The 72,089-nt window shown below is 37.0% G+C and overlaps 1 pseudogene; it reads left to right on the top strand.

Moving 5' to 3' along the window:
- Positions 1-17,404: 17,404 nt before the first annotated feature.
- LOC101429216 (heat shock protein HSP 90-beta-like) lies at positions 17,405-55,910 on the top strand (annotated as a pseudogene).
- The last annotated feature ends 16,179 nt before the right edge of the window (positions 55,911-72,089 follow it).

The following is a 72,089-nucleotide window of genomic DNA, read 5'->3' as shown; positions in this document are numbered from 1 at the left end:
GGTCAAAAATACCATTTCTCTCCAGGCAGCAAAAGATTCTCAAAGCAAAAAAGGGCAAGATCAAACCAAGAGCATGGGCCATCAAACCTGGCCTCAGGGTAAAGTTTAGATCAAGTGTATACTGTAAGACCCTTTGTTGAGACCTCAGAAATCCTTAAGGCCTCTCACAGACCTTCTCAACTACTCAATAGGCCTTCTATGAATCTTAACAGTATAGTTCAATAATATCTGAATCACAGCCTAGGATAAAAAAGGCCCATTTCAAAGAAGTGGGCATGGCTTTTATCTTGTGGTATAAACCCCAGTTAGATTCACAAGAAATTCGCAAACTTTTAAAAAAGAACTGCATTAAGAGAAATATGGCCAGCATACACTAAAAGGGATATAGACAGCTCAAAATTAGAACAGGCCTTGGGTCGTCCAACCTATAGGACAAGAAAACAGGTTAAGAGAAACTACTTAGCTGTAAACATGGGCCATTTCTTGTGGAAAAGGAAGAATGACTCAGAGGGTAGAACTTTGAGAGCATAGGTAAGAAGCTTGGAGAACTCCCAAGTAGGAGGCCTGGTTCTTAACAAATGGACTGGCAGCATGCACTCAGCTAGATATCAGAATTGCTATGGACCAGTGACTGGTATCTATATCTATAGCTATAATATCTATATATCACCTATCTCTTCACCAGATATTATATATAGATATATTACTATATCCATATTATATCTAGATATATATTATCTTTACTGTAGAGATGGCATACATAGATAGGTAGCTAGGTAGGTAGGTAGATAGAAAGAGAGAGAGAGAGATAATAGCCAGGTAGATAGGTAGATAGATGCAATCCATAAATACATAACAATACCAGGCATCATTAGGTGATCAAGTAGTAAGCAAGCACAAATTAATTAATCACATTTGTTCTGCCTAGCTTAACAAATGGCCTGGAATCATACTTCAGGAAGAAAGATTAAAAAACTGTCTCCATGTGACCACTTCTCAAAAACCCAGATCTTAACACTTTACTGACTGAAGCATGACAATATACTAAGGCTACTCTTCTATTTGGTTAAGTAGATCACCTATTCACCTATGGTGTAAGGAATTAAATTGCCTACCCATCTCCCGTGCCATGGAACTCAAAAAAACACTTGCATTTGGAAAAACTTGTATCAAAAAAAAAAAAAAAACAACAAAAAACGTTATTCACAATGGTCTAGACAGTTTCCAAAGCTCCTTCTATTCTATTATAGATAATGGCAATTCATGACTTTCCTGTAAACTTTTCCTTCCCATATCCCATATCCCATATCCATTTCCTTCCCATATCCATCCATATCCCATATCCATGGATCCCATATCCACTAATTGACTATGGTACTATCGTCTCTAAGTCCATGTATGTCCTCCTGATCTTTTTCAACACAGCATTCTAGGCAGCTTTGCCTGCAAATCTGAATTTGAACACAAATTGATTTTCTTTTACTGTTAATTTCTATGATGTTTGAGGTTTCTGATCTCTCTGATCTACTTATATTAATATCCCAGATGGTGGATAAAACTTGGAAAGAGTTTGAAATCTCAATCCACAATTGAGGGAGATAGGAAAGCAAAGGTGTTAAGAAAATGGTTCCTGGAGTAGACTGCTTGAGTATTTATCTTAGCTCTGTCATTTACTAGCTGTGTGACCTTATATTAACTTCATTTATTTTTACCTTGCATTAACTTAACCTCTTTGTACCTTGTATTCCTCCTCTTTAAAAAGGTTATAATAATAGTATCTACCTCATAAGTAAGTTATAATGATGAACTGAGAAAACATGGTAGAAAATAAAATATTTAATGTATTTAAATAATGACTGGTACCAGGGTAATGCATACATATTACTTATCATTATTATATTATCTCTATAATCATTTTAGTTTTCATTATTATTATTAAATAGCTCTATAAATTTGGCAAATTGCGTAACTTTATTCTAGGATTGTGGTCTAGAAGATGTTTGTTAGCATCTATGTGAATATTCAACTAATTAAACATACATAATTTAACACTTAATATGCTGGAGTTATTTTTTATTATTTTGATGAAAATGAAAGGTTTGGAAAAATCTAAAATATGCTATATATTTCCCTATTTTGTGAACCATATATGCCAAACATTATTTCAACATTTCTTTATAATTCAAGGTCAACAATATGTGTGCTATAATCTTAAAATATTTTAGGAAATGTCAACTTGCCTTTTCACTGAATGCCCCATAGAACATAGCCCCTTTTCATTTTGTCTGTGCTTTTGCTGTTGACCACTCCTTGAAGGGCTGGTGAGGTTAGTGAACTCTTAATTCCAATTTTGTTTCCCAGTGCTATGTTTTCTTATCTCCCTCTTTTCTAACCAGCTTTCTTCTATCTCCCAATAATTTCTTTCCATTTCTGGTTTCCTCACTGTTTTAAAGCCCTCTAAAATCAATTCGACTCTTCTGAACTCTTGCTCTAATCTCTTACACTCTTAGGAGAATAGCACACTAAAATCACAGTAATGTGGTTTTTTGTTTTTATGACAGAAGTTGAGTTTACAAAACATTTACACATAACACATATGATGCCCACACACCATGCTACCACCAACACCTAGTATTTTTGTAGAATGTTTGTTACAACTGAAGAAAGAACATTAAAATATTACTATTAACTCTAGTCCATAGATTACATTAGGTGTAGTTTTCCCGTAAACCACCCTATTATTAACACCAGGTAATATTATTGTAACTTTACTATAGTTCATGAAAGAACAATCTCATCTTTGTACTAACCACCAGCCATTCACTATGGAGTTCCCTGTGTTATACAGTCCCATGCCTTGTACAATCCATCCAAAGTGTACACTCAATAGTTCTCAGTATCATCACAGAGTTGTGTTGTCATAACCTCAATTTTAGAACTTTTCATGACTCCTTTATTACCTCCTTGTTGCTGACTCTTAGCATTGATATAGTACCTTTGTTGCCATTGATGCAGAAATGTTAACAGTGTTACTGTTACCTATAGTTCATAAGTTAATTAGTTGTATTTTCTCTTATATCACTATATTCTTAACACCTTGTAATAGGTAACAAATGTAACAAATAGTACATTTGTTCTAATTCATGGAAAAATATTATTGTATTTGTATTATTTACCACAATCTTCATTCATCTCTGAAATCACTACATTATACAGTCCCAAGATTATCCTCTAGCTTCCTTTCTACTTACATTCATGAACTAGACTATGCCTTTCACCCACAATCACATTTATATATCAGTAATGTTAGTTATATTCATATTGTGTGACCTTCATCTCTAGCCATTTCCAAACATTTACAACCAACTTAATTAAAAATTCTATAGACATTAAGCATCAACTCTCCTTTCTCAACCCTCAATATATACCCAGTATACTCTAGATTTTAACTCCAGGACTTTACTAATAGCATTTAGTTCATATTAGTGAGACTACACAATGTTTGTCATTTTGTGTCTGGCTTATTTCACTTAATACAATGTCATCAAGGTTCATCCACATTGTCATATACACCCCGACTTCATTTCTTCTTGCAGCTGAATAGTATTCATTATAAGTATATAAAACATTTTGTTTATCCTTTCATTGTTTGATGGACATTTGGGTTGTTTCCATCTTTTGGCAACTTAAATAACAGCACTGTGAAGTAGTGGGATTGCTGGGTTACAAGGCAGATCTGTATTTAGCTTCCTAAGGAAACTCCAATCTGCCTTCCACAAAGGCTATACCATGCTACATTCCCATCAGCAAGAAGGAATGTTCCTATTTCTCTACATCCTCTCAAACACTTGTGGTTTTCTGTTTTTTAATATAGATCATTCTGTAAGTTGTGCAGTTATATTTCATTGTACTTTTTTTTTTTTTAAGATTTATTTATTTAATCCCCCCCTCCCCCCCTCATTCCCTGGTTGTCTGTTCTCTGTGTCTATTTGCTGCATCTTGTTTCTTTTTGTCCACTTCTGTTGTCGTCAGCGGCACGGGAAGTGTGGGCGGCGCCATTCCTGGGCAGGCTGCACTTTCTTTCACGCAGGGCGGCTCTCCTTACGGGGCGCACTCCTTGCGCGTGGGGCTCCCCTACGCGGGGGGCACCCCTGCGTGGCACGACACTCCTTGCGTGCATCAGTACTGCACATGGCCAGCTCCACACGGGTCAAGGAGGCCCGGGGTTTGAACCGCGGACCTCCCATGTGGTAGACGGACGCCCTAACCACTGGGCCAAGTCCGTTTCTCTCATTGTACTTTTGATTTGCATTTCCCTAATAGCTAGTGATGTTGAAATTTTTTTTAATGAGCTTTTTAGCAATTTGTATTTCCTCTTTGGAAAAAATGCTTGTTCAAGTCTTTTGCCCATTTTTAAATTGTGTTGCTTGTCTTTCTGTCATTGAGTTGTATGATCTCTTTATATATCTTGGAAATTAAATCTTTATCAGATTTGTGGTTACCAAATATTTTCTCCCTTTGAGTAGGCTGCCTTTTACCTTCCTAACAAAGTCATTTGAAATGCAAAAGTGTTTAATTTTGAGGAGGTCCCATTTATCTATTTTTTTCTTTCATTGCTCATGGTTTTGGTATAAGGTTTAAGAAACCACCCCGTACCACAAGAGCCTGAAGATGCTTCCCTACAATTTTTTCTAGGAGCTTTATAATTCTAGATTTTATATTTAAAATTAAAATTAGCACTTTGAGTTAATTTTTGTAGAAGGTATAAGACAGGGGTCCTCTTTCTTTCTTTTGGATATGGATATTCAGTTCTCCCAGTTTTTAGTAGGCTGTTTTGACCCAGCTGTGCCGATTTTGCAGCCTTCTCAAAAGTCGAATGACCTCAGATGAGAAGGTCTATTTCTGAACTCTCAATTTCATTCCATTGGTCAATAAGTCTATCTGTATGCCAGTAGCATGCTGTTTTTTTTTTTACCACCATGTAGCTAAGTAATATGCTTTAAAGTAAGGAAATAAGAGTCCCCTGATTTTGTTCTTATTTTTTAAAGCTATATTTGGCTATTTGGGGTCCTTTACCCTTCCAAATAAATTTGATAATTGACTTTACCATTTATGCAAAGTAGGCTTGGGAATTTTTATCAGGATTGCATTGAATCTATGTATCAATTTGGGTAGAACTGACATCTTAATGATATTTAGTCTTCCAATCCATGAACATGAAATGTTCTTCCATTATTTCTGAATACAGGTCCTGTACATCATTGGTTAAGTTTATTTCTAGATATTTTATTGTTTAGTTTTTATTGTAAATAGAATTTTTTTCTGATTACTTCCTTAGAGTGCCCATTACTAATGTATAGAAACACTACTGTTTTTTGTGTATTAATCTTGTGTCCTGCCACTGTGCTGAACTTTTTAGTTCTAGTAGATCTGTTATAGATTTTTCAGAATTTTCTACCTATAAGATCATATCATCCACAAATAGTCAAGATTTTACATTTTCCTTTTGAGTTTGGATATCTTTTACTTCCTTTTTTCCTAATAGCTCTAGCAAGAACTTCTAGCACAATGGTCATACTTGTCTTATTCTTAGTCTTAGCAGGAAAGGTTTCAGTCTTTCACTACTGAGTACAATGTTAGCCAAGGTTTTTCATATATGTCCTTTCATGTTGAGGGAGTTTCCTTCAATGCCTATCTTTTGAAGTGATAAGGAAAGGAAGCTGGATTTTGCAAATGCCTTTTTTGCACCAAGTGAGATGACAGTGTGATTTTTCTCCTTCAATTTGTTAATGTAGTATATTACATTGATTAATTTTCTTTTGTTGAAGCACCCTTGCATACCTGGGATAAAATCCACAAGATCATGGTGTATAATTCTTTTAATGTGCTGCTGGATTCAATTTGCAAATATTTTGTTGAGGATTTTTTCATCTATATTCATTAGAGAAGTTGTTCTGTAATATTCTTTTCTCATAGTATCCTTATCTGGCTTTGGTATTAGGGTGATGTTGACTTCAAAGACTGGTTTGGTAGTTTACCCTCCTTTTCAATTTTTTGACAAGTTTGAGCAGGATTGGTATTAAATCTTCTTTGAATAATTGGTAGAATTCACTGTGAAGCCATCTGGCCTAGGCTTTTCATTTTGTGAAGGTTTTTATTACTTTTTCAATCTCTTTACTTGTGATCGTTTCTTGAGGTTTTATATGTCCTCTAATGTAAGTGTAGGTTGTGTGTTTCTAGGAATTTGTCAATTTCATGTAAGTTGTCTTGTTTATTGGTGTACAATTGTGCAGAGTATCCTCTTATGATCTCTCTTATTTCTGTGGTGTCAGTAGTAAAGTCCCCACTCTCATTTATGATTTTTTTGCATCATCTCTCTTTTTTTGTCAGTCTAGTTAAGTGTTTGTCAATTTTGTTGATCTTCTCCAAGAACCAACTTTTGATTTTATAGATTCTCTCTACTGTTTTATTGTTCTTACTTTCACTTATTTCTGCTCTAATCTTTGTTTTTTCTTTCCTTCTCCTTGCTTTGGGGTTAGTTTGCTGTTCTTTTTGTAATTCCTCCAAGTGTGTAGTTAGGTCTTTGATTTCAGTTCTTTCTTGCTTTTTAATTTAGGCATTTAGGACGATAAATTTCCCTCTTGGCACTGCATTGCTACATCCCATAAGTTTTGATGTGTGCTCTTGTTTTCAGTAGTCTTGAGATATTTACTAATTTCTCTTGCAATTTCTTCTTTGGCCCAGTGATTGTTTAAGAGTGTGTTATTTAACTTGCATAAATGAATGCATTTTCCAGACCTCTGCCTATTATTGATTTCCAGCTTCATTGCATTATGATCAGAGAAAAGTGTTTTGTATACTTTCAAACTTTTTAAATTTATTGAGAGCTGTTTTGTGTCCCAGCATGTGCTCTATCCTGGAGAATGAATCATGGGTACTTGAGAAGAATGTGTCCCTTGTTATTTTACAGTGCATTGTTTTGTATATGCCTGTTAGGTCTAGTTCATTTATGAAATTTTTCAGGTTCTCTAATTCCTTATTGATCTTCTGTCTAGATGTTCTATCTATTGATGTGAGTGATGTATTGAAATTGCCAACTCTTATTGTAGACATCTATTTCTCCCTTCAATTTTGCCAATGTTTGCCTCATGTATTTTGGGGCATCCTGGTTAGGTAGGAGTATATATATATCTATAAAATTGTTATTTCTTCTTGGCAGATTGCCCTTTTTACTATAATGTCCTGGTCTCTAATAATGGCTTTGCTTTTAAAATCTATTTTGTCCAATATTAATATAGCCATCTCAGCTTTTTTTCTTTCTTTCTTTTTTTTTTTTTTTTTTTTTTGTTACTGCGTATGTGGAATCTTTTTCTAGTCTTTCACTTTCGGCCTATTTGTATCCTTTGGTCTAATCTGAGTCTCTTGTAGACAGCACATAGATGGATCACATGTTTTTATCCATTTCATCAGTCTGTCTTTTGATTGGATAGTTTAATCACGGTAATATTTTAGTGCAGTGGTTTCCAAAGTGTGGAATCTGGAACTTAACAGAAATACAAATTCTCAATCCTCAGATCCTACCCCAACTTTCTGAAGTTCTAGGGGTGGGGCCAAGCAATCTCTGATTTGACAAGCTCTTCAGATGATATTGATGCACACTTAAGTTTAAGAAGTATTATTTTAATGTGTAAACTCATTTTATTTAGGGTCCTACTGGCATCTACCTTTAAAGTTTATTTTCTTGTACAAACTATAATTTATTATAGGGTATAACACTTAGCTCTAAGGACACAAATTTTGTTGTTTGTTTTTAATTTAGCTTTAGTCTCGTCTCAGTGATCCAGATTATCCTGACAGTATCATATAAGAGCTACTATAATGAAAGCATAGAATCTGTCTTATGCTAATGAATTTTCCTAGTTCATAATAGAACTAAAGAAAACAGTTAAGAACTACAAATAAAAGGAAAAAAAGAGTTTCGATGATTAATGTACTCGTTAGCCTTCCATTTTTTAATTACTTTTCCTCATAAGTCATTGGGACAAGACATTTAGGATGACATGATAAAAGAACCTTGGTATCAGTATTGGTATAAGTTAGAGGGATGAAGTAGGGATGTCATCTGCAGCAGCTGGCTGATTATCCCCATAGATCTTCTTCCCAAGTGATGTTACCTTGGTAGAGTTACCAAATTCTAATTCCCAGCTTTACAGTATATGAAATTTGAATTTGTCTGTATATCTTGAAAGTTGTCAGTCTCTTGGGGACTGACTCACTCTAATTGAAATTGCAAGAGAATAAAATACAGAGTTATTCATTGATAATAGAAGATATTTCTACTTTCTCAAGCTAGAATATTCATGTATGATCCTCAAAGCACTCTCTCTTCCTGTTACAAGATCACTTGGAAAACTGAAATAGGGATCAAAGAGTCCCTTCTCTTCCTCCTTTGATGGACTGATTCTTAAGTGAATTTTATTAATTGATAATAAACCTCCTAAGATATATGTTGATTTTATTAATTTATCTCTTAGAAAGGAGTTTTCTAAAATTCTTAGAACATCTTACTTTTAAGTAATAGCAACAGAAAATGAAAACCATCCTCTAGTACAGCAGGGATCCTTGTTAACAACTGCAGCATGGGATCAGAATACCTACTTTCTGACTATTCAGATCAAGTCCTGGTCTGAAACAGTTATGAATACAATTAATTTCTTTAAAAACACCCATTTTGAGAACTGATTATCATTTCCTTAAATAAATGAGTCTAGGAACTCATGATGTATAAATGTATAAAATACTACAGCTCAGCATAATGAATACAGATTATTGTTTATTAATTTATACATTCATTTTGATGAAAAAGAGGATGAATATATCTAAAACTGTATAATATATAACAACATAAAGGAATTCAGGTTGTTTGCCTTGTGCTTAGGGTGTTATGAGAAAGTGCTAAATTTGTTGGTATTAAAAGAGAGGTTATTTTTCTCTCCAGTGGATATTTAAGTCAATTACAGAATGTCTGAATGTTTTTATTAGAGAAATTGTAGGTTTACAGAAAAATCATGCACAAAATACAGGATTCCCATATACCACCCTTTTATTAAGACCTTGAATTGGTGTGGAAATGCACATTTTTATAATTGTACTATTTTTATAATTGTACTATTAACTAAAGTTCATGGGTTTTTTTGTTTTGTTTTTAATACTTATATTTTATTTATTTCTCTCTCCTTCTCCCCCCTCAGTTGGCTGCTCTCTGTGTCCATTCACTGTGTGTTCTTCTATGTCCGCTAGTATTCTTGTCAGCGGCACTGGGAATCTGTGTTTCTTTTAGTTGCGTCATCTTGCTGCGTCAACTCTCCATTTGTGCGGTGTCATTCCTGGGCAGGCTGCACTTTCTTTCACACTGGGTGGCTCTCCTTACAGGGCGCACTCCTTGTGTGTGGGGCTCCCCTACGCGGGGACACCCCTGCATGGCACAGCACTCCTTGCAAGCATCAGCACTGCGTGTGGGCCAACTCCACACAGGTCAAGGAGGCCCAGGGTTTGAACCTTTGAACCTCAGACCTCCCATGTGGTAGAGGGATGCCCTGTCCGCTGGGCCAAGTCTGCTTCCCTAATGATATTTAACACATTTAAATAAAGTCTGTGCATTGTTGCCAAATATTGGCCAGTCGCAGTTGCCGATCGCTGATCTAGAATCTCTTACATATACCTATACAATTGGAATGCCAAAACATCCACACACACAAAAGTGCAAGTTTAGAAAGTAGAAAAAGTGTCAGATAGGTTTTGTAGAAGATTAAAGATATCAAAATAAGGAAGGGAAATAATACATTACTGAGAAAGAAAGTCTGGATAATCCTGGAAAGAGGAGTAACACATGACATTTTTAAGTTTTGTTATTTTAAAGTTACCAGAAAAAAAGAATATTCTTCATTAGCATTGGGTTAATTATTCAAGTTATATTATCTCTAATGGAAAACAAGTATCTCTAACTTCCTCTTAAAAAATAATACTTTTGACTTTTGTTAAGAATTTGAATCTGTGATTTCCATTGGATTTGGTAAAAACCCAATAAATTCAGGTTTGTCCAAATTTTGCCTGCATTAATCTGCCAAGGGAGTACTTATGCAAAGTACCAGAAATCTGTTGGTTTTTATAAAGAGTATTTATTTGGGTAAAAGCTTACATTTACAAGGCCCTAAAGAGTCCAATTCAAGGTACCATAAGAGGTACTTTCTCACCCAAGTCAGTTGTCACATGTTGAAGCAACAAGGTGGGTGATATCTGCCTGCTCTCTAGGGCCTGAGCTGCTCAGCTGCTCTGTTCTCTTCAGAGAACAAATTATTGGGTGAATGGCTCATTTCTCCCCAGGGCTGCAGGATCAAAGTGCTCTCCTTTTCCTTGTCTATGGAGCTCTTTTCCTTGTGTATCTTCCTCTGTGAGTATCCGTTTATAACAGCCCACCAGAGGCAATGACTTAATCGGAGTTATACCCTACTACTGACAGCTGAATAAAAGTCCTCCTTAACACAATTTAATCAGATGCATCTCAGCTAAATCTAATACAATCAAAGGTATCATGCCCAGAGTAACAGACCAGTTTTCAAAACATATCCTTATCTTTTCTGGGGTTCATAAATGATCTCAAATTGCCACAATACCTGTATTTTTTTTTAAAGATTTATATTATTATTTCTTTATCTCCCCTTCCCCTCCCACCCCAGTTGTCTGTTCTCTGTGTCTATTTGCTGCATCTTCTTTGTCTGCTTCTGTTGTTATCAGCGGCATGGGAATCTGTGTTTCTTTTTCTTGCGTCTCTTGTTGTGTCAGCTCCCTGAGTGTGTGGAGCCATTCCTGGGCAGGCTACACTTTCTTTCGCGGTGGGCGGCTCTCCTTACAGGGTGCACTCCTTGCACGTGGGACTCCCTTATGCGGGGACACCCCTATGTGGCAGGGCACTCCTTGTGCACATCAGCACTGCGCATGGGCCAGCTGCACACGGGTCAAGGAGGCCCGGGGTTTGAAACACGGACCTCCCATGTGGTAGATGGACACCCTAACCACTGGGTCAAGTCTGCCACCACAATACCTGTATTAGTCAGGATTCTCTAGGAAAACAAAATCAACAAGAGACATCTATCAATAATATGTGATTCTATAAGATTCTCTCATGCAGCCATGGGGATGCACAGGTCCAGGTTCCGTAGACCAACCAGGACCTGCAATGAAAGTCTAATGAAGGTCCTTGACAGAGTTCTGGGAGATGTTGGCTATCCAAAGAGAATTGGGAAATTCTCTCTCAACACTTTGAAGGAATTCAACTGATTGGGTTAAGCATCACTCATTGCTAATGGTAATCTCCCTGATTGATGTAATTATAACCAGCTGTCTATGACTTATCACTGCAGCAAAGTCAATGGTGACTAAAGTCCATAAATGCCCTTGTATTACAGTTAACCCAGTGCTTGCTTGACCAAACAACTGGGCGCAATTACCTGGCCAAGTTGACACAATAGTCTAACCATCACAATACCCCTCAATGAAAGTCTTATTAACAGATAAGAGAAGGAAATGACAGTGATTAAAATGCCTTAAAAAACAAACAAGTGTAAGGAATATTTTTCTTTTGGACATTGCAATATGAATATGTAATTAAAGAGAGAACATGCATACTAAATTCTGGTCCAATTTTATTCTAATCTAATAGCTTTACAGTAGTAAATTTTACAAAATACAAATTAAGGTAAGCAGATGTGGCTCAAGCAATAGGTCTTCTGCCTACCATATGGGAGGACCCAGGTTTGGTCCCTGGGGCCTTCTGGTGCAAAAGAAGCAGAGAATGCGTGCCTGCCTGGTGAGCCAGTACCTGTGTGGCAAGCCAAGTGTCCTTGTAGTGAGCTGAGTGCCCATGTGAGTACCTGTGTGGCAAGCCAGTGCCCATGCAAGTGAGTCACGCAGCAAGATGATGACACAACAAAAGAGAGATGAAGGGGAGAATCAAGGTGAAGTACAGCAGAAACCAGGAACTGAGGTGGAACAGCTAACAGGGAACCTCTCCCCACATCAGAGGTCCCTAGGATCGAATCCCAGTGAATCCTAGAGGAGAAAAAATAAGAAGAAAATACAAAAAGGGAAAGAGATACAGAAGATCACACAGTGAATCAGAGACGGCAAAAACAGCAGGGTGGGGGGAATGAGAGGAGGAGGGGAGTGGGACACAAGTGGGAGGGGAGGGGGGAAAGGGGAGGGAAAGGTGGAAATAAATAAATCTTTAAAAAAAACACAATTTAAGAGTAGAACAAAATGGAACATCTGAAAAGAAATTTCAATGCATGTAGTTATGAGATGGTGGTGACAAACACTGAATCTATGAAAGGAAAACACAAGTCAAAGTGAGTAACATTGAATAAACATTTTCAAGTGTTATCCTTTAAAGCAGTGGTTCTTAACCTTAATTTTTTTTTTCCCCACAGACCCCTTTGCCAGTCAGGTGAAAACCACAGATCTCTTACTAAGTCCACACTACACTGTGTATTATTTAATAAATATATCACACCCTCACCAACACATCCCCCACGAATAATGGACCCTTTGCTTTAAAGGGATGGCTTTACTATTATTTTTTTACAGTACATCATGTACTCTCTCATACTGGGTTCCAGGAACAGAAGAACATTTTCTCCTCCAAAAGGCAGCATGACACAAAGGGCCAAGTAGTTACATCACACTGGCAGCACACAGGTAAAAGGCAGTAATCACCCACTCTTCCCATGCATTTATATTAAATATTAATTGGGATTAATCCATATTTTATTCAGGGTCTCAAAAGCCTATGGGAGCAGAATGATCACTTTGAGTTCAGAAATTGAACCATGTTAAAACTGAGAAGGGTTCTCACCAAGGAACTTTTATAAGATGTACTCTTACTAAAGCACATCTTTTAAAAGTACATCTAAGGAATAACTTAGGCCTTGGAGTCAGACAAATCATGTGAAAACTGCAGTTTCCACTGACCAACTGAGTGACTTTGTAAAAGGAATCTAACTTCAGAGTTTTTGCTGTAAATGAGGACAGTCCACTATATATCACTGATGTGCTGATATGCCCTTTGTACAAGCTCCCAGTAAAATGCCTTGCACATCATAAGGCAATGTAAATGGTAGTTACTATTATATTGAAAGCAGCTGTTGCTGTCATTATTTTGTCTCAGAATGTTGAGGCAAGGGGATCCAAGATGACAAAGTAGGGAACAGCAGGCGGCATTCTTCTGCAAGAGAAGGTATGCCAGGGAAGCAGGGGTGCCGCTGGGGTGATAGGAGAGGGCAGATGGAGGGGAGGGATCCCAGCTGGGCACAGGTGAATAGGGGAGCCGGGTGAAGAAGAGAGCTTACCTGCCGGCCCCAGAGGGAGGGGAAGCTGTGCAACCAGCCCTGGAGGAGACCTGAGCTGCTGAGGAGCAATCCCCAGGTGGGCCTCTGCCCAGCCGGCCTAGGGTAAGCAGAGCCTGACAGCTGAGGGAATTTAGCCAGAGGCTGTTTGTTTGTTTGTTTGCTTCCCTTCTCTTTTTTTTTTCCTATTTCCTTTATTAATTTTTTAAAAAAAATTTATTAAAATGTTTTTTCTTTATCTGGGTACTAGCATAGAGGCTGGCTGTGGGGGCATTGATTGGCAGGTAAAAGCAGATGGAGAGAGGGAGGCCTGTTTTTCATTTTTTATTTTTATTTTTCCTTTTTATGTGGCGTGATCCATTGGCCAAAATGGGCAGTCTGAGAGGAGGAGCCAAGCAGGTCCTAATGATCTGAGAGGGAGACCCAGATTTTTGTTTCCTTTTGTTTCATTTTGTATTGCTTGTTTCTTCTTCTCCTCTTCCTCATTTTTATTCCTTTTTCTCTTTTTCTTATTTTCTTTCTTATCTTCCACTTCTCTATTTTTTCTTTTTTTTTCTTTTTCTGCCTTTTAATCTTTTATTTCACCCTTTTCTTTATTTTTAGTCTCTTTCCTTCCTCTGCTTATTTTTTCTTTATTTTTTTATCTTTCTGTCATTTTTCCTTCTTTTCTTCCCTCTGCCTTTCTCTGTTTTGTCTTTCTTCTCTTTTAGTTTATCTGGACTTTTATTTTATTTCATTTTTTCCTGTTTCTTTTTTTCTCCTATTAAAAATTTTAGTCCTGTTTACTAGTTTTCCCATATTATTTATTATTTTCTGTCCCCCTTTTTGTTCTTTTTCCTTCCTTCTTTATTTTTTCTTTTTCTTTTCTCTTTGCTTCTTTCTTTCCTTTTTTGGTGATCAAATATTTTTTTCCATTGAACACAGGCAACTACAAGTATATAAAAATTAGTGGAGACAAGTTATAAAGAAGACTTCTAACACAAAACCAAACAAAAATAAAACCCTAGGGGAGTGGATGTAGCTCAAGTGGTTGAGTGCATGCTTCCCATATACAAGGTCCCAGGTTCAATTCCCAGTACCTCCTAAATAAACAAACGAATAAATAAAACCCTATACTAGAAAGAGAAACTAACCAACTAAGTAAGCCCATCAAGAAAAACAGACAGCAAATTTTTAGATGGCAGCAAAAAATTATAAGCCATAGTAAGAAACAGGAAGTCATGGCCCAGTCTAAAGAACAAACTAAAAAGCAAGAGTTGACACACAATGTGGAAAACTAATCAAGGATGTCCAAACAAATCCTTAATCTCTGTGAAATGAAGGAAGAAATAAAAGATACCAAGAAGAAACTGGGGGAACATAAAGAAGAAATTGCAGACATCCATAAAAAATCTTATGGTGAAGACAGTCACAATGCAAGAAATTAAAAACACATTAGAAGCAAAAACCATAGATTTGAACAAGCAGAGGAAAGAATTAGTAGTGACACAGATGATAAGACATCCAAAGTCACATGGATAGTAGAAAAGATGGACCAAAAAAATGGAAAAAAAATAGTCAGGGACTCGGGGAATTAAATGACAACATAAAATGCACAAACATATGATTATAGGCATCCCAGAGGGAGACAAGAAGGGAAAGGAAGCACTAGGAGTGTCTGAGGAAATAACAGCCAAAAATTTCCCAACTCTTATGAGGGTCATGGATATACATGTGCAGAAAACACAGCATACCCCAGGCATGATAAATCTTAGCAGACCTACCCTGAGACACATAATTACTAGACTGTCAAAAGCTCAAGAAAAAGACAGAATCCTGAAAGCAGTAAGAGAAAAGAAAATCAAATATAAGGGAAGCTTGATAAGATTAAGTATTGATTTCTCATCTGAAACTGTGGAGGCTGAGAAGGCAGTGCTATGGCATAGTTAAGATGCTGAAAGAAAAAAAAAAAAAAAACAACAACTGCCACCCAAGATTCTGTATCCAGGAAAACCATCATTCAAAATTGAGAGACAGTTCAAAATATTCACAGATAACAGAAATTGACAGAGTTTGTCAATAAGAGTCCTGCCCTTCAAGAAATACTAAAGAGAGTTCTGCAGATTAAAAGGAAAAAACAAGGGAGAGAGAGAGGGATGGAGGAGAGTATATAAAGGAGGACTATTGGTAAGAGTAACTAAAAGGATAAAAAAAGAAATAAAAATAAAATATGACATATATAATCCTAAAGAAAAAATGGCTAAAGTAAGTACTGTGCTTCCAGTAATAACACTGACTGTTAATGGATTAAACTCTCCAAACAAAAGAGACAGGCTTTCAGAATGGATAAGGAAATATGACCCATCTATGTACTGTCTACAAGAAACTCATCTTAGACCCAGGGATACAAACAGATGTGTCTTCTAAAATCTGGAACAAGAAAATAATGTCCACTGTTACCATTCTTATTTAATGTTGTATTAGAAATACTTGCTAAAGCACTTAGGAAAGAAAAAGAAATAAAAGGCATTCTAATTGGAAAGGGAGAAATAAAACTTTTACTATTTGCAGATGACATGATTTTATATATAGAAAGTCTAGAAAAATCTACAACAAGCTTCCAGAGCTGATAAACAATTCAGTAAAGTAGCAGAATATAAGATCAGCATGCAAAAATCAGTAGTATTTCTGTACACTAATAATCAGCAATCTGAGCAGAAAATCAAGAAAAAAATTCCATTTAAAATAGCAACTAAAAGAATCAAATATCTAGGACTGAACTTAACTAAGGATGCAAATGACTTGTACACAGAAAACTACACAACATTGCTAAAATAAATCAAAGACCTAATGAATGAAAGAATACTCCATATTCATGGCTTGGAAGACTAAATATCATTAAGATGACTATCCTACCCAAATGGATTTACAGATTCAATGCAATCCCAATAAAAGTTCCAACAGCATTCTTTTACTGATCTGGAAAAGCCAATTATCAAATTTATTTGGAAGGGTAAGGTACCTCAAATAGTCAAAAATACCTTGAAAAAGAAAAACAAAATTAGCAAAATCATACCACCTGACTTTAAAGCATATTACAAAGTCATAGTGGTCAATACCTGTGTATTGACACAAGAATAGACATATTGACCAAAAGAACAGAATTGGGAGTTCAAATATAGACCCAACTGACACTCAGCAAGACCACCAACCCACTCAACTGGGACAGAATAATCTCTTCAAAAAATTGGGTTTAGAAAACTAGATATCCATATCCAAAAGAACGAAAGAAGATCACCATCTCATGCCCTATACAAAAATTAACTCAAGACGGATCAAAGATGTAAATATAGCAGTCAAGTCCATAAAGCTCCTAGAAGATATGCAGGGAAGCATCTAGTAATAGGAAAAGTTTTCATAAAATTTATACCCAAAGGATGAGCAATGAAAGGGGAAAAAAGATAAATGGAACCTCTTCAAAATTTAAAACTTTTGTGCTTCAAGGGAATTTATCAAGAAAGTTAAAAGGCAGTCCATTCAATGGGAGAAAATATTGGGAACCATCTACCTGATAAGGACCTTAAAATCCAGCATATCATTATATATGAAATCTTACATCGCTAAACTAAAAAGACAAACAAACCATTTTAAAAATGGGTGAGAGATTTGAGTAGACACTTTTCCAAAGAGGAAATACAAATGGCTAAAATGCACATGAAAAAATGTTCAATGTCTCTATCTAGTAGGGAAATGCAAGTCAAACTATTGCTGGGAGGAATGTGTAATGGTGCAGCCAATGTAGAAGACGATTTGGCAGTTCCTCAGGAAGCTGAGTATAGGATTGCTATATATGATCCAGCAATTCCACTATTAGGAATAAACCCAGAAGAATGGAAAGTGGGTATACAAACAGATATATGCACACAAATGTTCATTGCAGCATTATTCACAATTGCCAAGAGTTGGAAGGAACCCGAGTGTCCATCAACAGATGAATGGATAAAAAAATGTGTTATATACATATGATGGAATATTACTCAGCTGTAAGAAGGAAAGAAGTATTGACAAATGCAACAACACGGAAGAATCTTGAAGATCTTATGTTGAATGAAGTAAGCCAGTCACTAAAGGACAAATACTGCATGATCTTACTGATAAGAACTAAGGATATTGAGCTGACTCACAAAGGTAAAGTTAGGTTACCAGGGGATAAAAAGCCAATAGAGAGTGATGAGCCAATGCTCGGAACCTATGATAAGGTGAATGGGGGAGGTTTGACAGTGAATGGGGTTATGGTGATGCAGCAGTATGAATGGAGTAGACGATCCTGGAGTGTGTGTGTGAGTGGAGTTAGGGGGATGGGCTGGGCTATCCACAGAGCTGGGGGGATGGTTGGAGAAAGGAAAAGGTGAATTCTGGGGAGGTAAATGACTGTGGTTGAGAATACAATTGTGGGAGTGCTCATCTCAATCTCAAGCAGGGTGGGCATCAACATCCCAAAATCCTCAAGTTTGAGGAATGACCAAAATAAGGTGGGAATGCAGTCATGGACCAAAGTAGACTTATTAGTATTGTAATAATGAAGAACTTGTAACATTGATATAAGGATGGTGGTTACCATAGATTCTGAGGGGAGAGGAAGTGAAGAATAGGTGGAACAAAGGGCATTTTATGGCATTGGAATAGTTCTGCATGATTTTGCAATGATGGATACAGGTCATTAAACATTTTGTCAAAACCTATAAAATTGAATGGTGCAAAATGTAAACCATAATGTGAACTATTTACCATGGTTAGGAGCAATGCTTCAAGTTTTGTTTTTCAATTGTAACAAACGCACCATACTTATGTAAGATGTTATTAATAAGAGAAAATGTGAGTGGAGGAGGGGATGTGGTATATGGGAATCCCCTGTATTTTTTATGTAACTTTTCTATAACCTAAAACTTTTTAAAAAATAAAGTTAAAAAAGAATACTGAGGCAAATATTAACCCAATTAAACATTTACATAGTTAAAACATCTATGCTTAGCACTATAAAACTCTTGTTTTGAAGTATGGACAAAAGAAGAAATGTGTATAAGAAAAAAAAAGATACATCTATCTACTTGAATTTTAGGATTAGAATAACTAAAAAGAATGGACCCTATTGAAGTAATACATTACAATTAAAATGATTTTAAAAGTTAACTTCTTAAGGGAAATGAAGCATGCAGCATTTAGGTTATGGCATTTAAATTTCAATCTAGCTCCATCTGTTTTCTTAACAATAGTCTAGAATTGCTAGTCAGATTTCAAACATGAGTTTTTCCATTTCTGTAGTTTTTGATAAAGCCAAGGTAATAGTATTTAGCGAAGACCCTAATTCTGCTTGCCTTCTCATTAATTATTAGACTTTGGGAAAGTTATTTAATCTCTGTAAGTCTTACTTTTTTACTTCTGCAAGAAGTAGGTGTTATAGGTTGAATGTGTCTCCCGAAAAGACATGTTCACCTCCTAATCCCATGTTCTGTGAATGTTACTTTATTTGGGAATAGGGTCTTTGAAGAGGTTATTAGTTAAAATAAAGCCAAACTGGATTAGAGGGTCTTAATGCAATATAACTGGTGTTCTTATAAAAAAGGGGAAATAGTGATAGCCAGATCCTGAGCCTCAACAGACTCCAGCACCTACAATCTGATTTATTGGACTTACCACACTCAGCTAAGATGGAGGTGAAGAAGGACAACCACCACACCATGGAGCCTAGAGTGATTACAACTGAAAATGGGAGGATTGCATCCAGCATCCAGGTGGAATCTGAGCCTCCTCTTGACATAAAGGTGCAATGGACACAACCAATCCAGTGTCCACATAGAAGAGGTGGCATTGGATTGGGAAAAGTGGACATAATGGACAAAGGGTATGGGGAAAGGCAGGAAGAGATGAGAGGTGGAGGCATCTTCGGGACATGGAGCTGCCCTGGATGGTGCTTCAGAGGTAATCACCGGACATTGTAAATCCTCACAGGGCCTGCATGATGGAATAGAGGAGAGTATGGGCCATGATGTGAACCAATGTATATGAGGTGCAGAGGTGCCCAAAGATGTACTTACCAAATCCAATGGATGTGTCATGATGATGGGAACGAGTGTTGTTGGGGGTGGGGAGAGGGGGGGTGGGGGGGTGGGGTTGAATGGGACCTCACATATATATTTTTAATGTAATATTATTACAAAGTCAATAAAAAATAAAAAAATTAAAAAAAAAAAAAAAAAAAAGGGGAAATAGGACACAGAGACACATGGCAGAATACTATATGAAGATGGAGACAAGAAAGAGAGCCACATGAAGATGCAGACAGATGCATCTACAAGGCAAGGAATGCCAAGGATTGCTGCAAACTCCAGAAGAGATAAGGGAGCATTCTCCCCCAGGGGCTTGAGATGGAGCTTGGTCCTGCCAACATCTTGATTTCAGATTCCTACTATCCAAAACTGTGAGACTCTGTTGTTTTAAGCCATCCAGTTTGTAGTAATTTGTTACAAAAGTCCTAGAAAGTTAAGACAATAGGTAATGGTAACTACCTGTGTTAGTGGTTGTGTGACGATTAAATAAAATAATGTGTTTTCTGTATTTATTTTATTGAAGTATATCATTCATACATTAACATATTTAAATATATATAAACATATATAAACAATAAGTGCATAGTAAAAGTTGTGAAGATAAAAAACAAACATGCAGATCATCATGCAGGCTTCCTATACATTACCCCACCACCAACACTTTTCATTGCTGTGAAACAATTGTTACACACTATGAAAGAGCATCATCAAAATATTACCACTACCTATAGACCATATTGTACATTTGGTGTATTCTTCCCCCAACCCACCCAATTATTAAGACCCTCTCTTACTATTAGTATTTGTTATATAGCTCATGAGAGAAATTTTCATATTTGTCCTGTTAACCACGGTCCACTTTAATGTTTTAAATAAAGTACCTGACTCATGGTAGGGACACAGAAATGTGAGTTCCCTTCCCTTCCAACATTGAGGGAAAGAATATTTATGAACTCAGGATACTAGGAAAGCCTGACTTTTGAAATCTGAGGAACAGTGAATATCTTATTTCCATTTAAATGCATTTCATTTAATCATTAAATATTCTTCTTAATTAAAACTTGGTATGGGAACAAGGGATAGGACTGTAAACCAATTTAAACAACATAATAAAGTTATTTACCATCTGATATCCTTCAAAACTAAGGAAACACAAAGTTTCCTTTTTAAAATCTCAGCAATTCTATGAAGGGCCAGTAGGTGAAGGTTATAAAAAGACACCCTATATTTTCCTAAATTATAGACAATGATTTCCATTTTTAAGACCACTTCTGGCTTTAGGGAAGCCTTTGCTCCTCATCCTATGTTGGATGGCATTATTAATGGCAAGATGGGATAAATATTTTCTCCTGCCTTCACTTTCAGACTTTTAGATGCCAAGTAGAGTTAATTTTGTCCTGCGCTCGCTTCTTAAGGGAACATTCACATCCCTTGAATTGGCTATCTCACAAAGGTAATTTATCATTCATCTAAAGGTCTGAGGTACAACACATATTTTCCATTGTTTCAGGATGCGTGAAAGAGGAGCCCTCCTGAAGCCCTTTACGCTATGTGGACATCACAAAGCTGTTTCTGCCTATTGGTAGCACGGTGATCTGAGCTGGCATGGGACAAACCCCACTCTTGATAAAAATACTAGAAATGGTGGATAACATATCTCAACATTTAAAAAAAAAATGAGTATGTAGACTGGAGAGAAAGAGAAGGATATATCTATTTTGCCAGCAGTGAGAAAGGTACCATAGGACTTAACATAAGAATGTCCTTGCCGTGTATGTGCATTCATCTGAATGAACATAGGTGATAAAGCCTGGGGCTAAAATTGAAATGTCATTCAAAGGGAGACGAGACCACTATGACTGAGTGATGGGAATTTTGCTGGATCTTCATGAGCCCAAGAAGTCTTGAGAAGCTTTCCTTCCATTCAAGGCAATAGCTGAAGGGATAAAGTCATATGGGAGAAATCAAGACATCAAGTCTATATAATATGTATGGATAAAATTGTTTATATTAACGGAGCATAAAGCTCAAGCTGAGAAATTAGGATAAATTAGCCCTCATCCCTACCATGCCCTGACAAAAATTCCATATAGACACAGTTTCATAGCCCAAGGCACATGGAACACAGATAGGAAAAAATATCTCCTACTGAGGAGGTGCTCACAATTGCATAGATACACACAAAGGATAAATAAGTCATAATAGGGGTGAGTCAATAGATGCAAATGTGAGAGAACTAGCATGGAAACAACTGGAAATAATAGAAGAATCTAAAAGAAAACTAAAAATTAGAATTTTAAATATATTAGAAAGGTAAAAGAGAAAATACAAGCCATAATGACTAAAAACGTTGCAGTGAGGGGAAAAAAAGAAACAGGCAGATAGGTAAAAACCAAATTAAACTTCTAAAAATGAAAAACAGGAATAATTAAATGAAAAACTAAATGAATTGGTGAAATGACTGATCATATCTAGCTGATGTCTGGTAAACTGAAAGATAAAGCAGTTGCAATCACAGAAAGCAAATCAAAGGTTCAAGATGTTGAAGGGTCCTGGGGAATATAATGAGAAGGTCCAATACATGCAGCAGGAATTTTAGAAAGAAAAAATAGAATGCCTCTCCTCAAAAGTGTTATTTAAAGATAGAATTAAAGAAATACATGCAAATGTTTTCACATATGTAGCAGTTTGATATAGTTATGAATTCCAAAAAGAAATATTGGATCATGTTTGTAATCTGGTCTCTACCTGGGCATGATTAAGTTATGATTAGGGCTTTGATTGGGCCATGTCATTTGGGGCTTGAGATAAAAGATAAAAGGCATGGCAAAGGACAGAGTTGAGGGTTTCTGATGTTGGAGTTTTGATGCTGGAGTTTGATGCTGAAGCCTTAAGATGGAGCCCCAGGAAGTCAGCATGCAGAGGAAAGAGAAGCAAGCCCTGGGAAGAGAGGACCTGAACCAGGAGAAGAAGGAATAGAGGCATAGAGACAGCTCCTTAGACACGGCAGAAACCCCAGAAAGAGAGACAGAGCTATTTACCGGAGAGTCTACAGCTGACCTTGTGGAGAAAGGCAAAGTCTAGAGAGCCTCATAGTCTACAGCCAACCCTGTGGAGAAAACAGAGGAGCTGAGCCCATAGGAACACAGGAAGCCTGAACTCTCACAAATGTCAGCAGCCATCTTGCTCCAACACATGGAAATAGACTTTGGTGAGGGAAGTAACTTATGCTTTATGGCCTAGTTAACTGTAAGCTCCTGCCTCAAATAAATACCCTTTATAAAAGTCAGCAGATTTCTGGTATTTTACATCAGCATCCCTTTGGCTAACTAATACAACACAGAAGAGGATAATCTGGAAGGATAAATAAAAAGAGAATTCTACCTATGCCCATCATTGTTAAACATAATATATCAAAAAACAAAAAGAAAAAAAATTTAAACATCCATTTAAAAAAATTAATTTTTAACATTGTATTGCAATATAAGACTGTTTTTACAAAATATAAATACAAATATACTAGAGAGAAGAAAACAGAATAGCAGCTATGTACAGTAGGGGAAGGATAGAGAGATTGAGAAGTGATTAGTTTTGTTTGTTTGATTAGTTTTTGTTTTTAGTATTATTACTGGAATAATGAAAATGCTCTAAAAGTGAGTGATGAATGCATAATTATGTGATTATGCTGAATATAGTTTGGATTGATTTATGCTGTATTAATATGTATCAATAAAATGATTTGCTTAAAAAAAAAGATTCTTCCACAGGAACTGGTTCTTTCCCCAGTTTTCTCTAACTCCTTAAATGGTATCACTATTCCTCAAGTTGTTCAAGCTAAAACCTTGGTGTCACTCTTCACTCTGGTTCCTTCAAGTCCACATCCTATCATTAGATAAAGTCTATTTACTTCTATATTCTAAATGCCACCTGAAAATGACATCTCCTGAACACCTCCAAAGCCATCTCCCTATTCCATGACCTCTTCATCTTTCACCTAGAGAACTCAAATCACCTTCCAGCTGATCTCTCACCTTACTGGCCCCTGCAGTCAACTCACACCACATCCTTGCTCAAACTATCCTATAGTTTCCATCTTATTCAGAGCAAAATCAAAACCCATTTCTTTACCCTACAAGCTCCTTCAAGATCTCACACCTCTGCTTCTGATTCCTCCCAATCTCACTCTTCATTAGTCACTACCAGTTATGTTACCAGATTTTATTTAGGTTCTTGACTATGCTGCAGAAATGAATTTCAAGAGCACATCAGGTGAGTTAGGCCAGTAATTTATTCAGGTAGGGAGGAATGAGAAATGGGAGAAAATAGCAGATGAGGAATCTGAGATAGAGAGGCAGTGGATTGAAAAGTGATAAAGTGGGCTGACTTACACACTACAATTTCCAATTAAAGATTACATGTGCCCAGGTTTTATCTGCGTGGCCACATGGCAGAGGAAAAATGGCAAGAGCGGTACACAATGGGCAGGAACAGGTCCAGAGGCACGAGAGAGCTTATTCAGGCCTCATGCACCTGGCTTTTTGAATGGTTAATTATTCCACCCTTTGCTAATGGCAGGGGAGGAGTTCCAGCAGTTTGCTGTTTTGATTGATTACCCTACCCATCAATCCCCAATGAGGGCCCAATGATAAAGTCCTTGGGGAGTATCAGGGGCTTCTCCTGGATCCCAGAAGAAGTCTTTGTTCTGAATGGCACAATTTTGGGAATGGGAGTCTTCCAGCAGCCATCTTGGGGGTTACTGATATCCACATGGACTCTCTGCCAGGTTCCAGATCTGTCTATCGATTCCTTATCTTATTAGCCTGCTTCAGTTACATAGTCTGAGCTCTTTCTCACCCTAGGGCCATTGTTCTGCCTGGGATGACATTCACCCACATACCTTGTTCTCTTGTATTTATGTTTATTCTGAAGATCTCCTTTTCAGAAAAGCCTTCCCTGGTCACCTTCCATAACTCTTCTTTATGATTTCTTTTAACATTCAAATGTGACAATATTACATGCTTATTGGTTTATTTGCTTGACCACCCCTCAACTTGAATGTAAATTCCACGAAAACTTTCTATATTATACTGTGACTAGAACTCTGCCCGACACATTGTAGGTCTTCAATAAAATATTTGTTGAATAAAATAAATGAACCTTATACTGAACAAAGAGAGGGGTTACATAGTTTTTTAAAAACACACATTGAATATTTTACAAATGTTGGCCTGGAAAAGACAAATTCAAGGGGAATTCCAGGGAAGATGTTGAAGTAGAGAGCTCCCAGAACTCAATCCTTCCACCAAAATAACTACTAAACAGGTATTAACTGTCTGAAAACAACTATTTTGAAACTCCAGGGGCCAGAAAAACACTGTACAGCATCCAGGGAAAAGCTGGAGAAAGAGGCTGATACACTGTGGTAAAGAACTGCAAAAAGCTCTCTCCAAGCAGCATTACTGCAGCCCATCCCTTGCCGTCATGGGGTCTAGCCCTGGCTAGCTGCTGCTGACAGAAAGGAACCTAAAAATTCTATTCCCCAAAAACAGGGATATGCATAGCTGATCACTGATCCTGGCTTTCGATTAGCAAATTCAGATCACAATCTCCCTGCTCTGAGGGCAACTATTATTTCAAGCTATCCCAGACAAAGGCTGGGCATAGCCATTTTTTCACCTCTCCTTGGACTAGGTAGAGGCCACAGAGATTAAAAGATGCAGGGCTTTCTCAGGGCTAATGGGAGAAAGTCAGCTGAAGGGCTGCATTTGCGAGGCAGGCCAGGAAAGCTCAGCTTTGGGGAGCCATAAGAGAAGATTTGGGCATCCTTCCTGACCCCCTTCATGAGGCACTTTGGAGCCCCTCTGCACCCACTTCATGGGTCCCTCGACCCTGTTTTGGTATGAAAGACAAAATCAGAAAACTCCTGCCCCAAACGACTTCCTCCCAGACTTTGTCCACTAGGCCAAACCAGGCCGCATAAGACAAGGAAAGGAATGTAAAAAACTACAGAGGCAGACAGTCTGGAGCAAAGGGCTGCCAGTTTCAGATAAAAGGGAGAAGGACATTTACACACTGGGGAACAAAGGGGACAACCAAAGTCCTATAAAAAAAGGAACTCCAAAACAACTAAAATTCAATAGCCCAGGACAAGACAAAGGCCCAGTAAGACAAAGAAAACCCTGCACAGGATACTGGCCTTGGGCAGACCTTACATATAGTACGGTTGAACCTCAAAAAATCTCTGGCTTATCACCAGCTGGTTACAAAATGAGGAAACAGACATTTCAAAAAGTAAAGCCCACAGTTAATATTTTAAAATATTAAACTGTTCAGGGTGCAACAAAAGAGTACATGACAAAGAAACAGGAAATGACGGCCCATCCAAAGTAGAGGATAAAAATCCAGAAAACAGCAATAAAGAAAAACTCAAGAATGTAGACATACCATGAAAAGTCTTTAAAAATTAATCTTAGAATTTGCTTAAGGAGATGAAGGACAGTACAGAGAAAGTACAGGATATCAGGAAAACAATGAGTGAACAAGAGTTTCAGTAAAGGGATAGAAATTTCAAAAAGGAACCAAACAAAACTACTGGAGTACTACTATTGTAGTAGACCACAATAACTGAAATGAAAAATGCCCAGGAGAGTTTCAAGAGCAGAATGGAACTGGCAGAAGAATCAGTCGAACTGAAGACATGATACCTGAAATGAGTCAGCCTGAAGAATAGAAAAGAAAAAAAATATATTAAAAGCAAAAATATCCTAAGATGGCTTTGGGACATCATCAAGCACACCAATGTATGTGTTACAGGAGTCCAAAGGAGAAGAGAGAAAGGTGCAGAAGAGCCAAAGATATAATGAGGAGAACTTCCTAAACTTAGCAGGAGATGTGAATAAGCACATCCCAGAGAACATCAATAAGGATAAACATGAGGAAAAATATACTCCATCATATACTGATTATACAATCAAATGCAAAAGACAAAGGGAGAGTTCTGAAAGCTGCAAGAGAAAAGCAAAATGTTACATATAAGCAAATATCAGTAAGACTGAGTGCCAATTTCTCACGAGAAACCACAGAGGCAAGATGGCAGTGGGTAAAATACTTAAGGTATTGAAAAAAAACAATAGTCAGCCAAGAATTTTATATCAAGCAAGACTCTCTTTCAAAAATGAGAGCGAGATTAAGAAATTCTCAGATAAACAGAAGCTGAGGAACCAACAAGCAATGCTAAAGGGAGTTCTCCAGACTGAGAGGAGAGGATACTATACAATAATTCAAAGGAGCATTAGAAAAACTAAAGACTTGTGATAAAGGTAACTATTTAGGAAATAATAAATGCTCATATTGTTGTATTGTATTGCTTGGTATGTAACTCAACTTCTTACTACCTACAGGTGCTAAAATGCAAAAGCATAAAAAGTAATAAAAAATCTAGATTTTTGGACTTAGAAGATAACAAGTGATAACAAGTACAAAAAATGGTGGGGGGGGTGGACAGAAGGGAATAAAAAGTATATGTGGGGAAGCAGCTGTGGCTCAATCAGTTGGGCTCCTGTCTACCATATGGGAGGCCCTGGGTTCACGTCCAGGGGCCTCCTTGTGAAGGCAGGCTCGCCCGCACACTGCGGAGAACTGTAGACCCCGGTGCTGCGAAGAGCCGCTTACCCGCAAGCGCTGCGTAGTGTCACCGGCCCACAAGCTTCATGGAGTGCCAACTCAGCAAGGTGACCCAACAAAAGGAGAGACAAGCAAAAACACAGAAGAACATGCAGTGAATGGACACAGAGAGCAGACAGCAAGCAAGCCACAAGGAGTGGGGGGATTAAAAAAAAGTATTATGTGCTGATGTGATGCTATTGAAGTTAAGTTGGTATAAAACCAAACATAATTGTTACATATTTAGGATGTTAAATTGTAACCCTATGGTAACCACAAGGAAAACCAATGAAAAATATATCCAGATAGAAATGAGAAAGCGCTCAATAAGGTAAAACCCAAGAAGGCAAGTAAATACTTTAAAAAGGCTTTAATGTAAGTGAGGGACAAAAAAATGTATAAGACTTACAAAGGTTAATTAGCAAAATGGCAGAAGTAAGACCAACATTATTAGTAGTGACTTTAACTGTAAATGGACTAAACTCTCCAAACAAAAGGCAAATATTGGCAGAGCAGATGAAAAAATATGACCCAATTATTTGCTGTCTGCAAAAGACATATCTTAAAATCAAAGACACAAGTAGGCTGAAGGTGAAAGGATGGAAAAATATATACCATGCAAATAGTAACAAAAGGAGAGCTGGTATAATTATACTAATATAGATAAAATAGATTTTAAGTAAAAACAGTGATAAGGAACAAAGATGGTCATTATATACTGATAGAGGGTACTATATAACAGGAAGCTATAACAATTATACAAATATATGCACTTAACAGCAGAGTCCCAAAATACATGAAGCAAATTCTGACAGATTTCAAGGGAGAAATTGACAGTTCTACATTAATAGCAGGACACTTAATTCACAATAATGGAGAGAACATCTAGTCAGAACATCAGCAAGGACATACAGGATTTGAATGGTACACTAAACCAACTAGACCTGAAAAACTGCACACAACAAAAACAGAATACATATTCTTCTCGAGTGCATATAGATCATTTTCTAGGATAGACCATTTATTGGGTCACAGAACAAGTCTCAATAAATTTAAAAGTCTTGAAATCAAACAATGTAAATTATCTGACCACAATGGAATGAAGCTAGAAATCAATAACAGAAAGAAAAATGAAAAATTCACAAATATATGTAAATAGAACCACATACTATTAAACAGCCAATTTATCAAAGAGGAAATCAGAAGTGAAATTAGGAACTATCTTTAGGCAAAAATTTAAACACAACATACCAAACTTAGAGATGTAGTGAACACAATGCTGAGAAATAAATTTAGAGCTCTAAGCACTTAAATTAAAAAAGAAGCAAGACCTCAAATCAGAGACCTAACCTCAAAACTGGAAGTACTTTAAAAAAACCCAAAGCAAGCATAAGGAGGGAAATAACAAAATTAGAGAAGAAATAAAAGAAAAAAAATTGAGAGAATCAGTAAAACCCTAAATAGGTTCTCCTAAAAGAGCAACAAAACTGACAAATCTTTAGCTGCACTGACAAAGAACAAAAGAGAAAAGGATACAAATAACAAAAAAACAGGAATAAAAAGGGGAACATTACTACTGATTCCACTGATAAAAGGACTGTATGTGGATACTATGAACAACTGTAGGCCAATAAATTATACAACCTAGACAAAATGTACAAATTCTTAGAAACACATAAACTACCTACATTGATTCAAGAAGAAACAGAAGATAGCGACGAACGAATTATGTGTAAAGACATTGAATCAGTAATCAAAACTCTCCCAACAAAGAAAAGCCCAGAACCAGGTGGTTTCACTGGGGAATTCTACCAAACATTCCAAAAAGACTTAACTCCCACTTTGCTCAAACTCTTCCAAAAACTGAAGAGAAAGAAATACAATCTAACTCATTCAATGAGGTCAATATTGCCTGCATACCAAAGCTGGATTAAGATACCACAAGAAGGGAAAACTGCAGACCAATATATCCTCTGCATATAGATGCAAAAATCTTCAAAAAAAAAAAAAATACTAGCAAACTGAATCCATATTAAAATAATTATACATCATGATCAAGTGGGATTTATCCCTGGTATGCAAGGGTTGGTTCAAAGAAAAGAAAATCAATTAATTAAAATATCACATTAATGGAATGAAGGAAAAAAATAAACACCCCACGATCATCTCTAAAGATGCAGAAAAGGCATTTGACAAAATCCAGAACACTTTCTTGATTAAAACACACACACGCACACACACTTAGAACATTAGGAATAGAATGAAACTTCCTCAAGATGATAAAGGCATATATGAAAAGTCCAAAACCAACATTATACTTAATGGTGAAAAATTGAAAGCTTTCCCTCTAACATTAGGAACAAGACAAGGATACCCATGATCACCACTCTTATATGACACTGTATTGAAAGTTTTTGCCAAGACAAAAAAAAAAAAAAAAAGAAATGAAAGGCATCCAAATTAGAAAAGAAGAAGTAAAACTTGCCCTTTTTGCAAAGACTATGATCCTATATATAGAAAATCCCGAAAAACCCACAGCAAAGCTCCTAGCACTAATAAATGTATTCAGCAAAGTGGTGGGGTATATGATCAGCACTCAAAAATCAGTAATGTTTCTATATTCAAACAACGAGCAAATGGAAGAAGAAATCAAGAAAAAACTCCATTCACAAGAGCAACTAAAAGAATGAAATATCAGGAACAAATCTTACCAATGATGTAAAGGACTTATACACAGAAAGCTATAAAACATTACTAAAAGAAATTAAAGAAGACCTAAATAAATGGAACGCTGATGGGAAGACTAAATATTCTTAAAATTCCAATAATACTCAAAGCAATTTATAGATTCAATGCAATTCCAATCAAAATTCCAACAACCTTCTTTGCAGAAATGGAAAAGCCAATCATCAAATTTATATGGAAGAGCCAAGGGCCCTGAATAGCTAAAGCTATCTCGAAAAAGAAGAATGATGTTGGTGGATTCATACTTCCCCATCTTAAAAGCTTATTACAAAGTCACAGTAACCAAAACAACATGTACAGACCAACGGACTAGAATTAAAAGCTCAGAAATCAACCCTCTCATTTACAACCAATTGATTAATGACAAGGTGGTAAAGACTATTCAATTGGGAAAGAACAGTATTTCAACAAATGGTACTGAGAAAACTAAATCTCCATGCAAAAATAAATAATAAAAAAAGAGGGCCCTTACCTCATTCCATATAAAAAATCTACTCAAAATGGAAAAAGACCTAAATGTAAGAGCTATCAAACTCCTAAAAGAAAATGTAGGGAAGCATCTTCAGGACCTTATATGAGGAAAATGTTTTCTGAGATTTTACACTTACAGGACAAGCATGAAAGAAAAAGGAGATAAATGCGACCTCATCAAAATAAAAAACTTTTATTCCTCAAAGGACTTCATCATGAAAGTAAAAAGACAACCTACAAAATGGAAGAAAATATTTGGAAAGCTCATATCTGTTAAGGGGTTAATACCCAAAATACATAAAGAAACCCTTCAACTTAACAACAAGATACAAACAATGCAATTTAAAAAGGACAAAAAAACTTGAGGAGACATCTCTCCAATGAAGATACAAAAGTAGCAAGAACATGAAAAGATGTTCAACCTCATTTGCCAATCAAAACCACAATGCAATACCATTTCCCACCCAGTAGAATGGCTGCTATTGGGGAAAAAAAGAAAATAACAAGTATAGGAGAGGATGAAGAGAGTATAGGAACACTCATTCACTGCTGGTAGTAATGTAAAACAGTGCTGCCGCTGTGGAAGATAGTTTGCCAGCTCCTCAGAAAACTAAATATAGAATTTCCATATGACCTAGCAATCCCACTACTAGGAATATACCCAAAAGAACTGACCTCAGGGGCTCAAACAGACATTTGCACATCAATTTTCACTGCAGCATTATCCATAATTGCCCAAAGATGGAAGCAACACTAAACCCAACTGATGATTGGATAAATAAAATGTGGTATATACATACAATGTAATATTATTTAGTCATAGAAAGGAATGAAATCTCAATACATGTAACAACATGTACAAACCTTGAGTGAAGTAATTATGTTGAGTGAAATAAGTCAGACACACAAAGGGATATACATTGCATAATCTCATTGATTTGAAGCAATTAAAATAAGCTAACTCAGAGTCAAAATCTAGAATATTGTTTCCCAGGGGATGCATTGGGGATAGGGAATGGGAAGTTTAGCCTTTAGATATACACAGTTCCTATTTGGAATGATGGTAATATTTTGGTAATGAATGGTGGTGATGATAGCACATCATTGTGAACATAATTAACAGCACTGAAATATATACCTAAATATGATTAAAAGAGGAAATATTAGATTGTACATATGGCAACAGAATAATTTTTTTTTTAATACATGGAACTACACTCTACGAACAGTAAACCCTAAGTTAAAACATGGACTTTTTAAAATCATTTATAACAATGAACTATCATCAATTGTAACAAATGTTCCACAACAGTGCAAGACTTTGGTTGTGGTGTCATGTATGGAAATTCTGTATTTTATGCATGATTGGTATGTAAACCCTCAACTTCTCTAATAAAGGAAAAAAAATTGGCAATAAAAATTTGGCCTGATCCTGGGACATAAAGGAAGTCCAATCAATCCATAACCGTAGACCTCAAACTCATTATAAAGAAGCAACCACGCGCAAGGAGTGCACCCATAAGGAGAGCCGCCCAGCGCGAAGGAGGGAGCAGCCTGCCCAGGAATGGCGCCGCCCACACTTCCCGTGCCGCTGACGACAACAGAAGCGGACAAAGAAACAAGACGCAGCAAAAAGACACAGAAAACAGACAACCGGGGGAGGGGAGGGGAATTAAATAAATAAAAATAAATCTTAAAAAAAAAAAAAGTAGCTGTAGATTTTAAAAAAAAATTTTAAAAAAATAAGTGTCTGAGAGCTTCTTTCACTCTCTTCTAAAAAAAAAAAAAAGAAGCAATGGAGCTGCCCACCAAAAAGAATTAAATTACAAAAGTATCAACATTTCTTTCATAAAATAAACGTCATGCCTCTATTCAAACAAAAATTTATTACAAATCTGACTGCTAAAATTGTCTAAAAGTCTGAGTATTTGCTAACTCAGGAAAGAATATTTAGTAGCTTTTATTTGCAAGGCTCTGAATTGGAGGGAATAAACAAAAGGGAAAAATAAATAAAGTATATGTCCTAAAGTGTCTGAAGTTGATTTAGGGAAATAAGATAATATATATCACTTAAGGTCAAATTTTAGGCTGTAAATGAGCCATATAAGTAAATTCAGAAGATTAGATTGAAGAAATGGCACTTTAGCTGGGACTTAGCTGATGGATAAAATCTAACAGATGCAGATAGAAAAGGAGAAGGAAATTTTTCCAAATGGAAAGTTTGGTAGTGCAAAACTATGGAAACAGAAAATTTTACAACATTTTTAGAGAAATAGCAAGTAACCTAGCTAGGTAGAAATAGAGACTTTAAGTGAACATAGCATACTGGCAACAAACTATGGAAAGCTTTAAAAGGCTATTAAATATAGTCCTTAATTGACAGATGATGAAGAACCACAAGAATTGAGGAGAAAATGAAACAAATCAAATTTATGCTTTAGAAAATTGGACTTGGCTAGGGATGTTACTGTGCTCAGAACCAGGCCCATGAATTCACAGACAAGCAAGTGCTTCCTGAGGACAAGGTAGTCACTGCAGTGCTTGGTGGGGCGGCTCCATTTATGCCTTCATTTATGCCTGGGTGGGGGAGTTGGCCCTGCAGAGGTGGGCAAAGGTAATGTCGCTGATAGGCTGTGGGCAGAGGTAGTGGTGGCTGAAGTATTTTCTAACTCCCAAGGAAAAAAAAAAAAAAGGACAGAAAGGAAATGTGTCTTCTATGGCTTTTATATCTAAAACATATTCTCAGATTCTGATAAAAGTAGATTCATGTGATGAATTCCTGCCCACATCTCTGTGACAATGAGAAAGCAAACACAGATTCCCTTGTGATTTTATTAATTTCCAATGCACTGGAAAAGCAAAAGTGTGGAAACTCTTCGCTTAAGAGTAAATACTTCAGCTTCCATCATTGAACATAAAGAAATCTTTTTTCACTTCTGAATGGGAGGTCACTAAGTGAGATGAATAATGGCCTGCAATTACTGAGCCATGCAGGATATGCTGAGTAATATCTTTATATGCAATTTGTACAACTCCTTAATTAGTTCTAAATATCAAGCTTACCCTGGCTGATAGCTAAGCTTTAATATTATCCAATTTGAGCCAAGTATGTGGTTCTGAATTTGCTTTGCAAATGGTATGTGTTTCAGGGTTGCTTATGTAGCAATATTCTGATCTCAGTTGCTACATGAGCTAACTGTATAATAAAGAAATTACAAAAATAGGCACACGACCAAAGATATACTCTTTACTGCATGATCCAGAAGTATGAAACCTAACTGAAACAATGAAAGAAACTACTAAATACTCAAATACAGCAATGTCACCTGCAGAGACAATATCCTGCAGAAAGCTGTCCTCTGGGATGTGTTTTATTCAACAGCCAACTGATGGTACTATGTCTCCAACAGTAAGAATACATGGATCTGGGAACCAAAGGGCAGAATTAAAATTGTCTTCTCTCAGCACTAACCCCATGACCCATTTATAGAACCCGTGCTTCTTGTCTCTAGAGTCTGAGACACGTGAGGCTCTTGAGGAAAATGCTTCTACCAGGAGACAGATTAAGGAGTCCACTGAAACTAAAGCTACAACCAGACTAATAGATAATAATAGGAATAATAATAATAATAATAAAAAATACAAGTTGTACTCATTCTATTGGAGGGATAATTGCCTCTGATAACCATGAGGAGTTGGCTGATATGCAACAGAGTCAGGAATGGATTCCCAGGAAATTTGTTTGTGTTCTAGCCATTCTTCCACAGCCAATGGTAATTATAAATGGATGATTATACTACCCATGACTCAAAAAGAACATGCCAATTGGAGATTCTGATCCCTTAGCAATAAGAATATGGTCACCATTAAGCAACAACTCATACCCACTGAAGTATTGAAAATATGGTAGAGGAAGAGGGTGAATACTAATTATGGCATAGGGACCAGTTGCAGCAGAGAGCTTTATAGCTGGTTTACTAATCCTTGTGCATTGATTCTTTTGTGGAGATTATCCTATCTACCACCTTAAAGGCTTCGCAAGCTATTGCACGTAATATAAGTCATGAACAGATATAATGGAGAAGGGGGTGGATTCTATCATAGACTTCTTATTCCACATATCCCTCAGCCCAGTGTTTTCCTCCAGCAATTTCTAAATAATCAGTTGTAATCAAGTGTCACTTGATGGCATTTCACATCAGTTGCTCTACAAATTGCTCACCTTCTGCTCTGGCACTTCTCTGCCACCTCCATGTGGGATACATGCAAGAACTTTCTCAGCCATTCTAACACACAATACCTAACCAAGAGTGTATATAAGCTAGTGGATAAACAGACAATTTTGAGATGCATTTTACAGAGCTCCTGGAAAGGTTCATAGTGTAATTGATTCCAGCTATACACAGGTATGATCAGCTCAGTAATGCACTCTTGGATTGAAATCCCCTCCTTCCCTGTTTCACTCTTCCTAGTTGCCCATATTCTACTTCCTTGGAATTTCTTAGCAAGGCAAACTACATTTATGAAAGTCCCTATCTCCAGTTATGCTGTTTTGAGGGACATAAGTTAAGACATTTAGGAATCCCTGACATATATGGCAGTCTACCATAAAACCCTTATCTTTTCAGATAATTTCAGTTCTTCAAATGGTAAAAAATATCTCCTTTGGAAATAATGGATTCAAAATAAAAAGAAAGTCTATTACCAGATTTATTCTCTACTGATGGTACCACAGATAATTTTTTTCAGAAAGAAAACTGTTTTGTAGGGAATTATTAATAGTGAGATCTGAAGTATTTCTTCAACTGATTTAACAGTTTAATAATGTATATTCTTATTCAGTTTTTATTCTACTACTAATTCTAACCATTTTTTCTAATAATATCCCAACTGCTGAATTCCAGAGAAACATTATTGTTGAAAGAAATAAGCTAAAATTTAAAAAGGAAAATAATCTACACTAAACAGAAATAATACCAAAAGAGAAAACTGATTATTACAATGATTAAGAATGTAAAAAATACTGAGGTATAGGTTTTTATCTATGTATACACTATTCATCTATTAGAATAGTGTCAGTGTTTCTCTAGATGGATATATATGGAATTTTAAAGTTTTAATTTATAGCATACACACAAATTTTCATTTATATAACCAAGTAGTCACAAATTAAAAGGAAATTATTTTTCTGTCCTTAATTATTCTACAATTAAATAAAAGAATTACGTCCCAAATTAATAAGTTCCCCTAAATTATATATGGAATAAACATTATAAAGATTGTTTCCCTATATATGTTCTAAAAAAAGGAAAATGATTTTTCCATTGTGAATGATTAAAATCATAAAAGATGAAGTGAATTATAATCACATCACACCTATTCAATATGATTTTCCATGACACAATTGTCATTTGTTACAAAATCAAATACAAATGTCTAACCTGAATCTGATAGTGGTAGGCAGAATTCTAAGATAGCACCCAAGAGTTCCACCACTTAGTATATTTACCTTGTAGATCCCTCTTGCATTGATTCTGAGAGTGGAAATACAATGGATTTCACTCTTATGATTGTCAAGTTATATGACATGGGTATAATGTAATAGGACAAAGATGAAGAGACTTTTTAGATATAAGTAAGGTCCCAAATCAGTTGACTTAGAGGTAGTCAAAAGGAAAAATATCCTGAGTGAGCCTGACTAGTCAGATAAGTCTTAAAAAGGATTGTGTCTTTTCTGAAGCAAGAGATTTGAAGGATGAGAAAGATTCTCCTGCTGGCCTTGAAGAAGCAAACCTGCCTTAGTGGAAGAGGATGGGACCACATAGACTAGGACTTGAAGGTAGCCTTTAGGAATTAAAGGTGGCAACAGCAAAAAAGAAGCAAGGACCTTGGTCACACAGTTGGAAAAAAATGAATACTACCTACAATGTCCATGAGCCTAGAAGAGGACTCTGACTCTAGATGAGAACACAGCCAAGCCAACACCTTGATTTCAGCTTTGTGAGACTCTAGCAGAGAACCCAGCTACTCTGTTCCTGGAATTCTGATATATAGACCCTAGGAGATAATAAAGGGTTGCTTTTTTAAACTCCTAAGTTTATTTTAATGTTACACAACAACAGAAAACTGATACACTGGTAAACTAGAATGGAATGTGTACTTTTATTTCTAGCTGAATGTTAACAATGTAGGCTCAAATGGTTATTTTAAAAAGTTAAATAAATACCACTATCTTAAGCATCTAAAAAATATTAAACTTATGTTTCCATAGTATTTCTATATTTTTAAAAAGTTACCAATTACTTTTAATTGAATTATTTTTCTGAAAGCAGGAGGCAAGACGAAAAATGTTGTAGTATTAATTTAAAAATTGAATTGAAAGTAAAATATGTAACATAAGTGGAATGATGAGTTTATTTTCCCTATTTGAGGGATGATTTTTGAAAATGTTTCACTGGTGTTCAACTCTGGTATTAGGTATTCCTTACGCATTACTGTTTAGGAAAAATTGAGGATGTGAAGTTAATGAGAGCAATTGGTTAAAGAATAATTCTAAATACAACCAAGGAGATATAAGGTATTAACATTTCTGTGCATTTAGCGTATGCCTACCACTGTGCTAACTGCTTTACATAAATTATTTAATGCATTGTTTACAATAATTCTAAAAGGCACATATCTTATTTTAGAGACCCAAGATCTTAAAATTCAAAAATATAAGTAATTTGTTCAATGTCACTCAGTAAGTAACAGAGCTAAAATTCTAACTGGGGTTGATATCTGATTCAAAACGTTATTTTGCTTGGCTGGTTTAAATTCAAGCTCCTCTTTTTTTTTTCTCTTGTAGCAGTTTAATATAATTAATGAATTCCAAAAAGAAATATTGGATTATGCTTGTAATCTGATCTGTACCTGGGCATGAATGAGTTATGATTAGGACATTGAGTCCCCACCCACCAAATTGTGGGGACTCACAGATAAAAGGAATAGCAAAGGACAGAGTTGGAGCTTTTGATGTGGGGATTTCTGATGTTGGAGTTTGATGCTGAAGACCCGGGAGGTCAGCACGCAGAGGAAAGAGAAGCCAGCAGCAGGAAGGAAGGAGGCTTGAACACAGAGAAAAGCAAGCCCCAGGAACATGGGAACCCAGAAAGCCTGAGCCCTTGCAGACATCGGCAGCCATCTTGCTCCAAATAGACTTTGGTGAGGGAAGTAACTTACGCTTTATGGCCCAGTATCTGCAAGCTCCTACCCCAAATAAAGACTGTTTATAAAAACCAACCAGTTTCTGGTATTTTGCATCAGCATCCCTATGGCTGACTAATACATCTCTCTCTATTTTTTAAATGTTACATTAAAAAATATGAGGTCCCCAAATACTTCCTACCCCCATCACCCCACTCCTCCCACATCAACAACCTCTTTCATCATCATGACACATTCATTGTATATGGTGAATACATTTTGGAGCACTGCTGCTCCACATGGATAATAGTTTACATTGTAGTTTACACTCTCCCCCAGACCACCCAGTGGGCCATGGCAGGACGTACAATGTCCAGCAGTACCACCCAGGACAACTCCAAGTCCTGAAAATGCCCACATCATATATCTTCTTCCCTCTCCCAACCCTCAGCAGCTACCATGGCCACTTTCTCCACATTAATGCTACAATTTCTTCCATTACTAATCACAATAGTTCCATAGCAGAACACCAGTAAATCCACTCTAATTCATACTCTATTCCTCCATCCTGTGGACCCTGGGATGGTTATGTCTATTCCACAGCTATCATTTTTTACCCATCTACACAGTAGGAGCCACCATACACTGTGACTACATCCAAATATGTAGTCTGTTAAGGAACAATGGGAGAGCAAAGGCAATATTTGGAAGAGATGAAGATGCAAAGAAGGAGGGGAGGTAAACAGATATTATTGGATTTTAAAGTCCTCTCTAAATGCAGATCTCTTCCCAGATATTTTGGTTAATCTATGAAGGCCTCATTGTCCTGACTTGTTCATAAGTGCCCAAGGTATTTCTAAAAATTTGATGAGCTTTGAAGATAATCTCAGTGTATGAGTAAGACCATCTAAACCTGGGGACACATCCCATTTGCTAATCTATATCTATAGAAGTTAGTGTAAACCACTTAGAATCTGATGACTACTCTATCCCAAAGTAGACTTGGTAAGCTGAGATACCCAACCTTTTTCTTCTTAAACAAATGAGCATATCTGTCCTGGCTCCTGTGCTGCTGACCATACTCATTGCCTTTTATTTATTTTTTTCCTACGTTATTCAAGGAACCCAATTCTGAGAGTGAAATAGCACTTTTTTAGCAATTTTAATGGGGCTGTCCCAGGTAAACTGAGACATAAGATAACTTACTTCTAACCATTTCATCCCTCATTCTCATTGAACATATTCCCCAACACAATAGAGCACTCCAGCTCTTTTGCCTTTTCCTATCATCCTGGCTTATTTTCTTAAAAGCATACATGCTTTTTGCCTTGCTCTTCAGCCTGAATCCCAACAATCAACTGAATCAGTCATACTTCATTGACACTCTATGATCCCTTAACTTCTTTATCTATCCACCCTGCCAAGTCCCAATTTTGAGGTAATGTATAATTCGTTTCATTTTGTATTATGTTCAAACTTCTTAGTCAAAAGTTATGCTCACTCCTAAACAAAAGACTTTATTTTAAACAGAGTTTCCCATTCACTGTAGCCTTAGTACTTTCTCCTTGGAAATAATTTAGTAATTCTAGTTTATTCCATATTGAAAATCCCATAGCAGTTACTTGACAATTTCTCCATTCTATTCATATCCTAAAATGCACCCTTTTCACCTTCCTAAATTTAGCAAGTGATCTTTCTACCTACATAGATGAAAGGATGGGTAACATCTTACATCTGATCTCCCATCTACAAGCCCCGAGCCTTTGAGAGCATAGTATTAAGCTAAATTTTTTCGAAAATTATTTTTGCATGTTACTTGTAGCAAGTAATAAATTACAAAGATATAACAAAGGAAAAATTAAAAGCATCTTTTGATTCCATAAGTCCAATTCTACTTTCCTGAAGTCATCAATGTTAATATTTTTTGCTTATATGACTCCTTCCACATGTTACTTTTTGCTCTGTATATTTATTTATACATATAATTATTTATGTATGAATATGTATATATATGTACTTTACTATATGCATTTATTATTTGACTAAATAGAATTAAATTAAAAACAGTGTGCTGAAACTTTTTTTCAGTTAAGACATCTTTCTCTAAAATAGTATATGGATATATATATAATAACTTACACATAAGTAATTTATAAAGAAAATCATACAAGGTGCTGGAGGATTTTAGCACAATATTTTATTTAATTTTTTCTATTAGTGCTTAAACTATGCCTCTTTCATTCTTCTCATCCTTCTTCCTACATTTCCTCTACACCCTCATCCCAAGCATGTAAACCATGTAAATAACTTGGCAAGCTTATATACAAACATCATCAACTGTATATAAATATATATGTATACAAATGCAAAGACTTGAAAGAGCAAGTCCCCAATAGTATAACAAAACTCAATATATATAAAATTTTTAAATGAGGTGACAAACCTCCTTAGGAAACTTCAAAGTAAATGATAAGAACTAGTAATATGACCCTGAAAATCCACAAAGGGGCTTTAAAAAAAGAAAAATGAAGCATGTGGAAAAAGAGTTTGTAAAGAGATTTCCTCCAATGGGAATGAAGAGGTGGAAGACCATCTCATAACCCCAGATCTATCACAAGATACAAACAATGTCATATGGGGATCTTTACATGTGTCCTCTGATAATGGAGAATGAAGGGACTAGAGCCTGACCAAAGCCAAAGAAAATGAGAAGTTTTCTGAGGTAGCAAAGTAAAGAGGGCTGCTTCTGGGAGGCCCCTCCAATGGTACATAGGGCACAGGATGCAAGTAGGATCTGTGGAGGAGACAGCAGATTTGGAGTTGTTTTGGCTTCTTTCAAAGAGTACCATCTGAACAGGCAGTGGTTCCCCAACAGTACTGAGTGGACCTAAGCCAAGGAGGACAAGACAGCATGTGGAGGAGAATGCATCTATCTTGGAAAATGAATTGTAGACTAAGCAGCCCACAGAGGAGACTGAAGAGGCTGCAAAAGTGCTTTTGAGAGAAAGAGCCATCTTCACGCATCTGTCAGACCCAGAGAGCACAAAGCTGCCCTATGACAGTACCTGTCCAGTAAAAGCTTTCTTCTCCATCCTACAACTCATTCCAACTGGGGGAAGTATCATGAATTTAAGAATCTGTTTGCCTAAAGTCATCTTATGAGCAAGTATGAGTTTTTATGGAGGGGCACAGGAAAGGACTTCACTGAATTAATTAATTTTTAAGAAGATATTAAAAGATTAAAATAAAATTAGATCCTGACTACACCCCATGAGTCATATTTGTTCATGGTACTTAGATGTTACTATTTTTATTTTGTTTAACAAATAATGGCAAATATTTATTTTTACAAATAAGTATAAAACATTTATTGAGCCCCTATTAGGTATCAGGCACTAATATAGATATTGGGATAAATACACTAATGAAACCAAAGACCTCCAGTGTTGAAGAATGCAAATTCTAATGGGAAGAGACACATAATGAACAAAAAACATAATAATGTAAATAAAAATGTAAGTTATATAATACAGTATATGGCGAGAGGTTACATGGTGATAAGTGTTATAAAAAATAGTGTAGGGTAAATGGGATGGGAAATGCTCTAGTGTAAGGGGCAGTAGTCATTTTTAAATAGAGTATAAATTTTTAAGTAAAGTTTTTATTAAATAGGCATTTGTGCTAATTCCTAAAGCTGGTGATGGAGATTACCTGGTAGATATCTGGGGGAAGAGTGGTCCCAAAAGAGGAAACAGCTAGACCAAAGACTCTAAAATGATATGCCTTATCTGTATGAGGAATTTCAAGGAGTTGATATCATTGAGAAAACTGAGCAATGGGGAAAGTAGTAAGAGGTAAATCCAAATGGATTATCCAGAAAGGATAAGTTGACTTTAAATCAGATGGGGGGAGGATGCATGTACAGCTAGGAATTTCAGCAGTTTGCTTTTGTACATGTTTGATCTATGATAGTATGTTGTTGTTGTGGTTTTTTTTTTGGTTTTTTTTTTAGGCACTGGGGGCAGGGATTGAACCCAGGACCTCATACTTGACATGCCGACACTCTACTCCTATGGCATGCTACACCAGCTCCTATGATATTATTTTAATTTCCTTGGCTGCTCACACAAATACCATACAACGGGTTGGCTTAAGCAGTGGTAATTTACTAGCTCACATTTTTGAGGCTAAAAGAAAGTCCAAATCAAGGTATCATCAAGGAGATGCTTTCCTCCTAAAGACTGGCATTCTGAGGTTGGCTGCCAGTGATCCTTGGTCCTTGGCTCCTCTGTCACATGGTAGCGCGCATGGTAGCCTTTCCTGTCCTCTCTGTTCTCTTCTGGGTTCTGTTGAAATTCCACTTCTGGGTGCTCCTTTGGTTTCCTCTCTGTCTTAGTTTTTATTCTGCTTATAAAAGACTCCGTAATAGAATTAAGACTTAACCTGACTGAAATAGGCTACACGTTAACTGAAATAGCCTCATCAAAAAGTCTTACTTACAATGAGTTACATAACCATAAGAATGGCTTAAGTTTAAGAGACATGTTTTTCTGGGACACGTATAGCTCCAAACCACCATAGATGTCAAATACACATGATAATGAATGGGCATTTGGACAGTAAGTCTAGATTTAACAGGAGATATAAATTTGTAATCAACCATGAACAGATGGAAGGAGAAGATCAAGAGAGTGAGTATTGATAGATTAGGTGGAAGAACTAAGCCTGGGAGTGCTCTCTGGGTTCAAATGGTTGGAGAAATGACAAAGAATGAGCAAAAGATACAGTTAAGGAGAGGCCAGTGAGGGTGGAAGAAAACCAAATTGTGGTTTCCTGGAAGCCAAGTTAAACAATAAAATAAAAGAGAGTATCGAGTAAAGAGAGTGATAATCTGTGTAAAGTATAACTGTCAGGTAAAATAAGCTATGGACTGTGAACTGAGTGCCTGACTTAACAACATGGAGATTTGGTAAAGGAGCCTGGTGAGTGGTGGAGATGGAAATCTGATTGAGTGAGATAAAAAAAGATTAAGAGATAAGGAGTTTGAAATTAAGAGTATAAATAGGCCTGTGCCTCACAAGGAAACAGAGATGTAGATACATATTTTTAAATACAGACAAATAATAGTCTTTTTGGATGTTGATGTGAATAAGCCAGAAGATAGCGAAATGGTGATGAAAATGCACAGGAAGATTTCTGGAGGGATGTCATTGATTAGACTGCAGATGTCTCAGCAGAGAGAAGATGGTGGCATGAGTAAAGATAGTAGCATATAAATAGAGAAAAGTGATTTATATCAAAAGATGATTAAGATGCAAAAGTGGCTGGAATTGGTGATGGATTGGCTATGAGGAATGAATAGCGAGGAATCAATGACATCGCTCTGACTGGTGTAGAAGACATCATTCACCAAGATAAGAAACACTGGAAGAAAAATTGGTTGGCCACTGTGGGAAAGCACTGAGGACAAAAAGAATGCCTCCTTGGCCTCTGCACTTGTTATGGTCTTGCTGTAACCTGGGGTTGTCCAGAAGGCCCTGCTGTGAAGATTATGAACTGCATTTTGAACAGAGTACATGAAAAAGAATGGAAGGGCATTTTTGAAAACAGTGTTCAACTGCTCCTAAGTAAGAGAAATTAAACAACTTTAACTGAAGAATCATTGTCATATCTCTCATATCATATCTCTTCAAGCACCTGAGCGCTGCTGGAAAGAAGGAAGTGGGAGTGAAATGGTGGAGTTCCATGTGTGCTCAATCCCCCATCAACATCATTATTCAGTAAAATGGGTCTCACTGAAATGTGAAATTTCTTGGGTGAAAAATATATCCACAGGGTTCAGATAAGGCCAGGCATTGCTCATTCAGTCTTTCAAAACCAAGAAAGAGGAGTTAATTCTTGAAGGAATTAATTCATTGAACTTATTGAACTTGAATCAAATTAAAGCCACAGCATTGAAAACAAGGATATTAGAAAAATTTTGGACATTGATATCTCTGAAAATTCAAGAGTTTGGCAGGCTGATGAATAAAATCTAAGAGCTGTCCAGCTATGGAAACAATGAGATGCCAGATGATTCCTGACTATTTTTGATATTTTAAAGATATAATAATATTTATCTGTTGAAAAAAATAAGCAAAAAGGAATCAATCAATAAGAAAGGACTAGCTAAAGCATAATAAAGAACAGAAGCATTTGTTAAAGCCCTTGCCAAAGCTTTGCCATATCTCAGCTCTAGTTCCTTGGCTAGCATTTAAAAACTGTGGGGCCTTGGGCAGGTTGTTTATTCAACTGCATTTATTCATTATGCTTAAAAAAACTGCCCTAACCTTAATAATGACAGCAAATAATAATGTCTGAAGGCACTTGGAAAACTATAAAGTCATTTCACATTTATAAACCATAATTACATATATGACAAAAATTATGTGTTATTTTTATGTTATTACTATTAAAATAACTATTAAATCTCAGAGCAAACAGTCAAGGCCCTAAAGAAGCAAGGGAAATGAATAGCAATAAGTTTCCAGTAATCAGAGAAGGATAAATTCACAGTGGGAACTCTGCATAAGGACAAGTAAGGTGATTACTGACTCTTTATATTTTGGGAGGTTTTACTGGAAGTAAATGTGCAGGAAAACACAAATTTCAAGCGAACGAGAATAACCATGGAATTGTCTTGCCAAGAATGAAATCTTGGAGGAGGGGACTTCCAAGTTTTTCATTCTTTCACAATGTAGTTTAAAAAAATAAAAAAATAGATTTAAAAAGTGTAAACCCCATACTGCATTCTCTTTCCTGTCAATTATATATATTATGTATAAGGTAACTTTTTCTTCCCCTCAAGTTTGAAACTACAGGATATTCCCATGGATTCTGGAGTAATAAAGACATCAACAGTTGATTCTATAGCAGTCAGAGATGTGAGAGAAAGAAATCAAAGTGTAGCATGGATGTGTCTCATAGGTATTCAAGAAAGTTTAGAAGAGGTGACTTTGTGTCCTTCCATTTCCTCATTTCTAACATGCATTAATTTTCAAGTTTTTATATTTCAGAAATAGTGATGCAGTTTATGATTACATGTACATTTAATGTGGTACATTTTGTTTTCTGTCCCTCATCACCCCAAAAAAAGAAGCCTGTTTTCAAATGTTGGTACATCTAGCATTGAAGGCATATTTTAATGAGGAAAGAAGACATATTTACTTACAATGATCACAATTTTTTAATGAGATTGCAAGTTTTAAAAAACAAATAATACTTTTACAAAGAAATTATCATTTTGGAGTGAACTACTCATTTCTTCTTTAATTCATTCAACAAAATTTTATTGCATGCCTACTATATGCCAGATGTGTCACAGAGAAATAACCTGTAGATTTTTAGTGGAGGAGGTGAGGAAGTCACCTTATGTGGAAAGGCATTACTCCAGATAGCCCTGGATTGCTCCCACCATGTTCCAAGCAACTTGCCTAATAGGTGCCTCTTTGCATTGCTTCTCCTTTTCTCCTCCAGAGCTCCAAGTCTCCAGACATAACTCATTTCCAATCCAGCTACCAAAGTTCATGGAATCTCTTGGAGGACACACTTGACCCATTTTTGCTTAGGGTAAGGGAGAGGTAAAAAATTCTGATCGTCCACTCAGGAATGGCCTATTAGAAGGTGTCCTTCCCTAAGTTATCAGTCTGCTCTCCAGAGGATCCCCAATCAACTCCTGTAATCATCAGTCCATCCAATGAAGTTCAAGATTAAGTGTTCAAAAATTGAATCTCCAACAGTTACCTTAGATTTAACAAATGAAGCTTGGCTTCCTCATAATGACATTTAAGACTCTGAGAACATAGCAAGAAACCATATTTTCAACTCTTCTTTCTACCTACTCCCTATATAAATCCATCCACTCTAGTGACCTAGTTTCTATTTACTTATTTCTGCCTAATGCCTTTAGTCATTCTATCCTTCTTCCATTTTAAAATCTATTTGCTGAGCAATAAAATAACTACGGTATAGGGCACAAATCAGCTATTTCATTAAATTTTTCTCTAATATGTGTACACTCATGTATCCACTATTTAGACCAAGGTATAGGATATTTTCAACACCCCATTAGCCTACCTTTCCACTCATCACTTTCCTGAGGAATAATTATGTTTCTTTGGGTATCACAAGAAATTAATTTTTCAACAGTATAGTTTAACTAAATTACCCACCAGGAATGAGACAATGAAAAAGGAAGTGCCACATGAAAAGAAAAGCATGTTAGTTCTTCCTGGCTGATCCGCTTTTACCACCCACCCTACTATTATACATTTGGATACAAAGAGATGAGCCTGGGTTTTTAGTTAGGTATTATGATGTCCCAAAGTAATAAATACTGAACCTACAGTTTCACTGTTGTCCTTGGCTCTTCGATTATTTTCCCAGAAGTATCTGTGAAACAGGTTGACCAACATGTGACTCAGGAGGGAGAAGAAATTACAGACTAACTTAAAATGAAAGTATCCTGTAAAATGATACTTTTCAAAACACATGAAGATCTGAAAGTGTGTTTAAAGATATCATATTAGTTTCCTAAGACTGCCAAACAAAGTACTACAAACTAGGTGACTTATAAGAACTGAAATTTGTTTTCCCACATAAGGCCAGAAGTCCCAAAGCTGGCTGTGTTGGCCAGGCCATATTCCCTCTGAAGAATCTATGGGAGAATTCTTCCTTGTCTCTTGCAACCTTTGATGGCTCCTGGTGTTCCCTGGCTAGTGGCTGCTTAACTCTAATCTCTGCCTCCATCTTCAAAGGGCCTTTATCTGGGCCTCTTTCTGCTCTGTCTCTGTGTGTCTCTCTAAGTGACCTCTCCTTTTCTTATTAGGACATCATTCATGGGATTTAGTGCCCATCCCAATCCAGTATGACCTCATCTTAATTACATCTACAAAGAACCTGTTTACAAATAGGAGCCCATTCTAAAATTCCAGGTGGATATGAATTTGGGTCACAACTCAATCTAATACAGAGATTATTTGAATTGTCTATTTTAATAGTATATTATTTTAATAATGATATGAACAAGTGTCTAGAATGATGTTCTGCCTTGCATAATTTGATAAAGAAGTTCTGGGATGGCCTCCCAGCATGCTCTCCCCCAAAATAGCCTTCCATTGAGCCACTGATCATCAGACTGGGAGTCTAGTCATTTAACTAGCTATAAGTCTACCTAACCATACTGTAGTGGTTCAACATAGTTATGAATTCCAAAAATAGATATTGGATTATGTTTGTAATCTGGTCTATTACTGGGCATGATTGAATTATGATTAGGGCTTTGACTGGGCCACATCATTAGGGCATGGAGCCCCCATCTCTTGGTGAGTGGGAACTCACAGAAAAAAAGTGTGGCAAAGGACAGAGTTCGAGATTTTGATGCAAGTGTTCTTAATGTTGGAGTTTTGATGTTGGAGTTTGATGCTTAAGTCTTGAGCTGGAGCCCCAGGGAAAGAGACAAAGCCATTCACCTGATAGTCTACAGCTGACCTTGTAGAGCCAGGCAAAGCCTAAGAGCCTCATAGTCTACAGCTGACCTTGTGGAGAAAACAGAGGAGCTGAGCCCAGAGGAACCCAGGAAGCCTGAACCCTCACAGACATTGGCAGCCATCTTGCTCCAACACGTGAAAATAGACTTTGGTGAGGGAAGTAACTTATGCTTTATGGTCTGGTATCTATAAGCACTAACTCAAATAAATACCCTTTACAAAAACCAACCAATTTCTGGTATTTTGCATCAGCACCTCTTTGGCTGACTAATACACCTACTATTACTGAGCTCATGTTTCTATGACTTTTATCTAAGGATATCACATGACAGCTCATTAAATGTTTTATTAAAACCAGACACATTATATCTATGCAATTCATTTCCTGGATGACTTGTCTAGTAATCCAGGAAAAAGGAAGGAAGGGAGGGAAGAAGGGAGGGAGGGAAAATGAGGCCAGTTTGAGAAACCAATGCTTTTACCAAATTCCTACCAAATTTATTTCATTTCCTATTGACAATCAACATATTCACTGGGTGACAGCTACATGTAGGGCATTAAACTAAGTGAGGAGAAAAACCCATTCTAAAGTATATTACAATCCTCAGTAGGAAGATAAGAAAAATATGAAAATAAATATCGCCAAAAGTCATGACAAGGTGAGGACGTATTTCTTTATCAAGAGAGACTGCCAGTGGATAGGACGGAATTTTCAGGCACTTGTGCTGAAGGCCCTCACCAAGTAAAGTAAGATCTAGGACCATAACTTAGGAGGGCAAGAGGCAAAGAGAGTCATCTTGGTGAAGGTACCAGGGAACTTCAGGTATCCCTCAGAACCAAATATCTAGAATCAAATAGAGTCCAAACTCATAAAGCCTCTTCTACTTCTGCCACCAGGTCTACTGCTGCTGCAGCTCAGAAAAAAAGGGAGGAGGGGTAATAGCCAAACAAATGCTGCCAGAGCCCTGTGTTGAAAAACAAGGAGTCTGATCCATAGGGTACCAGATGTACCTGGAAATAATACTCCAAATTTACAAGTCCTCTTTTCCCCTTGACTGGGAAAGAATATTAGAAATGATACAATTCCTTTTTTTCCTCTGGTCGATAGGACAAAACTTAAAAGTCATCTAATCTCAGTTAATATCAAATAAATTCCTACTAATAGAAAAATCCAAGTCAGCATTACTTTTTCATTGGCCTGAAAAATGATGCTAGGTGGAATTAAGAGTTCAGCTTCTCTGCTTTTCTCCAAGTTGAACAACTGTTAATCTTGAGAAGTTAAGCAAAATTATGATTAAAGCACTGAAGAGGTTAGTCCACACCTACTTCTGAAGCTTAAAGTGTACTTTTAATGTATTTTAAAAGTATTTGTCAAAGAAATCTGCATAAACATCTAGTTCCTTATGCATCTCATTTTATCTATCACATAATAGAACACTATATATTTGTTCAGACATTTTGGCTATAAAGCTAGTTCTTAACTCATAATGGAAAGTAAAAAAAATAGACTTGTCAGTTTTCTTTCAACCTGTCTTTTTATATATCTTGAATATATATAACATTTCCAAGTGATTCAGAAATGAAGAGATGGTGTTCTTTTGCTCTTTTCCCCTCTCAGCCGATCAATTTATTTTTAATGTTTGAGTCAAAGTCATCTCAGTTCTGGTCAATGGAGCAGAACTCTCTTGCCTTGATTATTTGAATCCATCCAAAACAACTTTGTGAAGGAATTTTTATGCTTATAACCCCTAAAGCCTAACGTTATTTGAAAAGGTGCTGACTTTTCTTCCATGTGAAGGAAATTTCCCAAGCTCAGTATTCCCCAAGGCACTGCATTCAAACTGGGAGCCACTCTTATTGTTAGAAGTTTGTCATTTTTGAGGGAAAATCCAGGTAATAAATCACTGGTCCTAGTCTCATGTCTGAAGCTGAACAGAATCAGTCTAATGCCCCCTCCGTAAAAAATATACAAATCATTAAGAACTCTAAGTTAAATATTTGCTTTTTTCCCCCCTTTGTAGTATGTTTGTTTTGCTTTGATCACAAAATATCCAGACAAAACAGTCTTTTCTTTGTAGAGACAGAAGTGCCAATTAGCCTCTGGTTTTCCACTGAACTAATTTTTTTTATTAGAATCTTCAGTTTGAAAAATGAGAATAACATCTGCTTCCTCACAACTCTAGTCTTCAAAATGGATACAAGACAGGATGATTACTTATTTTTTTAATGTGGATGGTCTTTTTTTTTCTTTATTTTCTTTTAAGTGTTACATTGAAAAAAAAATATGAGATCCCCATATACTCCCCACCACCCCTACCCCTCTCCTCCCACATCAACATCCTCCTCCATCATCGAGGCACATTCACTGTGCCTGGTGAATACATTTTGGAGTACTGCTGTACCACATGGACAGTGGTCTACACTGTAGTCTACAATCTCCCCCAGTCCACCTAGTGGGCCATGGCAGGACACACAACATCCAGCATCTGTCCCTGCAGCACCACCCAGGACAACTTCAAATCCTGAAAATGCCCCCACATCATATCTCTTCTTCCCTTTCCCTACCATCAGCAGCTACTGTGGCCACTTTCTCCACATCAATACTACAATTTCTTTCCCTACTAATCACAATAGTTCCCCAGCAGAACACCAGTAAGTCCACTCTAATTCATACTCTGTTCCTTCTTCCATCCTGATGTCAGTTTAGCTCATCAGTCCTCTACAGCAAAAGTTGTTCACATGTTAGGAAATGAAGCCGATCAGTTAAGGAAAGATAGTGATTCCACAGAATTTTCAAATGTTTTGTCAGGAGGTGGAGAAAGGGCAATCTTTTTAAAATATCCAGTTTAAATTTCATCTCCTCTGTGATGTACCCCACCCCCACCCTGGCCCACAGCTTTCTTTAAGCTTCGGTTGTCAGCTATTTCCCATTACCACTTTGTGTAATGGTCAGAGCCCAAACGAGTATGATGGTTCGATGTGCATATATCTGGCTCTCAGTTAGATGGATGACTACTGAAGGACAAGAAAGTTAACCATTTGTTGCATCCTTGGAGTCAGACACACAGTTAGAGATCAACAGATATTAACTGGCTTGAATTAGAAGTTGAATCAATCCTATTTCCCAAAGACAAGCTGAATAGATCCCATCGATTTGCTCCAAGGTCACAGATGTTGATGGTTTAGAATTAAGCTGATTCAGCTTTCTTGGTTTCATCTAGACAGGCTGAATTATACACATCATTCACATATTGCATGAAACTATGCTTCTAAGAAAATTTATTCAACTTTCATGGTTACAATATGCATAATATTTGTATTTCACTACTTAAAATATTCAATGTACTCTATCATGGATAAGGGGAAGCTTTCCATCAGAACTGCTCTCAGATGCACACCAGAGATAGCCACCCTTTTTTCACTATGTATTTTTGAGAGAATACTAAACATACCTATCCATATAATTTTACTTATTCATAAAATTCATACAATTTTAATATCATAAGTCAATGCTTTTTGATCATCTTAATATTTTCTTGGAATTTTTCCTAGTCAGGCAAAGAGACCACTGTAAGTTTATTAAACTAAAACAAACTAATTCTATGGTACTAAAATAGTTTAATAATTAATCAAAAGTAAAGATCCCATTTGGGCTAAAGATGAACAGACTAAAAAAAATACATTTAAAAGGCAAAAATAGATATTTCTGTGTTGGATTACTGACACCAATCTCCCAGAAGCTAAGCATAGGGCATTGTCACAGGACACTGTCACCACTGAGTGATCAAACTTTTAAAGCAGTCAACTGAAGTTAATGATACCAAGCCTAACTCTGAAGTCATCTAAAGAAACACATAAGCAAGAAGATACGTGGCGCAGACTGGTAGGTGCTGGATGTTTTTAACTATGTCCTTTCACTACTTGAGGGCAAAGGAAAAACAGAGTTAATTGCCCTTTTGAAAACAAGTAATGTCTGCCTACCCCAGGATGCCTATAAAGCTGCTAAGTAGAGCCAAAGCCGGAATCCACCTGGGAATGGATTTCAGTGGTGTTGTCCTTTTCTGTCTCATTATCCCTACTAATTTAGGGACTGAAACTCAAAGGGCCAGTTGTTTAAGGGGATATTTAGTACATAAGAAATATGTACAGTATGCTGAAGTGAATGAAGCAGATTGCATTGAAACTCTGTGCAAAGAAAACTAAGTGCCCTTTAACTATTCTTGGCTTCAGTTTCCTAGTCAGTAAAATTAAGGGAGTGGAGTGAATGATTTCATGTAACTTCTTAATACCAAAGTATTGGAATCACCTTCCTATGTTTAGCTCCTCCTACACTTTCTTAGGATGTTTCTATACCAAGAAACAAACAGGCACAACTGTAGGCAGGGAAACTAAATCATCGTCATCATCATCATCATCATCATCACCATCATCATCATCATGTGTTATCATGTTTGTCACAACATTGCAGAATATTTCTCAGAGTTCTACCTCCACTTCTTAGAACAGGAAATATATTATAGTACACCTGGAGTTTTAGCCTTCAACCAGTACTAAGGGAACAACTCAATTCATACGACCAAATTCTTCCATAACTTCAAGTGAACACCTACTTGTATATCTGTCATTGTTGTATACACCATAAGCAAGCCATCCATCCTTTTTGACACCTCTTTTTCCATTTAAAAGGTAATACAGTAGCTACTAAGATGCATTATAATGATAATGAAACATTTTCAAAAATTTATCATTTAGCCCATCATTATATTGCTTGCTCAACTCAATTTTCTAAACACATTTTCTTATGCATTCTTTCTCAGTTGCTATGCTTTACATAAAGGAGGGCATTCCCTGGACCTGTCTCCAGGTTTTCTGCTATACCAAAATTACATACACCAAAGTACTCTGGAACTTTCTGAAGAGGTCACACAGAGGATAAGTAATTCTTTTCCCTATACCTCTTATAGGAAGTAGTCTATTATTGTAGCATTTGAGGTTGAGCTCAAGTTTTGTTTCTCTTTTAGCTATAAGTATGAAAAATCATATTGTAAAGAAGATTTAAGTATAACCCCCTTCTATCAGCTATCAATCAAATGTCATCACCTAATATAATATATAATTTAAATATGATTCCTTTAGTCACTGGTAAGAACAATTTCTCATAGTGACATGGAAGCGATCTTTCTAAAATGCAATACTGATCATGATGCTGCCTTCCCTAAAACACTTGAGAGGCATCTAACACCTCATTGTTAAAGTTGAAACTCCTGATCACAAAGTGGAAGAGTCTTTGTTATTTGGCCTCTTATTATTGCCCCATTCTGCCTCCCTTATTGTCCCATCCAACATTTCTTCTCTCTCTCTTATAGTTGAAGGTACAACCTAGATAAGCTACTTGCATTTTTCAGGACCCGCCATACTCCCAGTGCCCCTTCTTGCCTCTGCCAGGGCTGCTTAGGCTACCCGAAGACCCCCTTCCACCTCCTCACTTCCCTCTATGCTATTTGTCTTTTAAGAATCAGTGTCATGTGTCTGGCAACTTCAACCATCCAGAATATGGACGAGTATCTGGAATAAAAATATAAATAGGTGTCTAAATAAACTAAAATCAAGGTCATGAAGACAAAAGACAGGCCCTAACTCAGAGTCTATTAACTCTAACTTCAGACAAGAATTTTCTGGTTTCTATGTTCACAACAGATTAGAAGTCAGAATTTAGAGAAACCTTGGTTACCTGCAACTGTTAAAACATGAGAAATTGGCCAACAGCAAAGGAAGAGACAGGAAAAATTCAAAAATTTTCATAAGACATTGTGATATAGGGCAACTTGTGCCAATGGTCATATGATGTTTTAGAGTATACTTAGTATTCATTGGCAGGAAATTTTATAAGAGATTTAAAGAAAATTGTGTTACAATGTTTAAAAACCATGAAAGAGATATTATATAAAGAATAAGATGTTGTTACCTAAACAAATTAAGTAACTGCTAAATTCTAGATGTATATAATGATACACTGTTTGGAAGTTTTGATATGCACAGGCAAACCAATTTTATATTAGTGGAAAATATCAAATCACCAGTGATGAGTGAGCATATATTACTTTCTTAGTTATACTGAATTTTGGAAATACCTTTTCAAGGGGAAAAGAGATATTTATAAGTCATTCATGTCACTCTGCTTTTCAATTTATGAAATTTATATTCAAAAACAGTTATAGGTTTCTAAATATAATAGCAGTCACAGTTTAGGTAAAGTATATTCTAAGGTCTTAACACAGATGTTTTATTACGTAAATAACTGTAAGGCAATTGAGGCAAGAAAATCAACAAAGAGGGACTTGCCAGATGCCCTGGTAGTTGTTGGGAGCCCATGCTGTTGTCAGGATGGATAATAATCAACATTACTGAAGGAAATCATAGCCCAGTAAACCATTTTATACCCCAGCATAGTTTCCACACAAGAACTGGGAAAAGGGACATTTGTTTTCATTAATGCACATTTCTGTAAAAAAAATAAAAGCAAAAAAGAAAAAATCCCACCATCCATGGGATGTCTTACTTTGTGTCATAAACAAAGGAGAAGATGTACTCAGTGATGAAGGGTCACTTTCTCTGTTATCATTAACTAGATATTTCCTTATGGTATAAATGAGTTCACTGCTCATATCCTTCTGAACTATAACAAAAAAAAACTTTCATTTCACTGCCGATTACTGATTAAGGGTGAAAAGGGAGTTTCTTCTAAGTATTTCTTATTCACACTTTCCTTTTTCATTTCTCCATTGTTACCTGCTTTTACATATCTCATATCTGTGATTTACTGCTCTTACATAGTTCTTTTTCTAGCAAACCAAAAAATACCATTTTGTCTATTCTTTACACACATGATGAAATATACACATTTCAGTGTGTATACACAATAGACACATTACTATCTTTCAAGAGAGTAAAAAAAAAGTCTCTGTAGCAACTTGCTGTTTATTTTCCTAAAAGAATGGGTCTGTTTTTTAAAATTAATTGGGGTCTTGAGTCAACCCTATGCAGGCTTCTTGCCACGTGCAAGCTGGACACAGTCCGTATCAACTCTTCAGCACTTGAAACTCAGTCCCTTCAAGATGCCTGAGAAAGGACACCAAGTACAGTAGGAGGAAGAGACTTGAGCAATATCCTTACTGGGTATTCCATCACTGTGCTAACCATGGTAAGCCAACTGGATGGGGTACCAAAGTAATCTTTCACCTTAAGGTAGACCAGACAGAATACTTAGAGGACAGGTGAGTCAAAGAAGTGATGAAGAAGCACATCCCATTCATAGGCTACCTTATCGCCCTTTACTTGGACAAGAAACAAGAGAAGGAAATCAGTGATGATAAAGCAGAACAGAATGGTGAGAAAGAACATAAGGATGATGAAGAGAAGCCCAAGACTGAAGACATGGGTTCAGATATGGAGAATGATAGTGGTAAGGACAAAAGAAAGAAAACCCAGAAGATTAAGAAGAAATGCATTGATCAAGAAGAAATGAACAAGACCAAGCCCATTTGGACCAGAAACCCTGAAGACATGTCCCAAAAGGAATATGGAGACTTCTGCAAGTGCCTTACCAATGATTGGGAAGACTATCTGGCAGTCAAGCACTTCTCTATACCAGGCCCCCTTTTCCATCTTTGAGAACAAGAAGAAACAGAAATACATCAAACTTTATATGTCCATCATGTGTTCATCACAGACAGCTGTGCTGAATTAATACCAGAGTACCTCAACTTCATTCATGGTGCAATCAACTCTGAGGATCTGCCCCAGAACATCTCCTGATAAATGCATCAGCAAAGCAAAATCTTGAAGATCATTAAAAAAATATTGTCAAGGGGTGACTTAAGCTCGTCCCTGAGCTGGTGGTAGACAAGAAGAACTACAAGAAATTCTGAGGCATTCTCTAAAAACCTGAACGTTGGAATCCATGAAGACTCCAGTAACCAGTAATGCCTTTTGAGCTACCGCATTATCATACCTCCCAGTCAGAGATGAGATGACTTCTCTCTTTAAATATGCTCTCATACAAAGAAGATCCAAAAGCCCATTTTTTTTAATCACTGGTGAAAGCAAAGAACAGGCAGCCAAATCTGGTTGTGTGGACCGAGTGCAGAAGGGCTTTGAGGTGGTATATTTAACTGAGACTATCAATGAGTACTGAGTACAGCAGCTCAAGGAGTTTGATGGAAAGAGCCTGGTCTTGGTTACCAAAGAGGTCCTGAGCTACCTGAAGAAGAGGAGGAGAAGAAGAAAATGCAGGAGAGCAAGTCAAGTTTGAGAACCTCTGCCAGCTCATGAAGGAATTACTGGATTAAAAGGTTGTGAAGGTGACAATCTCCAATAAGCTTGAGACTTCACTCTGCTGCATTGAAACTAACATGTATGAATGGACAATCAACATGGAGCAGATCATGAAAGCCCAAGCACTTTGGGACAACTCTACAATGGGCTACATGATGGCCAAAAGGTACTTGGAGATCAATTCAAGCCACCTGACTATGGAGACTCTGTGGCAGAAAGCTAAGGCAGGCAAAAATGACAAGGCTGTCAAAGGTCTGGTAGTTGCTGCTGTTTGAAACTGTACTGCTCCCCTCTGGCTTCTCCCTTAGGGATACCCACGCCCACTCAAACTGCATCTACCACATGATCAAGCTAGACTTAGTCACTGAAGAAGATGAAGTGGCAGCAGAGGAGCGCAGCGCTGTTGTTCCTGATGAAATCTCCCTGTTGAGGGCGACAAGGAGGCATCTCACATGGAAGAATTAGATAAGCAGTTCCTCTCCACTGCAGTGTCCCCATGACTCCCACAATAACCTGAGTGACTCTCTCCCATCTGGCTCCATCTGTTGATGTCTAGTATTGTTGGCTTTTTCCCCTCTTCTCCTCCTTGTATCTAAGGCAGGATACAAAGGCCTTGAGTACCATCGCATTAGACAATGGGGTTGGATGGATGTTGTGTATTGTGAATTTTTTTGTTTATTTTGCTCTGAAATTAAAGTATGTAAAATAAAGGAAATGCAGTTTTGTATAAAAAATTAATTGGGCATTATAACAGCAAAAATACCAAGAATGTGCCTGGGAAATTTATAATAAATTCAGAAAATAATCTTTTATAATAGGTCCTCATCTATGCCTTTTCTAATCCCTTAAAGCCATCTGATTTTGAAAGGGCTGTGAATTTCACTGCAAATGAGAAATAATAATGCTATTGGAATTGAAACAAGGCTGATCAAAATGGGAAGTTCCCCTTCTCAAAAGCATCTTGCTTGCACAATCCAAATTGCATCTGGGAACAAACAGCTTCCTTGGGCAACTGCAACCTTTAGTAAGAACACTTCAAATGTGGGTTCTGCTGAGTTAGTTATAGAGTTCAAAGACTCAAAGTTTTATTCCAGGCCTTAGCACTGAAATTTATAAGCTGTGTGACACAACCTACATACTTAATCTCTGTGTTTCACTGCCCTCACTGGTAAAGTATGTGTATAACAATACGCGCATATAGTTAACGCTCGATAAATATTAGTTATAACTATCATCATGGTAACCAAGTATGCAGAAAAGAAGGCATTGGTAAAACTGAAACTCCTTTGTGGAATCCATTTTCACAACCCTTATATGATAATGATAAAGTAGAGAGTACACAATTATATCCTTACTCTCACAAAGATAATAGAAGAAAACTTGAGTGCCAGAAATGCTACCCCTAATTCGCAGGCTAGCAGAAGCTCAGGGCCACCTTGGAACTGCTACTTTCTAGCCATGACCTCCTGAAAACAATGTTACATGAAAAATAGAGAGTGGGCCAAGATGTAGAAAAGTCAATTATCAGTGCTTTGTGGCTGCTTCCTGGGGAGGGGAATAGTGCTCTGTGTTTCTTCTTCCTTATAAAGGCAGCAAAAAGAGGGGATGAAAGAATTTCAAAGATGTGATTCGTTTTATGGACTAGAGAGCCAGATGAAATGAATAAAATGATTAGTATGGAACCAAAATGAGCCATATCATCTTAATTTGTATTCTAAATCAGATTTCTGAAATGACGTGACTCAGCTCAATGAAAACTCTCTTCATTCAAAATCCTTTTCTACTGCATAACATGAGAAAAATGTAAAAGAAAACAAAGCAAAACAAAAACATAGATATTGAGAGGAAATGTTCAAGGGTATTACCAAAGGAATGTTGTAATCTTTGCAGAAACAATATGTTAATAAATGTAGACAAAAAAATATGAATTGGGGAAACAAACACTGTACCTGTTTAAACTGCTTGATTGTATTTTAGAGGACGTTTTGTGTGATTCTATTCTGCTTATAGCATTCTTCTTTCTCATTCAACTAGAGACTTAGGTTTTTATTTCAGTTATTTGAGATTTGAATTTCCTCTTTACATTTTCTAGACAATAAGGCCAAACATTAAATATCACTATTTTGAAATGCTCTGGTTTACTTTATAGAAAAAAAGGAAAGGGAAATGGGATGAAATTAATACAGATATATTTAGTTTTATGTGTCATACACAAAGCCAACACTTACTGATAACTTTTATAAGTACTTTACATAAATTATATTGTTAATCCTCATAAAAACCCAGAGGTAAATACTATTATTCTTTCCATTTTCCAAATAAGGGCATAGTCCCAGAGAAGATAAGTAATTTGACAAAATAAGCCTAGTAGTCTGTAGGGAGGCAGAGACCACCCCAAACCCACCTGCCTATGAACCTTTGCCATTACAGTTCACCACATATCCAACCAGTCAGACAGACACTATGAATAAAGTCTTCTAGAACCTGATTCCTAAAGAGCTGAACCTGTAAGTGAGGCTGCCTTCCCCCTGATCGGTCTAGACAGCATGGTCAGTAAGCTCCCACCTTTCTCTTTTTGCAAGGGGCTGAATTGTTGTCCTCATTCTACGTAAGAAGCACACTGTCTCACCAAGTAGGACATCAGTAATGAGCATGCATGGAGGATTAAGAAGTAAATCGTGCATTTGGAAAGAGTATTTGAGCTTTAGAAATAAATGGAATTCATAGTTTTAAGTGAGAGGAATAATAATTTTACCACATAAGCATTTTGCTTAAGAATTAATTTGTTGACCCATGCCCCAGACTGTAAATAATGAAGCTAGATTCTTCATAAAACCCAGTGCCCTTCCAGTTAGTGATGAAAGCACTTGGAACTTTTCTTTTCCATTCTGTTCATTTGCACCAACAGCAGCTGAGAAGAGACTAAGCAAACAATGGACAAGGCACTGAGTCCAACATTGTTGAATTATTTTTTTTCAATTTATGGAAGTATATCATTCACACATAAACATACATAAACAATAAGTGTATAGTAATAGTTGTGAGCTTACAAAACAAACATATATAGCATCATACAAGACTCTCATAACTCACCCTACCACCAATTCCTTGCATTGTTGTTAAACATTTTAAATTAATGATTAAAGAACATTGTCAAAATATTACTACTAACCAAAGTATTTCCCCCAGTCCACCCTATTATTATCTCTATATCATTTATATATGAACATAAATAAACAATAAGTGTATAATAAAAGTTGTTGACTTACAAAGCAAACACACATAACAATATACAGGGGTCCCATACATCAAGCCTCCACCAACACCGTGCATTGTTGTGAAACATTTGTTACAGATGATGAAAGAATATCATCAAAATCTTACTACCAATTAGAGTCCTTATCTTACATTTGGTGTATTTTCCCCCTAACCCACACTATTATTATTTTTTAAATATATTTTTTGACAGACATGCACATGTGCAGAATTCCCAAACAACATCCACCTATAAATACACCACACTGTGGTGGAACATTTGTTACAGAGAAAATAATGTCATCTGATTGTTATCATGTCCAAAGTGTACATTTAACACACATTCTCCATACTGCCCCATTATCAACACAGTACAGCTTTGACACAGATGCAAGCATATTACATTATTACTGCTAACCACAGTCCATAGGCCACTCCAGTTGTATTTTTCTCATGCTTCTCCACATTCCTACCACCCTGCAGTAGTGATATACATTTGCTCTAGCTCACACAGGACACTCTTGCATCTGTACCATCAACCACAATTCTCATCCACATCTTGGTTTACTGTGCTCTTCAGTTTCTAGATTATTCTCTAGCATTCTGTCAATTGGCATTGTCAGCCACATCCCCATTTATAAACTAGCTGTTACTCACTATTTGTTACCATCTACTCTATACATTTCCACACTTTTATAGTAAAGCAAGTTAAAACTTCTATATATATTAAACATCAGTAGCCCTTTAAGAATCCACCACCTACCACCAGGGCTTGAAGATATTTTCCTACAATTTCTTCAAGAAGCTTTATGGTTCTTGCCTTTATATTTAGGTTTTTGATCCATTTTGAGTTAATTTTTAGATAAGGTGTGAAATAAGAATTCTCTTTCCTTCTTTTGGCTATGGATATCCAGTTGTTTCAGCACCATTTGTTGAATGGACTGTTCTGCCTGAGCTGTGTGGGTTTGACAGGCTAGTAAAAAATCACTGACCATCAATTTGGTTCCATTGGACTACATGTCTGTCTTTATGCCAGTACTATGCTGTTTTTACCACTATAGCTAGGTAATATAATTTAAAGTCTGGAGATGAGTGTTCACTTTTCCTTTTTAAGATGTTTCTGGCTATTCAGAACCCCTTACCCTTTCAAATAAATTTGCTAAATATATTTTCAAATTTTTTAAAAATGCTAGTAGAATTTTTATTGGATCGCATTGAATCTGTATATCAATTTGAGTAGAACTGACATCTTTATGATATTTAGTCTTCCAATCCATGAACATGGAATATTTTTCCAGTTATTTAGGGCATTTTTAAATTTCTTTTAACATTGTTTCTGAATACAAGTGCTTTACATCATTGGTTAAGTTTATTCCTATTTGAGTTTTATCTGCCATATTTTATTTTCCCGACTTTTTTTACTTTTGGCTACTTTTATTGATATAATTTTCATTTGTAGACTCTCCTCCAGGTCTTTCTCTCCTGTCTTTTCTTTTTAGGCTCTAGCACACCCTTTAGCATTTCCTGAAAATCTGGTCTTGCATAGAAATTCTCTCAGTTTCTGTTTATCTGTGAATATTCTAATCTCACTCTCATTTTTGCAAGACAATCTTGCTGGATATAAGTTTCTTGGCTGGAAGTTTTTCTCTTGTAGTATCTTAAATATATGAGACCACTGTCTTCTTGCCTCCATGTTTTCTGGTAAGAAATCAGTACTTAATCTTATTGGGTATCCTTTATATGTTATGCATTGCTTTTCTCTTGCTAGTCTCAGAATTCTCTCTATGTCTTTGGCATTTGATGTTCTGATGAGTATGTGTCTCAGTGTTGGTCTATTTGGATTTTTTTGAATGGGAGTACATTGTGCTTCTTGGACACGGATATATGTGTCCTTCAATAGGGTTGGGAAATTTTCTACCATTATTTCTTCAAATATTCCTCCTGCCTCTTTTCCCTTCTCTTCTCCTTCTGGGACACCCATGACACATATGTTTGCATGTCTTTTGCTATCTTTAAGTTCCCTGAGACCTTGTTCAATTTTTTCCATTCTTTTCTTCATCTGTTCTTTAGTATGTCCACTTTCAGAGGCCATTTCTTCAAGTGCACCAATCCTTTCTTTTGCCTCCTCAAATTTGCTATATGCTGCCAATGATTTTTAATTTCATTAATTGTGCCTTTCATTCCCATAAGATTTGCTATTTTTCTATTTGCTATTTGTATGCTTTCAAATTCTTCTTTGTGCTCATCCAGTGTCTTCTTAATATCCTTAATCTCTTTAGCCATCTCATGAATTTATTAAGGAGATTTTTTTGAACATTTATGATTAGTTGTCTCAACTCTTTTATGTCATCTGGAGGCTTATATTGTTCCTTTAACTGGGCCATAGCTTCCCATTTCTTGGTTTGGATTGTAATTTTTTTTTGGTGTCTTCTCATCTGGCTTACTAGTGTATTTATTCTGAGTATAGTTTTTCTCTTTAGTTTAGGGCTTCCTGCCCTTTCTCCCTTGCTGGTTGTACAGTAGGATTCAAGAATGTAGTTGATGCTATAAGCTCTGAAGCTCAAGCCACACTCATTGCCCCAGGGACTGATGAAGCTTCTCCCAACTTTCTCCTTTGCCATGACAGTGTTACAGCCATGTGGAATAATCCAAGTCGTGCAGGCCTAGACTATAGTTGCTCAGAGAGACTGATAAGGCTTCATGCCCCTTTCTCCCCTGCCTGGGGTGGGGATGGAGCTGTAGCTGCAGATGTGGGCAGCAATCTATGCAATGCAGGTCCAAGATGATTGCAATTGCCCTGGTAGACTTCTGATTATTTAGTCTGTGCCAGCCAAAGTTACTTGCAGATACCTGGATAGACTGATGCAGAGCCTGCCAGCCTCCTCTGTGCCAGAGGAGCTGTGCCAGAGGGGCTGAAGCCTAGCCTAGGGCTTCAGGTAGATCTGGGTGAAAGAAACCGGTTCCTACCCTCACTGTTTTTTGGTCCTGGCTTCTACTCAGGCTGGGGGTAGACCAAAATGGCAGCTATCAGCCTCTTTCTGACTTGGACAGATTCATACCCTAGCTGTTCCTAGGGTTATACTTCAGCCAGCCAAGTCTATTAATCAGTAGCCAAAATCAGTGGCCAACTGTCTCCTCCTCCCCTGTTTTTGGGAAATGGAGCTTCCAATTCCAGCCACAGAATACTTCCTGGGGCAGCTTGCACTGCCAAAGTAGGACAATCACTGGCCTCTACTGCTTGGCCAGTAATTTCCCAGAGAGCCTGGCGCAAGTGCCCCCAGTTTTCTCTCTCCCAGAGGTGGCACTGGGTCTTAGGCTAGACCTGCAATCTGACCTGGATGAAAAGAAGCCAGTCCCCACTAGCACTGTGATTTTCAGTCTGCCCTGCTTCCCCTCGTGCCAGGTGCCAAGTTAAGATAGCGGCTACCGGCCTCTTTCTGACTTTGACAGGCTTAAACTTTACCTGTTCTCAGGAGTATACTTTAACCCACTGAATTTACTCATCAGTGGTTGAAGTTAGTGCCAACCATCTTTTCCTCCCCATTTTGGGGAAGTGGAGCTTTCAATTCCAGCCACGGAACAGCCCTGATGTGGCTTGTGCCTCCAGTGTAGGATGGGCACCGGCCTCCGGAGTGTAGAGCACTCTACTTATGAGTCTTCTCTGCACGTGGGCAACCTCCTCCTTCCATTCTTTCAAGGATGTGGCAGGATGTCTTCTGGCCTCCTGGAGCCCCCAAACTTGTGCTTCAGCAAGTTCCAGAGAGCTCTGGGTGCTTTCTAACTGCAGAGGCTGACTCTAGAAGCTCCTTACTCCGCCAACATCTTGCTGGTTGTTAAGTTGAATTATTTTTGACCCAACTCAAGCCCTCATGCAGGTGTGCCTCATCCCTGACCCCCTCTAGCCTAAATATGAACTTCATCACCTAGCTCTTCATAGAAGCTTTACATGGTTTAGCAATTATCTCATGTACTTTACTTTTTATTCCCAGTACACTGATATAAATGTCTTTTCAATATCAGGGTGCAATGGAATAATTAAGGTCAAAGTCCTTTACAATCAGTAAACCAAAACGAACCATTTATTATGAATTTTTACAACCATAACACAGTTCTGAGCATACTGAATCATAGTATTTTCTAAGTCATGTTAATAACTAACATTAATTGAGCTGAGTTCCTTTACACCTGCTAGGAGTTGTTCTAAGAATTTGCTTAAATTATTTTATCCCATCCTTAGGCGAATCCATAAGGTAGGGACTAAACCTGCTCTTACATGCCCCAGTGTGACTTCAGAACCTGCTTCCTTAACCACTTTGCTACTTTGCCACTTACTGAGAAAACCCATACTGAGGAAAAATTTCCATTCTCCGTTTGCCTACAATGAAAACATTATGAAGGGGCAGAACTGAGCTAGAACCCAATTTTCTGATCCTACTCCCAGAGTTCCTTTACCACAACATACCTCTGTATATGGGAGGCAACGCTTATATATAATTTTTTTAGCAATTTTGATGTTTTCAAGAAAATTAAGGTAATCTTCTAAATTTCCCAGTCCCTTGCATACTCAGGTCACAGCACATGAATCATCCTTTATAAAATAATAAGATACATAAGTCATTGTTTTAAAGGTAACATCCTTACCATGTAATGTCAGATAAAACACATTTCTCAACTTACAACTACGAAATTTAGAGAATAGTGAAGACTGGTGAGTGATTTGAGACTGTGCTTGATGGGAAGGCTCCTACTAGAAAAATAAGGTTTAAGCTTTTTATGTCTGTTTTGATTTTTAATTAATTTTTACATATAAAGTATTTCAAACATACAGAAAAGTACAGAAAATATTGTTTATGAAATCATTCATGTCCAAAATAACTATATTAAATATGTCAGTATTTTGTAGCATAGGGGTAAAATCTCCATTTAGGAAAAAAAAAACATTATGGAAATAGCTAATGTACCCATACTTATCTGTTTCTTCCCCTCTCTAAATGTGCCCACTTTTCTGAAACCACCATGTTTTCACATATGCATGTATTTAACTACATATGTATGCATGTAATCACAGACATTATATAAATTTTATATGATGAAAAATGAATATGAAGGGTTACATATTGCATGAATGAATCCTTTTTCATCTTACTTTTTTCATTCAGCATTATGTTTTTGTTTTAGTTTTTAGTTAGAAAATGTTGTCTCTAGGTATATAAACTACATTCTTAAGTGTTAAGGCATATGGTAAAGTGTGAGCATAAGACAAAATTATGAAGGAAAAACACATACTTAAATAGCACATCTCAGTAAGGCAAGGGCTATTGTGTATCTTAAATGGTCTGTTTTGTATTCTTAATGCAGGTGGTATATTTTTAAATAAGGATGAAAAACTGACATCATAAAATCAGAGTGGAGACCTAAATAATATTAAGTATTACACAAAGAGAACCAAGCTGTACAACATCCAAAGAGAATTTAGGATAAGCGAGGCCCACCAGGAAAGGGCAGAATTCTCAGATGCCAGGTGCCCTCAGCCCCTGGGCTAATTGCCCACTCACTGCCTGTCCTCGCCAATACTCCTGCCCACACCTGCCTTTGTCTCCTGTGCTTACAAAGGCTCTTTATCTTCTCCCTGCCCAGCTCTGAGTCTTGGCTCCGTCACGAAATGTCAGTGGAACTTCCTCCTCTTCCTTTCCCTTGAAACCTCGCCACCCAACAAAGCTTCCTAACAAGTCCCCCACCTGCCACAGCAGCTCTCTTCCCAACATCTTCCCTTTGATGACAAATTATTTTGCACTTTGGCTTGTTGTCTTATTCATGCTTTTAGTCTGTGAAACTGAAACTCTTCAAGACGTTTTATTCCTTTCGACACATATTTCTCATTTCCCATACATGTTCTTTTATGACTAAAACTTAAGCAATTACAAGTGATTTTAATAACTCAGTGGCTTCTCAAGTGATATTTCTCCAGGACCCTGCATCACATCATATAAAATGTGTTCTACCTTCCTTACAATAAGTAAAAAGATTAATAAGACAGGCTGAAAGTTAAAGGGAACAAGAAGAGTGTTTTTCTCTAACTCACCCAAACACTATGAAGCACTGCCCCAAGAGGCCTAAATAACCACAGAGTAATGACTTAGGTGTGGAAGTCATAGTATAGTGTTCCAAGTCACTTCTATTTATAGTGCCTCATTTGATTTTCACAACAGTGAGAGGTTTAAAAAGTTGATATTTAAAGCTACAAACTGCTATTCCTGTTAATTCACCTCCACCTTCACAGAAAGTGTCTATTAGAGTAGTGAGACAAAAAGCCAAATAGGCTTGCTTTGGGAATGCCAATTCAAAGAAGTTAACATGTAGCCTATCCTGTGAGAAATAGACTTAAGAAGACAGTTCTCTTTAGAGGGGACTGCTCACCATCTGATATGGTCCACTTGACTATCAATATTTTGGTGAAATACTGAAATCAGCCTATATACCTGTAAGACTATCTGGAAAGATTTGCAATGCAGAACTGTATGAAGATAACATTAGTTGAAAGTGTTGGAATCTACACTTGGGATTGGCTATTCTGAAAGTGCTACTGTAACCCTAGCCACATGTCCCAGCTAGAGTGAGTAGAGTATGGTGAGGCCTGTAGTAAATGTTCTGTCTCTTAGCTACAAACACACAGTAACACCTACAGAACGTTCTCTCCTTTCACCTGAAGTCTAGCAGGTGCCTGGGATTTGGACATGTCTTCTCTAGTCTTTTCTTATAAATGCTATATATGACAAAGAACATTAGTTTTGTATACTTCAAGTGCACTAAATGGTCAACTTTGCAATTAAGAGAAAGTATTGGTTGCGGCTCTTGGGTTTTTAACACCCTTATCCACAGAGCCTTAGCCTTTGTGCTCACTCACTCTCCACCAAGGTCCTGCCTCTTTTTCTGCTTGGCTTTCAGTCATTCTTTATACCATGGATTCTGGTGATTAATAGGGCCCAATTAGCTTTAAATCCTAAGCACTGAGAAGAAACAAGTTCTACATCATCTAGTCTTGGTTCACAATATTACAAAGGTAACCAGAACTTTTCCAGAAAAGAAATTTCCTGCCATCAGATCTTCTTTGTGTCATTGTACAGAAAATGTCCATCAACTTCCTCACTCTGATTTACATTGATAAAAAAACTTCCTTTTGCTATTTAATTTCAATGTACAACACATTCCAAGAATAGGTCAGGTTTCTTGAATTGGGTGGAGAAAGTTTAAAACATCCATCCTAGTATACTCACAATACTACAGAGTTAAGTTTAGCATAAATGTATACCCTTACCACCACTTATAGCAGATTTCTGAAATTACTTTTCATTTTCCAGTTCTGCTTTATTAAGGAACTAGTTATAATCAATGCCCAAGGTAAATTTCCATTTCAGCCATACATGAAGTCCTCTTCATCTAGTTTGAGTTCCATTCTCTTCTTTCATCTTTGGGGACTGATTCCTTCTCTATAAGGGAATCCTTACTTCTCAATCTCTGCTTATACCAGACCCCCAAACATACCCAAGAACAGCATTTAGCAACAGACGTCTATAGGAGCCTGCATCTTGCAAAACTCTGGCTGTCTACTTATATATTGCCCTGGAAATTATTTCTGCCTGTTTTCTCAACTTTGGAACACTGTTCACTGACCTGAGCACCTGTATCTTTTTCTCCATCATGCTGGAAGGACTGGAGGACCACTGTATACCCTCATGGGAAGGGCCATTTCATAATGGTACCTAAACTGAAGTAGATCTTATGGTGCAGGGAGGTATTATTTTAGATAATCCCATTCACAGATGTGCCTCCATAGTCTATAGTCTTATTTGTTGTGCATTTTAGGAAGACTCTCCTTGCTCCAGGGATTCTTTTCAATTACCTTATCTAATATCCAGAACATATTTATTTTTCAAAGCTCCATCATTAAAATGTTGGTTTTTCTAAAGAAAGAAGCAACCCTGCCAAAATCATATCTTCACAGTTAATTATAACTGAGCCACTCTCAAGGTCTTTTCCTGTGCTGAGTATTTAGTCATAGAATAATTTCTATTTGAGCTTTGTTTAATCAGGATTGTAGTTTTTCTAAGACTTTTTTAAAAAACATTAGAGTGTTTTGGAAATACAATCTTCTTTATTAATGTAAGAGTCCTGCCCGTAAACCTGAGTTATTTCTGTTGAGTCAGACCTACTGATAGATTCCTGAACTTACCCAAAGCTTTAAATGTTGTGTTCCAAATGCTCTTTGCCCCCCAAAGAAATCAAGGAGTGCATTAATGCAGTTGTCACTGTAATATTTAATAAGAAACCTTGTTTAGGATTTTAGAAACTTTCCATTTGAAGGTGTTTTTGCTTCTAAATAATATAGAAGCTATCAATATACAAATAGGGCTGAGAATGCAGGAAAGCTGATCAATTGTGCTTACTCTGTACTCCCAGAATATGGGAAAATGGAATTTAGGAAGTAGAGTGTCCAAAGAGAAGAAGAGTCTTCAAGTCCACTGTTTTTATGATGTGCAACAGTTGAAATTAACTGTCAAATGAGATTTTAATCTAGCCAAATGTAAATATGAAAGAGAACAATTTATGGTTAACACAAGCCTAGGTCTGTTGTTATGCCACAAAACCACAGAGGAAGTGACAAGAATAAATTGCAATAATGATGACAATGAACCTCACTACTTTTCATGTTCAATATGTTGTGTAAATCATTTAAGATAGACGGCATTTATTCACAAAATTTTTACACATAAATTCAACCACTATTGATCAACTACTTTTGTTCTGCCATGTCTATTATTCTTTACTTCCATACCTAGCTCCTCTACTAGGTTGAAAGTGCTTTAAGAGTGGGAAGAGTTTCTTTCCTTATGTCTCATGCCATGCACAGTGCTTTAGAAATGGTAGATAAGTGATAAAAATTGCTTTCACTGGAGCAGTAACTTCATTATTTGCTCTAAAAATAATAGCCCTACTTCTGCTATTTTTGCCAATGAAAAAGAAAATGAGGAAAAGGAAAGAGGAGGAGGAATACGTTGAGGGGGAAGAGGAAGAGAAAAGAAGAAAGCAGAGGAAGAGGAGACTGACATTTGACTAGATTATCTTATTCAAAGCAATCAATTTTCAATTAAATTTATTTGGATCATTGGACATGCATATGGTATCTGGCTTGGCACAAATTAATGTGCTATATATATGTGTTAATTGAAGGGTTAGTTGATAATAGTATTGATCTGTATTGATGTTAAGTCACTATCATATTCTAGGTAATCTTGATTTCCAAAGACATTTTGAAGAGATCACAAAGCTGGACACTTAAAAGCTTTCTTCCACACTCTCTCCAGGTTTTAAATCTACTTCGCAACTGAATATGCCTAATACTGGTCTTCAAAAAACAAAATAATCACTTTGACAAATACCCTTTTCATACATTGCCTGCTAGATTCATATAAAGTCACCAAATTGCTTTGACCAATGCATTTTTTTTCACTGAATTAAGTTAATAACGAAATAGTCTGTGGTCAGAGAAACTGGTAATTGAGTAATAAATTTACAGTTAACCTTGCAAAGGGTTATACACATCAGAGTAGTGTAAGCTTTCGCAGGTCTAGCTCTCAGCCACATTTTTAGTCAAGATTCATTTTCTCCCTAGCATTCTTTGCACCTTACATTTACCTTTATATTCTGCCCTTTCTCTAAAAACAGAGTCTAGCTTCAAGTCAGTGGCACATTCTGAGTGCTTTTCATGACTCCCTTCACCTATAAAAACATCCGTGCCCTATCACAGGTTTATTATCACACAGGTTTACTAATGTGATTACTTGAGCTATTGGGCAAAATGCCTGATAACAATTTAAGGTGTTATTCTTCCCAGTTGCCACTTTTTGCTTTAACAATGACTTTCAGTGTTTTGCACTTTGGTGACCAACCATGCTGGTTTGTCCATCTTGTTCCCAGCTTTAGCACTAAAAGCCCCATATCCAGGGACCACCTCAGCCCTGGACAAACTGGAAAGGTTGTTTGCTCTGAAAGGACTGTGCTAATTGCTCTGGAAGGACTGTGCTAATAAATGCCAATTTAGGGACACTTTTTAGCCACCTCACTCAAACTGCAGCTCCAATTTGGCGATTTGTCAACCTCTCCTCCCAAAGCCCTATTCATGATGACCAACTCCACCCCCTCAGGAGCCAGAGCATCCTGTCTTCTCCTCCCTCAACATCTTTCAAGACATATTTCCCAGATGAGTATGCTTTTCTGGGAATCCAAGCCTTCCCTTGTTTTAGTTTGCTCAACAGGAGACACTGCCTTCCTAGGCACCTCAGTGTTCACTAACAACAACAATAACAACAATGTAATCAAAGAGGCAGAGTCACGTCATAACCCCCACCCATGACACTCTGCCTGTTCTTAGACTGATTTTATAGTACCCCACCTCTAGCAAGAGCTTTCCTTATGTGTAGCCCTCAGATCCTGTAGTGACAACAAGGAATACCAAGGGATATTACCTGCTTGTGTTACCTAAAACAATGCTGCTTTCCATTAGCTCCAATGAGCCAAGTTTGACATTGTGTCATGCTTGAGGTAAAAGAACAATGTAATTATACAGTTTCAGCTGTCTAGTTCTGCCATGTGCAACAAGGCTCTTCCTGAGGCTTGGATCACTCCCCATTTGCAGGCCTTACTAACTTGCCTGTGATAAAGAAACAAGGAGGCAAAAAAGTAAAAATGATCATTGCAGAATTGTTTAAAATGCATTTGAACAAAGTAGTTCAGTTTAGTAACTAAAACAAAAACAAAACTGACCAATTCATTGTTTAGCAGAGAAATACAGAATATACGAAAGGGTCAAAATGTAGTTCTCATTAAAGATATATTTTGGAATCCAGGGTGGGTAGATTAATTATCTGCAGATGGGCTGCATCTCCCACATCAGAAATTGAACTCTTATCCCTAAGCTAAGTTTCTCTAAGAATGTGAAAGGAGAAACTAGATTTTTTTTTTTTTTCAATCAATGAAACCTTGGAATATCGTTAAGAACTTAATGTCAAGAGGGATCCTCTCTGCTTCCTCTCACAACTAACTTGGATCACTGTAGCAGTTTGATATTATTTATGAATTTTAAAAATAGATATTGGATTATGTTTATAAACTGGTCTGTCAATTTACTGACAGACCAGTTACTTGATTAAATTATGATTAGGGCTTTGATAGGGCCACGTCAGTGGACATTGAGTCCCCACTCACCAAGAGGGCAGACATAGAGAAACAGCAAGGCACAGGAGTTAGTTGGAATTTTAGTGCTGGAGCCCCAGGAAGTAAATACACAGACAGGCAGATATGTGAGGAAAGAGAAGGTTTCATTAAACACAGAGGCCCCAGAAAGGGAGACAAGCCATTCACCCGATAGTTTACAGCTCACCTTGTGGACAGAGCAGAGCAGCTGCGCCTGGAGAGAAATGAGTCCCAGGAGAAAGGGGAGACTTATTCCAGCCTACAGCTGATATTGGAAGAAGCTGGGACCACAGCGCCTTAAGAGAAAGAGGAAGGCTGGACCCTTGCAGAGACTGGTAACCATTTTGTTCCAACATGTGGCAAAAGACTTTGGTGAGGGAAGTAACTTGATGATTTAAGACATGATAACTGTAAGCTTCTACCCCAAATAAATAACCTTTACAAAACCCAACAGATTTCTGCTTTTTCACATCAGCACTCCTTTGGCTGACTTACACAATCAGTAGTCTCTTATTTCACCACAACTTACATCATTCCACACAATCATAAAAAACATAATGTGGCATTCCTTCCTAAAGAGCATTTCCCCATCCAGAGTAAATTGTGAATATACAATAATTGAAGACACCTTAAATAGGACCTATGCATTAAGAAAGAAAATGTTTGCAGTCTCTTTAAAATGAACAGAGGGGAGCAGATGTGGTTCAAGCATTTGAGCACCTGCTTCCCACATGGTAGGTCCCAGGTTTGGTCCCTGGTGCCTCCTAAACAAAAACAAAAACAAAAAATAATGAATAGAGAGAGTGATAGCATGATATGGAGATACAGCTCAACAAAGCTGCTATATTTTAAAAGATATGTATGTCAAAAAGCAAACACACCAGTTTTGTTCATTCTATCCCTTTCATTTGGTTTAATTTTTCATCGTCTTGTCATCCTCTAATTCCGTTGTCCATTACTGCTGCTCCCCTTTCCCCTTGGGCAAAATGTTATTACCAATTCAAAAAAAAAAAAAAAAAAAAGAGTAGATAAAACTTTCCACTGAAAGGTCAGATGGCTGAGTAGGCTAGAAATACCACTGGGCTTGGATGTGCTTTTGCAATTTCATTCAGGAAATGATCCAAGGAATTTACCTTCTGTATTTTTCACGGACATGTCCAGTGACTCCATCCTTATTTTACATTTCTTCAACTAGGCAAGGTGAGAACTCCTCCTCTATCCCTCGTCTCCTAGGCAGCAGATGAGATGGATCTCATAGCTTAAGGGGTCCTGCTTGAGAAGGAGCTATAAGTAATAAGAGCACTGCCAGGTCCCCCGGCCGCACCTGCAAGAACAGTTGTCATGTCATCAGCAGTTCATGAAGTGGCATGGAGAGCGTAGGTATTGTCTGTGAAGTTCCCTTTATTTAGCCGTTTCGACTGAATGCAAAAGATTTAGAAACAGGCCCATCGCCCAGTGTCTTGCGAAGGATTCAGAAAACTAGCTTTTTGAATTACACTTGAGGGAGAAAGGATTCCTGGTACCGGAAATAGCGCTGCAGTTAATTTCACATCACATTTTTAGTGGAAAATTACTGCCAGCCTCGCTAGCACCTGCCCCTTTCCTCTTCCAGTAACAGATGCCAACTTCACCTGGACATTCTTTGTGCCTAAGCTCTCAGGCCCCGCAGTCAGTGCAGAGCGCCAGCGGTGAAACTCGTGACCGGGTCTGCCAATCAAAAACCACTGGTTACAGTGATTGGTTGAGGGATGAGTATGAAAGCTATGTTAGTCCAATCAGAGCCACTCTTCCTCTGAGCCTGTGAGAAAATAGTCTCCTGCCCCGCCTGTCACACCCTTCAAATCTTGAATCCGGGAAAGCTGAAACTACCCCTAGGGACAGTTGTGAAAGACAACCATGCTTTGTGCCTAGGCAGGTTTGAAATAGGTTTTCTGACACCAGTCCCCAAAAGCATGAAAATCCATCCTGGAGAACCAAGCAACAATTGGTTTTATTATTTATCAGATAAGGAGAAAGAATGAATGATGTTTTCCTAAAAAGACCAACCCAAAGAAAGAAAAACAAAGTTTGAATTCACTAGAAATAGTTTCCTTTCATCAGACCATATCAAATTTTTCCCTGTCTCCCCTTCATACCCTCCTTGTTTTCCATCATTATGTAAGGGGGCTAGGAGA

Source organism: Dasypus novemcinctus, chromosome 5, assembly GCF_030445035.2.
Source record: "Dasypus novemcinctus isolate mDasNov1 chromosome 5, mDasNov1.1.hap2, whole genome shotgun sequence".
In the NCBI taxonomy this organism is placed as follows: Eukaryota; Metazoa; Chordata; class Mammalia; order Cingulata; family Dasypodidae; genus Dasypus; species Dasypus novemcinctus.
Note: the sequence above shows the minus strand (reverse complement) of the source record. Positions and strands in the feature narration are given on the sequence as shown.